Source organism: Hemicordylus capensis, chromosome 3 (genome assembly GCF_027244095.1).
Source record: "Hemicordylus capensis ecotype Gifberg chromosome 3, rHemCap1.1.pri, whole genome shotgun sequence".
NCBI lineage: Eukaryota > Metazoa > Chordata > Lepidosauria > Squamata > Cordylidae > Hemicordylus > Hemicordylus capensis.
In genome coordinates, this window is record NC_069659.1 from 200,197,598 (window position 1) to 200,269,251 (window position 71,654).

Sequence of the window (71,654 nt, forward strand, 5' to 3'; positions counted from 1 at the left end):
GATCTATTTCTGAAAGAGATGGAATCTCTTATGGAGGCAGAACCGGAACACCTGTGGGCAAGGTGGACTCAGAATTACCAGTAGATAAATTGGTTTCACAAACCTGTGAAGGAAAAGAATCCAAAGGGGGCAATTCACCCCAAACTGCCCAATGGAACTCCATGGAGCGGAATGTTCATGGACTCCAAGAGCAGTTTACAGGCAACCAGCTGGGCAGAGCTAATGGGACTCAGTATTCTGAGTAAACTTTCTTTCCCAGTTTATTAAGTCCCTTGAGAAAGAGAGAGGTGGGGATCCTTCGTCCTGCAATGAAGCTCGAAGGCTGACCCACCAAATGCCTATTGCAGGGGTTCCCAACCTGTAAAACTCCAGATGTTGCTGGACTACAACTCCCATCATCCTCAGCTTCAATTGATGGTGGCTGGGGATGATGGGAGTTGCAGTCTGGAGTCCCACAGGTTGGGAACCCCTCGCCTCGAGGATTCTTGCCTGGATGCACCCACATGGACACCATGGGGCATCATGGCTGGGGCCAGCATCTCCATCTTCCTCATCTTCACCTGGGCCTCCAAGACCAAGGAGGAGTGTGGGTGCACAGACGGCAAGTTGGAGGGCAGCACAATTGCTGACGTTGCACAACATCACAACTGATCAGGTGGTGGCGGCAGTTCTGTCAAAGCGTCAGCCTCCGGTTCCCATTTCCCGCCTTTGTAGAGCTTGAGCCCAAACGAGATGGCCTGAACTCTGCTCGGAAACTGGCCGGTTTCTTGTCTGCCCTCGAGAGTGTGCTACTTGTACACTTCATGTCTGGGGCCAGGAGTTCCGCGCAAGGGGTCGCGCAGATGCTTATGCCAAGTGGTGTTTACGGCTATTCGTTCATGGCCAAAGAGAAACTTCCTCCGTGCTTGCCCGGCATGGGGAAAGGGGGCAAAAGGGCAGTGCTTGGTTCCGCCAAGTGGCCTCAGGAGAGCTGGCTGTGGTGAGGTGGAAATGAACACAGCCCGAAGGTGCCCTGCTCACCAAGGCCACCTTGCAGCTTCTTCCCAGGTGCAGAGGCAGATTCTTGCCGGTCTGACTTGCATGTGCTCTGATGGCCAGAGAATACTGGACCCGGGGAATGAGCCAGCTTCTCTTTTGGGAAAAGCAGTCCAAGGAGAGGAATGGAATCAGACCAAAGCAATGTGTGGCTTCTGCATAGAGGAAGCGGTTGCTCAGTGTGCGGATCTCTCTTCTTATCAGAGAGGGTCAGTTTTCCTTGTCCAGCTCCTCATTAAGTTGCACCAACTGGGGCGTTTTGTGTGGTCATCATTAGCTCTCAACACTTTTTAGCAGACACCTCTTTGATGGCGGCCTGTCCCCTAACCTGGGAAAGCCTCACATCCTGAATTTCTGGTGCGTCCGTTGGGGCTGCTCTTAAAGACACAGGAGTGTGGCTAAGAAAAGCAGTTGGCCACCCTGAATGGCAGTGGCGTGCCCTGAGGGCAGCTGGTAGGCCTGTGGGTCCTCGGGGTTTCTACAAGGTTGCAGAAAAGTGAAACAGGATGGGGCCTAACCCTCGGGCTCCACAACTGTATCAAATGCAAATGCCCCCCCCCCCCCCGCATGAGAGATGTTGGAGTGGTCACTCTTTCTTTCCCATGATGCCTCTTCTTAGGAGACACCAAGGCTCCAAGAGTAGCTTTCCTACCCCACTTCCAGCACCCCAGTCCACAGCCTCTGCTGCCAGCAGTCAGCATCTCTCCCCTCCCAGCTGTCTCTGCCTGGCCGGCTCCCATCCCCCCCTAGAACTGAGCTGAGAGTTCCGGCATCCATGGAGATGGAGAAACGCAAAAGATGCTCCAGAAGACAGTTGGCCAACTGCCTGCTTGCTGACCTGAAGCGAGATGGCCTTCTTCCTCTGGGTTTTGGCTTTGGCCATTACAAGCCTCATTGTCTTGGTCTATATCTACCGGAAAAAGGGCGGTTCAAGGCGGAGGAGACAGGTAAGAAGGGTCGCGTTTTGCCAAGTGAACCCTGGGTGGTGGGTCAAAAGAGGTTTCTCCTAATTGTTTGTTCACTTGTTCTTTTCCTAAAATCACTCCGTGCTGGACACCAGCCAATGGCAAATCAAAGAATTTGTATCCATTTCTGCAGGGGTTTCGGGCTTTTTGTGTTGCTGCATTCTAATTAATGTCCCCTGCCTCCTGGAGGGTTTCCATCACTAGAAAGAAGCGCGCACCCCTTTTTTGTGGTACCATTTGTGCTTCTGAAGCTTTACTCTAGAACATTTTTCCGGTGTCCTCTCTTTTTTGATGCACTCTCTCTAAACTATCATCTGACATATGGATAACAAGGGTTTTCTCAACCAATTTCCTCAGAAGTCTTGAAATAGTGAAACTAGTGTCAGAATATATTGCTTGCCTCTGTCTTTGTAAATAACATTTCTTTTTTAAAAAAAAGAGAGACAATGAACTGTTCTTGAGGCTTCTTGGTTCACTTTTTGTTTTAGCTTTTCCTTTTGCTCCACCTCTTTCTGTTTTAAAAACCAAAGTGCCTAGCCATTCCTTGTGTTCTCTTTGGGACTGCTTTGTCTGACAAGCCTGCATTTAGCCATAGCTGCAGATTGTAGTCCCATGCCATTCTGCATGCAATTGGATCGTTTTAGTCAAGCATTTGGACATGTCTATCCCACTCCTCCTCTGCGGGGTCTGGTGTGGTCTACATGCTTATGGTTATCCTCACAACCACCCTGTGAGGTAGGGTGGGCTGAGAGCCAAGGTAGTGGCCCCGAAGCACCCAGTAAGTTTCATGGCTGAATGGGGATGGGAACTGGGGACTCCCCAATCCGCGGTCAAGACGGACACCTTACTAAGGGCTGCATGGATGTCTTTGTCACAATGTCCCTTTGAAAGGAAAGCCTTGGTTCTTGTACTTGTCTCTCCTGTTCACCTGCTACACAACGTTACATGTGTCCTGCAAGTTCTGATGTGGCAAAGACAGGGAGAGGAAGGTGGGGTTGCCTTTCTCTTCTTTCCCCAGCCCACTCCACCCTCCTGCAGTCTCTCTAGAAGGGCTCGAAGAGGAGGACGGGCTCCCTGGTTCTCACCTGACTCGTGTCGCAGGGGCATCCCCTCTTGGCGGTGGGGGCCTTTCTGTCCCTGCCTTCTGATACAGTAGAGGGGAGGGCATGGCATCCAGCGAGGACCTGAAGAACACGGCCTCGGGCAGGTCAGGACCTTGGAGATCTTCAGGCAGGGACAGTTGAACAGGAGGGGACACGAGAGCTGGAGTGGTGTTGCTCCAGCCATGTTGACAAGCCCACTGCAGGCTTTGATCTCTTGCCAGCTAGTTAGGGTGGTTGTGCAGCATCCTTCCAGGAAGGCTTTGCTGCTGCTCTGCATGGCAGCCACCATCTGAGGAAATTCATGTTGCGTCCTCTGTGTTCCGAGCCTGTTCTCAACCTTTCTGTCTCAGGTACGAAAGAAGCGGCGTGTCCGGGTGGACCATCGGCGTTTACCTAAGCGGCCCTCTAAGAAAACTGAACATCAGATGCCAGGACCTGTTTACGTAAGTTTTATGCAAGCGTCACATTCCCTCCAGCAGAAGAATGGGGGTCAGAACCCATGGGGGGTGGGCCGCATCCTTGGGCCATGGAGGGATGGAAGATCTTTCTCCCATTCCCCTTGTGCAAGGGGTCCCACTGAAGTGGGGCTGTCAGTTACTGAGGTTTGGGGACTTCCTAACACTGAGTCAGGGATAGGAGGACGGAAGCTATGCCTCCTCCCCCCACTTCTGGGCATCACAGCTGTGCCAGGGCACAGTAGGGAAAGCAACAGAAGGATGCTGTGGAGAGAGCCAATGATACATCTGGCACTGTCCATCTTGCATCAGTTGGTCCGAAGAGACCCCCTCAGTGGAAGACTTTCCAGGATGAAGTACTCCTCAGTCTTAGGCCAGCGATGGGGTCCATCCGTGCAGAGCATGTCTCTGCTCCTTGGGCTCATCCCAGGCCTACTTGCAGACTCTGGTGTAAGGCTTGTGATAAGAGCTTGTTTACCCCACAGACTTCGGTTGGATCAATCTTCACAGCCCTCCTACCCCGCCCCCACTCCCGAGCAAAATTTTTGTTTGGTTGTGTAAGCATTGCCACTGCAGGTCATGGAGCAATTCATACACTCTGAGTAAGACAGGTCTCTCTTTTCAAGACATGACAGAAATAGCTTGGGAAAGAACATGACGGATAGGGTGATCGAATATTCACCCATGCATTTATTAGAAGGGATAAGATCATTCTCCAGAATGTTCTCTTCAGCTCTAATCAATGCATTGGTCAGTATTCTTTTCTAAGTCGGCACTTGTGATCCTTTCAGGGCAGTCTTTCCAAATCGTGACCAAATGGGTCGGCTGGTGGGGTAGTGTATGCAGGCACCGTGAGTAAAGGATGCACCTTGAAGTATAGCTCAGCCCCCAGATGCTGGTGCAGGCCTGTGTTAAGGGCCCTATTCAAGAAGACAACACTTGTGTGCACCTTGTGAAGTTTCAATGGATAACACACCACAGAGCTGTAATCATGGCTATTAGTTGGTGAGACAAGCTCCCAGACTCTTTCAGGAGCTCTGCACCCTCCCAAGAGCCAATCACATACCAGTCAAAAACCTCATCAGAGAAGAGGGAAAGGAATGCATGGGAGGTGTGTGCAGACTCTGACAGTGTCATCCTACCCAGTACTTTCCCGGAGCATAGGAGCAAAGTTGGAGGAAATGCCTTCAGAGTATCAGGAGGAATCCAGACCTCAGAGCAGTGACTTTGACTCTGTTCTAAGCAGGGGCCATTGGGGCAGAAACCCTTCAGCCTGAGAGCCATTCCCCACTGTGATGACCTTGGCATGGCCCTTTTCTTTTCTCAGTGCTGGGATGGCCCTTTCAGCGAGAAGGAGCCCTCTCGGAAGAGCTCTCTGGGAAGACTGAAGTTCCAGCATGCCTGCCAACATAGAACAGGGGCTCAAGGGGGTTCCTTTTTCCTTGGGGGAGCACACACACACACATAAACACTCTGGCCTGTGCAGATGGCAGCACTGCACATTGGGTATGGTCATCCACACATATGGGTCCTGGGCCCTTGTGCCACGTCGTTCCACCAGTGCTCTCATGCTGCTCTGAATGTCAGCCACCATCTGAAGAAATGCAGTTCCAGCCCTCCGGGTACCGAGCCTGTGCCCAACCTTTCTCTTGCAGGTGGAACAGCCTTGGCTTACAGAGTGTCTGTCAGAGGGTGACTGCTACTTTAAATGTGGAAAATGGCGTAAAGAAAAACCTGCCCACCACAGCAGGAGACCTCTCAGCGTACGTTCTATGAAATCTTACCTTCCTTACAGAAGAGGGATGGGGGCCAGAACCCGAGGGAGGGGGGCTGCATCTGGCACTGTCCGTCTAGCAACAGTTGGTTCGCATGTCCTCCCACCCTGGAAGCCTTGTCAGGCTAAGGTGATCTTCTGCCTTAGGCCAGATCTAGGGACGGTCAGTGCAGTAGTCCCATGATCATTCCTGTGACTTAGCTGAGATTTCAGAAGTGGGTCTGTGTCCTTTTCTTGATTTCTTTTAGAAGTTGAGACAAAGTCAAGATGATACAGGGACTCAAGGGGATTCCTTCTCCCTTAAGAGAGCACATACACACCGCCTGGTGGGTCAGGGCTAGACAAGCACATGGGGGTCAATGGGGCCGTACACAAAAGATGCTTCCTGACTGCCTCAGGAAGCTCTGGCGGGGGGTGGGGTGGCAAATTATGGCAGGAAGATCAGGACCTTGGGTTGCTCCAGGCAGGGACCATTGAACCAGATGGAGAGACCAGAGCAGGGTAGAGGTTGCCTCAGCAATGTGGACAAGCCCACAGCAGGCTTAGATGACTTGCTGGCTAGTTAGGGTGGCTGTCTAGCAAAGCAGTTTTGCGTTTGTGCAGCATCTTTCCAGCAGCGCTCTGCTGCTGCTCCGGATGGCAGCCACAGTCTGAGATCATGCATCTTCATCCCTCCGGGTACTGAGTCTGTGCTGAACCTTTCTGTTGCAGGTCCAAGATCTTTTGCTCACTATAGGAATGGGTGGATTTCTCCCGGAGCATGAGCGCTGGCTGCAAGAATTTCTCTGTGGCACGATGAGACCTATGCTGGTACGTATTATGCATTCCCTACGGAAGAGGAATGGGGGTAACAACCCAAGGGATGGCCCGCATCCTCAGGATAGGGTGGGAGTGCTAAATCTGCCACCCATTCCACTGGTGCCAGGGGGACCGGTAAAGTGGGGCTATCGGGGTCCAAATATGAGTACTTTTTATGGGACAGGGAAGTTAATCAGAAGAGAATCCCACCTCTCCTTTTCACCCTGGGGGGCTTCACACTGCTGTGCATTACAGCCAAAGCTGCACACAGACCCAAGAAACAATTTGCTAGGGTTGGAGCTAGACTGACACATTGGGGTGATGGGGAGTGCCACGGAAGAAAAGGCAGCTGAGCAAGATTCTAGCAGGCAGATCAGCACCTTGGATAGCTCTGGGCAGGGACAGTTGCACTGGAGGGAAAAACGGGATCAGGGTAGACCTTGCTTCAGCAGTCTTGACAAGTCCACTGCAGGCTTCGATCTCTGGCTGGCTAGCACAACAGTTTTACCATATACTGAGTGGCAGTATACCGTTGGTCCATCTAGCTCAGTATTGTCTACACAGAGTGGCAGCGGCTTCTCCAAAGCTGATTGTTCAGCATCATTCTAGTAGCACTCTGCGGTTCTGGATGCCAGCCACCTCCTGCGGAAATGCATTTTTGGTCCTCGCGGTACTGAGCCTGTGCTGAACCTTTCTGCCTCAGATCCAAGAGCCTCAGCTTGCCCCAAGACTGGGTAGATCTTGCCATGGGAGTGAGCATCATCTAAGAAATCTGAACATCTCATGCCAACACCTACAGTGGGTATTCGAAAGAATCACCCCCTTTGATAGACCTTCAATTCTGGTTCCCTTACATCCTGAAATGAAAACACAAAGAAAATTCCCTTCACCAGCTGTACTTATCCAATGCAACCTAAAACATCCAACTGAGAAACATCACAATTACAGTCCAGAAGAAGTGTCAGAAATAAAAATCAAGAATTACTGAGATTGAAAAAGGATCAATCCCCCCCCCCATGTCAATATTTTGTTGAACCACCTTTTGCTTTAATAACAGCCTTGAGTCTGTTGGGATACTTCTCTATCAACCTTAAACATCTAGACGGAGCAATATTTGCCCACTCCTCCCTACAGAACTGTTCAAGTTCAAAAGGTGATCCTTTTTCAATCTCAATAATTCTTGTTTTTTATATCTGACACTTTTTCTGGACTGTAATTGTGATGTTTTTCAATTATATGTTATAGGTTGCATTGGATAAGTACAGCTGGTGAAGGGAATTTTCTTTGTGTTTTCATTTCAGGATTTAAGGGAACCAGAATTTAGAGAATTTAGAGAACCAGAACCAGAATTTAAGGTCTATCAAAGGGGGTGATTCTTTCCAATACCCACTGTAAGACCCAAGAAGTGCTCGGCATTTGAGTTCTAAATCTCTCAAATTCTGCCACATCTCTGACAATACCACCTTGCTTTTGTATTTCCTTCTGTGCTATGCTCTTGATTGGTGAATCTTGAAAACAGCCTCCACTGCAAACTCCAGCCCTGTCCACCACCAAGGCCGAACGGACCCGACCCTACTTTGTGGTAAGCACCCTCCCTTTCCAGGGAATCCTGGGCTCTCTACTCCTGAGGGATGGAGTTTGGCATCTCTCTCTCTCTCTCTCTCTCTCTCTCTCTCTCTCTCTCTCTCTCTCTCTCTCTCTCTCTCATATCCCCCTATTTCTCCAGCAGTTCTGGGGACACCTATCTATCACTCTCACGTTTCCAATGCTTCTTTATCTTCTCATTCTGTACTGCAAGATCATCTTCATCTTGCCATCCTCTTCACTTTCCATACATGTAGAGATCTCTAGTTGCTTCAGTTTCCGGGTTTCAAGGGTTGTTGCAGTGGTGGTGGTGGAGATGATGAGAACAACAACGAAGAATTACATGTGTAAACCTGACTCTGACTTGGCTGGCAAATGGCTCTTTTGTTCCCCCAGGAGACAGACCCTAACCACCCCAATCTGTCCTGTGGCCCTAACCGGAGAGCAGTGCACTTACAGCAGGTGGGCCGAGCAAAAGTCCTGAGGCGCTTCCGCAAGCTGGCTGAGGTGAGGAAATCAGAAATACACAGACCCCCACTGAGAACCAAGAGCAATGGGGCAAGTTTTTCCCTGCGCTCAGCCCCTTTGCTGAATTGTACGGCTTGGCTAAGGCAGAATTCAGGGGGTCTTGGCCTGGGTGCCGTTGGAACTGGGTGTGGGCAGGAGGAGATTGGGGCCCCCCTCCATACTCTCCCAGTCCCAGCACAAAAGCACCACCTCCACCCTGTGGGAAGCACTGCCCCTCCAGCACGGGTGTGCCTAGACTGGGTAGAGTACTAGCAGCTTCTCCTTTTCCAAGCCAACATGGTCATCCTCATGTTCCACCATGGCCTGGGAAGCTCACGGCTCCCTGGTAAATCCCCGTAGAGCCTCTTCACACCTTTCTTCCTGCCCTTGAATCCATCCAGGAGAACGTATCTCCAGTTTGTATATGAGACCCAAGAAGTGCTCGGCCTTTGAGTGATTAATCTTTCAAATTCTGCCAAATCTCTGAGAATATCACCTTGTTTTTGTATTTCCTTCTGTACTGTGCTCTTGATTGGTGAATCTTGAAACCAGCCTCCACTGGAAACTCCAGCCCTGTCCACCAGCAGGACCGACCCAACCCGTCCCTACTTTGTGGTAAGCAACCTCCCTTTCCAGGGAATCCTGGGCAATCTAGTTCTTGGGGGCAGAATTTGGCATCTCTCCCTCCCTCCCTCTCTCTTTCTCAGAAGAAATGCCACAGACCTCATCTGCCCACATGTTTGAAGTATAGCCCCCTATTTCTCAACCAGTATTGGAGACACTTATTTATCTCTCAAACGTTTTCAATGCCTCTCTATCTTCCCATTCTCTACTGCAAGATCTGGCTTAGCTTCAAACTTCATCTTCCTTCCTCTTCAGTTTCCATACATGCAGGGGATCTCTGGTTGCTTCTGTTTCTGGGTTTCAAGTGCTCCTGCAGTTATGAGGATGATTGATTTCATGTATATAACAGACTAGGAACATAGGAAGCTGCCATATACGGAGTCAGGCCATTGGTCCATCTTGCTCAGAATTATCTACACAGACTTTCAGCAACTTCTCCAAGGTTGCAGGCAGGAATCTTTCTCAGCCCTACCTTGGAGATGCCAGGGAAGGAACTTGGGACCTAGATGCTCTTCCCAGAGCAGCATTCTCTTCCCCGGAGGGGAATATCTTACAGTGCCCAAACTTCTAGTCTCTGTCTTGGTTGACGAATGGCTCTTTTATTCCACCAGGCTCCCCAAAACCAACAGGTCTGCCTTACCTGTGGCCTCGACCCCACAACAACATTTTTTAAAAAGAAAGGGAGGTTCGAGACATTGAAACGCTTCCGTAAGATGAATGAGGTGAGGAAATCAGAAGTAAACGGAGTACCAAGTTCTCTGGGACAAGCTTTTCCCTGCGCTCTGCCTCTTTGTGGAAGCGTGTGGGTTGTCTAAGGCAGGCCCCAGAAGGGCCTTGGCAGTCTGGAAAGTGGGGAGGAGGTGAGAGCTGGTCTGGTGGGTGCCTCAGGGACATCTTGCCCCCTTGGAAGAGGACAGCAGCTCCTTCCAAGCACAAGTGCAGATTACTCCATTTTCAAAGTCTGCATGCCTTGGTGAAGACCAGGGAGTAGGTGTGGAGGAAGAGCCTCTTGGGAAGTGTCGCCTCGGTGTGCAGCAGCTGTGAAAAGGACAATTTCCATGCAAAGGTTCACCAGGAAGGGGACTGAGAACAGAGCTGCTAATATCATCACCCCTTGAGACATCCACATTTGGAGTCATACTCTGTATAGTTCTGGTCTCCATATCTCTCAGAGGACATTCTGGAGGTATGAAAGGCACAGAAGAGGAAACCGAGAGGATCAGGGGGCTGGAGCACCTCCCTTATGAGGCTCAGTTTCCACATCTGGGGCTTTTTAGTTGAGGGGAGAAGGCAACGAAGGGGAGCCATGATCGAGGTTTATCAAATGATGGTGTCTAGAACGTGGAGAGTGAGAAGAATTTCTTCCCCTCCCATTAGACTGGAACCAGTGGCCATCTCATGAAAATGATTGCCAAGTCATTCAGGAACAGCAGAAGGGAGTCCTTATGGACACAGTGTATCATGAATCTAGGGAATTCTCTGCCACGGGATGCGGTGCTGGCCACCAGCTTGGAGGGCTTTAAAGGGGACTCTGACCATTTCACAGAGGACAGGCCTATCCATGGCCACTAGTCTGGACAGCTGTAGGTCACCTCCAGGCTCAGAGGCAGGATGCCCCTGAGTAGCAGTTGCAGGGAGCCGTGGCAGGGGAGGGGGCAGGCCTTCACCTCTGGCCTGGGGGCTTCCCAGAGGCAGCAGATGTCCAGGGTGGGAAACAAGAGGTAAGACAGGATAGCATTTCTTTCCTGAAGGATCTCCTCTGAAAAAGGGCAGGGTCAGGGAAGACCCCCTCCTTGTGCAGCCATTAAAACTCATCTTCACTCATGAATCCTTTGTCTGGGATGACATCCTCATGTCTCTCTCTTTTCTACCTTTAGAAGAAGAGCAGGAAGAGGAAAAGGCCATATGATCCAGGAGAAGGCCCAAGGTAACTTTGTTTGAAGCTTTCCTGATGTGTAAATCTCCACCTCGAAAGGAAGGCCAGGGTGGGGTGGGGGATCTGAAGCACAGCCAGAGCTTTGGTCCTCCCAGACCAGGAGTGCCATCAACGACTAGCAGCAGCTCTGCAGGGTCACAGGCAGAAAAAATAACTTGGCCCGGGGCAGAAATCTCTTGTGGGGGCCTCCGCGATGCATCAAAGTGGTTCCTGCCCTCCGGCATCCGGACGACTCTCCCTTTCTGGCCTGGGGTTCTGGCGTGGCTTCTTCCTGATCCACCTTTTGTCCACAAGGGGGAAACGTTCTTGGATGGGGGAGCATTTGTTCACCTGAGTAGTGCCCACCCTGCGCCATGGGAAGGGGTACAGGTTGGTCAGCTCCACGGAGATGTGGAAACTAGGCCTGAGGCCGGGCCTGAAAGCCATGGGGCTGGGATCGGTGCTTTCCTGGATCTGAACGGGTGGAAGCCTGCAGAGCAAACCCTGGCCAGCCCCAGGGACTGATTCCTTTCCTCCTCTCTCTTTTGCAGGATCAAACGGAGGAGAATCTGGCCCTAGTGACGTTTGTATTTCATGTTATTACATATACTTCTTGTTATTATAGATCCAAGTCAACTTGTACAAAATCCCCCTCCCCTTGGCCTCGTGCGGAGGGGAGGGAGTTTGTCCTAGCCCTGCCCCGCACGAGGCCCAAGAAGCGGGCCGATTGGCTCCCTTGAAATTGGAGGCGTGGTCTCGGCTGTAATCGGCCGATCCACGCCCCAACTCTTCAGTTTTGCCTTGGCAATCCCCTCCCTCCCTTCCTTCCCTGATGCAGAGCGGGTCTAGCGGCTGGTCGCCTGCGGGGGCCGAGTAGGAATTTTTTGCTCTCAACGCATTGGCCACCGTTGGGGGTTTTTTCGCCTACTCCGTTCTGTACTCAGGTGTTTAGTTAGAGTTAGAGTTGGGAGTAACTGTGCGGGCTGAGGGGTAAGTTGAGGGTTAGAATATCGGTGAGCACCCTTGGATCTTTAAAGGTTGATTGGTCAATTGCTCCTTTGTGGCCTGTGCAGCACGGGGAGAATAGATTGCCATGAAACCTGCTTCAGGACTTCACCAACCTTTGGGCTGTGCAGTCCAGGGTGGGTGAAGACCTTGAAGTATCCAGATCCCCTCTTCTAAAGGGGGCGGTTGGCTCTGAAGGAATTAGGCGGGGCGTACCTGCCTGTTTCCTGAGCCAGGGTGTGTCGCCCAGTGAGGCGATGGGTAGGACGTTAGAGTCCTAGCCCGAGCCTAAGGGCCCGCACTGTTCTCTAAGGGTGATTAATCACCTGGCATTCTAGTCCGCCAGGTCTGTTGTTTCTTTAATAAAATTGTGGTCCTTTCACCCATAAAAAGTCTACGTCTCTTCTTGGGCTGGGGTCTGGGGACAACCTACTATTTGTTTCTTTATTTACATCTACTCCTACTTGGATTGATATGCTGTTGCTATACTGGAACTGCATTTGACCTGACCACTGTGAAATTGCCTTCCGCTGCCATTGGTTCACCATATTTAAAGCAGCAAGTAGTTCCAAAGGACTTGCTTCTATGTCTTCATCCTTGTTGACCATCCACACTTTGTATAGTACCTGTATAAGTCTTTTCAAAAAGAAAGCTGGTTTACTAGCACAGAAAGGATCAGTTTGAGAAGATTCATCAATGTCCTTGAAGGTGGTCTTTGTGGGCATGAAGCCAAATGTGAAGAAACGGAATTGGTTCCTATGCTAATATCGAGGTGAAGCCTACTTAATTTCTAAGGACATCTTTGTGCCCTGGTTTTATATACTTGTTTCTCTCAATATATTTCATTATTTATTTATTATTACTATTAGTATTAATAAGGTATTGTTGTTCTTGAATAAAATCCGTTACTAAAAACATTTTCCTCCAGTATGTGTCTCTTTTGAGGCTTCATGGTATGGTATGTCACTCAAGGTAAAGCACAGGGCCATAAAAAACATTCTCCAGAAGGACTGACATGATGAAGCCTAGCTGGGTTAGAATGGGAGGAGCTTTCTTCCACACTGGCTGCCGTTGGGAAATGCCGAACAGGTTTTTAGCACTTTGCCCCTGGTTCACCCACACCGGAGCACTCTGGCATCAGATGCTTTTCTTCCTCTCTTCTCTTTGGACCGGCAAAATAAAGACCTGAAATTCAAGCACCCAATCTTGGGCAGAGAGTCAGGCTCAGGGCATCTGGCAGGTTGTTTTGTCCAGATTCAGCAGGAGAAACCTCCCTGAGATCTCTGCACAGGAGAAGCGTCTGTGGTTTTGGTCTAGGTTAAACACTGGCCTGTATTCATTGCGCACATGCAAGTTTCGGGTAACTGCAGTGTGGTTATTTCTATTAGAAATAGATGGTGTAAAAAACAAACAAACCCCAAAGCACAATAAAGCACCAGGGTTGCCCTAATCATGTGGATAATGGGGAGAAAGGTATGTGGTGTGGGGGTGAGGGACGGCCATGTACCCTACAAGAAATGAAAAAATGAGTCTCTTCAAAATAGCTGTAGAAATTAGAATGAATTGCAAAACCACATCATATGCCGGAATGCACCACATATCTGGGGGAGGAAGAGGCTGCCACAGGGTCTTCCCAGTCCCTAACGAGGCCATCCAAGGCTGCAGCCCGCGTGGGGCAGGACCCTTGTTTGGAGTGACAAGGACACTTCCGGATGTCTGGTAGGCAAAGGATGTGTTTTCCCCTCCTCACCCTCCCCAGACCTTCCCCAAAACCAGCACAGAGAAGGCCCCGTCCTGCGTGCACGACAATTGAACTTCAGCAGGGCTTGGCACATAGAGCAGGGTATTCCCAACTGATCTTGCGTGCTGGGAAGCTTCACTTGGCAGAAGGCCGTGCTTCAAGGAGCCGGGGCCCAGACATGACTGCTGTGTGAGATGGGTGTGCGAAAAGATTGTTCCGGGAGCTGGAAGGGATGAGGTCGTAGCTCAGTGGTCGAGCGGATGGAGTCCTATCTCAGTGGTGGCTCTGGGCATGCAGAAGGTCCCAGATCCCATCCCTGCTGTATTCTCCAGGTAGGCTGGGGAAGAGTTCCTGCCGGAAACCTTGGGAAAGCCGCTGCCTGTCACTGTAGCCCATCCCAAGCTAGATGGACCAAGCATTGGGGGATCATAGGGCTGTAGCTGAGTGGGAGTGCATCTGCCTTGCAGGCAGAAGGTCCCAGGTTCCATCCCCGGCAGCATCCCCAGGAAGGCTGGGAAAGCGTCTTCCTGAAAAGCTGGATGGACCAGTGGTCTGATAGGGCAGCTTCGTAGGAGTGAGAGGACAGACAGGAGAAACCTTGGATGCAAAGAAGGGAGAAGGAGTGAAATCAAGGATGGAATCCCTGGTACAGCTGTGGAGCTGTTGTTGGTGCTGACCCAGAGAAACAGGCTTTCTCATCTGCCCTCCTCATCTGGCCAATGGCATCACCTCTACCAGGCCTGCATTATTCTCCTCCAAGAGTTGTATTAACTCTTCTGTCCAGCACCCCCTGCTGGCTGATGCTGGAATATCCAGCCAAATGTGGCCTAGATCCAATGGGGTCTGTGCTTATGCTCTTTCCCCACAAAGCAGGGGTTCTCCCACTTGGGTCCCCAGACACTGTTGGACCATCACTCCCATAATCCCCAGCCACAATGGCCACAGGAGATCTGGGGTTCTCGCATTCCCATATGGCCAAAACGGAAAATCCCAGCCATAAGAGCTCTGCAAAGACCTTCTGGTGGAAGAGGCCATGGCAGGACCAGAAATCTCCTTGCTTTCCCCTCTGAAAAATGCATTCACAAAAGGCAAGAGAGAAAGAATTCTGGCTCTGCATACTGAAAAATAGCAGTGTTTCTTTTCAAACTGGCAAGCCCTCCCTTTGGAATCATGAGAAGGATCAATTGCACGATGGCGATTCCGGGAGATTAAGCATCCCAGCCTTGTTCAGGAGCTGTGCGTGCTCCAGTTCGGTGAGCCTGTGCGAGGGGACAAGCCAGGTCGGTTTGGGAGAGAGGCGCTGGCATGGATGGTGCTGTCCCACCCTGCTCTGGTGCCCAGCACTTTACCCAGGTGGGAGGAAATGCCGCCAGAGGCAGCTCCTCCCCCTCCGACCTTGCTGGTCATCAAGAGGACCGGATCACCAAATGGGAGCACCCACCACAGCTCCCAACTAGGGTGGGCTGCTTGGCCTGCCCCGATCATGTGGATCTTGGAGATTCCCAGACGGAGACGGAGAGCTGGCGATTCCAGACGGAGTATTTGGTGAACCTGTTCCACTTGCACAGATGAAAGATGCTCCCTGAGAACTTCGAGCCCTCCACTCGCCCATCTGCTTGCAAAACCCCAAAGGACCTTCCCATCCATTCCCTGCTCTGGGTGCTGCTGGAGGGGAGGAGATGTGGGGGTGGGGCCCAGACTGAGATCATGCAGGGGCTCTACTCAGCAGCAGCAGCAGCAGCAGCAGCAGCAGAAGGTCTGGGGAGGAGACCCACCCGAAAGGGCATCCCCTTTTCCGCCAAGAGGAAAACAGCCTCTTCCAAAGTCTAAATTCATCGAAGGCTAAGCAGATGCTTGGACTTCCCACAAAGCTCTCAGTTTGCTTTTGGACAGCCAGCTTTGGGGATATTTGAATACAAGTCAGTGTGGCTTTTGGTTTAGGGCCACCTCAGGAAGTCTCCACTTGCATGAAGTATCAGCATCCAGAGCAGGGAAAGCTGAAGGCAGAAAACGGAAGCAGCAAGACATGCATTTCAGTTCTCCAGGGGAGAGCTCCAGTTCTCAGCGGGTCTCCATCCTCCCTCCCTGGAAGTGGAACTTCTCTTCCAGGTCTCACCCCATACACAACGGCCGGGGTTCCCTGCATTGGGTCCCCTGATGTGGCTGGACTACAACTCCCATTATCTTCTGCTTCCGCAATGTCCTTTGTGGCAGTGGATGATTGGGGGAGTTGTAGCCAGGGGTGAGACATCTCAATTGGGGGGGGCGGATGCACTGCATGGCATATGGGAGGCCTTGGGGTAGTAAGCATGACTGGTCCCCTTTGCTAAGCAAGGTGCACCCTGGTTTGCATTTGCATGGGAGATTCCAGGTGAGAAGGGCAAGACTTTCCCCTTAGGGGACGGGACGCCACCTGCATGCAGAATAAGCACCACCACTTGGGGAGCGGTTCTGCTCTCCCACAGCGGCAGCGGCAGCAAGCCCCGCCCCCGAGGAGGAGGCGGAGAAAGAGGAGGGGAGGGGCTGCTGCAGCCGAGGCCAAGCTGGGGTGGGCGGGGCAATGGGAGGAGCCAGCGGGGCGGGAACTCGGCCCCGGGAGGAGGAGTTAGAGCGTCCTCCCTCTTTGCAGCCAGTTGCCCAGGCTGGGTGGGGGTGGGAGGGGGCGGGGCTTAAGGGGCGGGGCACATCCCCACACGAGGAGGAAGGGAGCCACGCCCCCTTCTCAGTCCGGTCAGGCGGCCCCTCACGGGAGTGGGAGACAAGACCCCCGAGAAAGAGGAGGGGAAGGAGGGGGAGCCACGCCCCCCACAGAGCACACACCCCCGTCCTGAGAGCCCCGCCCTCTGCAATGGGGGGGCCAAGAGGGAGACCCAGGGGCGTCACTACCATGAGGCAGGGGGAGGCAGTCGTCTGGGAGCCCCACTGCCTGGAGGGGCCCCCCAGAGACCCCTCACCTGACTCCCCATGGCCCCCTGCCCAGCCCCCAGACCCTTCAGCCCCTTGCCCTCTTGGCCCCCTCTCCTGCTGGTCCTCCTGCTCGGCCATCCAAGCAGCAGGCAAGCTGCTTTTCTCCCGGGCGCCTCTCAGCGGATGGGCGGGTGGGCGGGGCTTGCAGGGAGGCCTCCGTGTAGGCCTCCGTGAAGCCTGGATTCGAGTAGGCTGGCCAGCCCCAGGAAGAAGGCTGGCCGTCAGAGGGGCCACCCCAGTTTTCTGCAGCAGACCCTCTTCCCAGGCCAGACAGCTCAGCCTTGGCCAGGTAGAAGATGAATTCCTTTCTGTGGTTCCCCCCACCCCCTCCAGGGAGGGATCTGCTTGCCATGGGGCTTGGATGGGGGGTGGGGAGACGGAGAAGTCTCTGGATATTTCATTGAAAACTGAGTGGGAAATGTGCTGGCTTCAAAAAACCCTCTAAAAAGCCCGATAAGTGGCTTGTTTCATGGCAGGAAATTACAAAAACTTCTGGAACAAATTTATTTAGGTATTCATTCATTCATTCATTCATTCATTCATAAATACACTTATGTCCAAGTTGTTTTGCAACCCAGGTCTGAGTGAGAACTGAGACATGAGTGAGAACTGTGACGCATGTGTTGTGCTTTTCTATTTTTCCCCCTTAGGGTCAATCTGGCCAACATGGGAATGCAGCACCTCCATTCCAGAGGAGATGTGTGTTAAAGGGCTTTAAAAGCCTCTTGTGAAAAACCTCCTGGAATCAAACTTGACTGAATTGGTTCCGAATTCTGAGAAAACAGACATAGGCTCACCCTGCATGCTTGAAAGTCTCCTTTGCTAATCTGCAGCAAGGGGCCCATTTTAATCATTAGTGTTTCTAGTATGTTCTAGGCATTAAAAGTAGCACCAATATATAGTATTCAATGTATATCACTATATATTGTGAAGTGTGTGTGTATTCAGTGAAATGTATTTCTTGGCAGCATACTTATTTTGAAATATCAGACTTAAATCCTTGGAAGCCTGGGGTGTGTGGAGGCCCTGGACTTGGGGGGGGGGCATTTTAAAATCTCTTCTCAGGGCCCACTCCAACCTTGCTACGCCCCTGAGCACATTCGGCTCCGCTCTTAGAGCTCTACATCGAAAAGGGAGCACAATGCAGAGAGCTTCACGATTGAAAAGGGAGCTGCATCTGCTGTCCACAGAGCCACCACCGGGTATTACTTGCTGGCAGACTGGAAGTCGCTTAGATGAACTTCAAGCTCAAATCCTTGGTTTTGCAAATACACCATATGAAAAAGGAATTTTTGACTTGGAAATAGTTGTGCCTGAAAGGTATCCATTTGAGCCTCCAAAGATGCGCTTCCTGACTCCTTTTAAAAAAGGTTTTACTCCCATATAATTCTTCTCTTCTCATTTGCTCAATTTTGTACATCTGTTTTTTGTATGTTTTGAATGAGGACAGAAATGTGAGAATAAAAGCCCCCTGCTTACTGGGCAAAGAGGCACCTTTTTCTCTTTGTAAACCGCCCTGAGCCATTTTTGGAAGGGAGGTATAGAAATCAAATTATTATTATTATTATTATTATTATTATTATTATTATTATTATTATTAATAAATTTCTCGGCGGGGGGCCCATTTAAGAATCTTGTCTCAGGGCCCACTCCAACCTAGTTAGGCCCCTGGGGAGACCCCAGGGAGACTCCCGCTCGGCCCGCCTCTCTCTGGGGAGGGCCGGTGCGGAGGCTGCTCTTTTTCTTCCCCCTCTGCCAGGTGGGGCGGAGGAGCAGCCAAGAGAGGGCGGGGCAGTGGGGAGAAGGCGGGGCTGGCCGTGCCGGGCTCCCTCCCTCCTCGCCGCCCAGCCCAGCCCACTTGGCCACCCCCCTGCAAGGTGAGCAGCGGCAGCAGCAGCAAAGAAGCTGGGTGGAGGGAGGAGGACGGAGCGATCCCGCTTCAGGCTCCCTGCTCGCCCCGCCCCACCTGCTGGACAGCTGCCTGGAGGAGGGGAGCTCAGCAGCAAGCAGCAGCCAAAGCCGGCAGGAAAAGAACTCTGCAGCCCATGATGGGTGCCCCACTGGCGGCCGCCCCCACGTGTTCTGGGGCTGCGAACCCTCCTCGGTCTGTGCACCGTCGCACTCCCGCTCCCTCCGTTCAGCCGAGCCCGGCTGTGGGGCTGCTGCTGCCTGTTGGGTCCTTGCCTGAGTGGAGAGCCTGGAGGGCAGGGCAGAGACCGGCAGGGAAAGGACTCAGGATGCCAGGCGCCACAGACCTCAGGAGAGGCCTCATCCATCCCCTGGTGGTGGGGGCTCAGGAGGGGACCCACTTCCTCCTCTTGTGCTGGCCACTGAGAGGAGCAGCTGCCCACGATTCTTTCTGTCCCTAGCAGAAGAGCAGGGGAAGGAGGAGCCCTGCAGTCTGATGAGGATGATCACAACAGGTAAAGTCAAACTCACCTGGTCCACCCGGATGATAATAATTGGTTATAATCGGTGGGATAAGGAGAGTGTTTACAGTGCCAGAGCTCATAGCTGAATCCCGGAGACACACAGATGTGTGCACAGGGTCAGGGATGTCCCGCAATCTTCCCTCCAGGGTTGCCCATTCTTGTAGCAGGCCAGCCTGAAGAAGGCTCTCCGATGAGGCAAGGCAGTGAGATGCGCAAAATCTCTAGCAGGACAGCAGTAAAGCTGCTGGGGGCAGAATTCTCCAAAGAATTCCAAAGCATTGGGGCCAAGCTCAGGTCTCTTTGCAGGTCACTGTCCCATATATTCATCTTGGCTTTCTGGTATCCCAGAGATAATGAGTATTGAGAGGGACACCCAGAGATGGATCATTTTTCCGGCAGGTTGGAAATGAGTCTCCCAGACAGTGTTTCTGCTGCCAAACCAATTGGGGCAAAGATCAATTGAAGCCAAAACTCAAGAGATGCAGCCAAGCAGGAGCGGCAATTGAGGTGAAACCAGATCCTAACCATAAGGAGGAGGCATTGGGGGCACAACACAGCACTGAACAAATTATCCTCGGTAAGGTGAATGATCTCAAGGCAATTCTAATTGCGATAGACAGACCCCACTTCCCTTCCTCCTGCCCAAACAAGAGTGAGCATTCAGTGACATAGCAATAGCAATAGCAATAGCACTTACATTTATATACCGCTCTATAGCCAAAGCTCTCTAAGCGGTTTACAATGATTTAGCATATTGCCGCCAACATTCTGGGTACTCATTTTACCGACCTCGGAAAGATGGAAGGCTGAGTCAACCTTGAGCCCTTGGTCAGGATCGAACTTGTAACCTTCTGGTTACAGGGCGGCAGTTTTATCACTGCGCCACCATGCGCCGAATCATGTTCTGTACAGTTCTATCAAGCAGGGGTCCCAACCCTGTACAAGAAGTGTACCCATCCCATGGCAAACCTTCAGCTCAGGTACCCCATAGCAGCAACTGAGTGTGTGTGTGTGGATCGTAAATGTGGCAGTTATGAGACAGGAGACGCCAGTCACTGACTGATATCCAGACTTTACTCATGAGTACTCTCATTGAAATTAATGGGCCAGGTTTAAATGTCCCATTTCAATGAGACAGATGATGAGGAACTGAATCTGGATGCAAGTCAAGGATTGGAGGAGCCCATCTCACAACTGTCACCTTCTAAGAGTGCGTGCTCTCCTAAAAACACAACAGGGGGTGGGGTGGGGGCGACTCCAGTCACTGGCTCGTGGCTATTTCTGTCCCCTCCCAAGTTGCCAAGAAGCCGTCTCATGGAAGTCTTGTCCGGTCCATGTCTAGGGGAGTGCTGGGTGCGAGGCTGGGGAGAAGGAGAAGAAGGGGATGCAGAGCTTCAGCACCCAGCTGGCTGCAGCCTGGGGAGGGGCAACCTCGGGGCAAGAGGACCCCCTGGCAGCCCTCCCAGTCCTCGGACCCCTGCAGGACAGCATGCTGTGACTGCCCGTTTTCCTGATGAGCTGAGTGGGGATTCCCAGCCGGGGCAGCCCAGGATTTGTATGATGGGAGTCCATGACAACTTGGGAGACCCAAGTTAGGGAAGCCTCCAGTGAAGGGAAAGAAGGAGCATCGTGTGCTGTTTCACTTGGTGGGCTGCTGCAGAACCCCTGAATTGGCTCAGAATGATGGTCACCAGAACGGCCCTGGAAAGCATCCGTGAAGAATTGGTCAGGCAGCATCTTCGCAGTTTTGCTTGGGAGAGGCAGCTTGTTCTGAGCCAAGTGGATTCCTGCAAGAGCAGCTGCTGGCGTCCTTTCTCCAGCCAATCCTCGTGAATCCTCCATCTTTTCCATTTCCCCCAGGACATTGTAGGACTCGAAAGAATTCCTTCTCAAGCCCGAATCCAGAGGGGCTCAGCTGGACACATGGCAGTGGCCTCTGCTTCTCAAGGGGAAGAGAAGGGCAACTCATCTCTTCCTAGGAATGGTCACGATGAAATGTACTGCATTCTAGCTGCGCACCATTTTACTAAAAGAAACCCTAATCTTCCAATTAGAACTAGTTCTCAAAGTTCCATTGAAACGATCTTTGATGTATGCATTTAATTGTGCTGGCGATAAACAACTTTGAAACTCGTTCCCTCTGGGGTGAAAAGGGTTCTTTTGAGAGCCAGCGTGGTGTAGTGGTTAGAGTGCTGGGCGAGGAGCAGGGAGATGAAATCTCCGTTCAGCCTTGAGCCTCACTGGGTGACTCTGGGCCAGTCACTTCCCTCTCAGCCTAACCTGCCTCACAGGGTGGTTGTGGGGGGAAGCAGAACCCTGTTCACTACACTGGGCTCCTTGGATATAAAGAGAGTGACATCAATCAATGCGGGGCTCTCGGTGGCAGCTATTCCTGATGGCTGGAGGCTACCTCCAGGCTCAGAGGCAGGGCCCCTGTGAATACCAGCTCCAGGGGAGCAACAGCAGGAGAGGAGGCATGCCGTCATCTCCCGGTGGTGAGCTTCCCAGAGGGCTCCACTGGTGCGCTACTGTGGGGAACGGGAGGCTGGACTCGAGAGGTCTTGGGTCTGATCTAGCAAGTCTGCTCTTCTATTCTCTCGGGGAGATGTCGCTGCCGTTAGCTGAGAGCAGAAACTGCCAGCCCCACTGAGCTCTCAGAAGGGACCGAGCAACTTGTAACTCTTGCATCGTTTTCAAAAGCTTGATCTGGCAAGCTTTCATGAAACCAAACCTTGCCGAGAGAGAGGGAGATCTGGGATGAGAGGTCTGTGGTAGTTCTGGCCCCAAGCAATTGGCCCAGTCCTGCAACCAAGCGCAGGAGCACTTTTGGATTTGCGTATTGGCTGGTTGGTTTTTGGAGTCCTTGTCTAATGGGTCGGTGTCATTGTTGAAGAGAATCTGTTTCATGCTGGTTGCAAGATTGGTGTTGATTTTGGTTTGCTTTGGGTTTTGCAGGGATTTGACAAGCTGAACCTAAGGACAGCCCACTACACACCCCTTGCGGCTGCAATCCCTTGAAAAGAGAAACTGCTGAGTATGTGAGGCAAGATCCTCGGCAGACTCAGAGTACATCTTGCCCCTGGTCATGGCATTCAGTAATTGGAATGAGTCCGGAGCGTCTGAAACCCACAAGCGTAAATGGGGGGTGACGTTCCTCTCCCTCCCTGCACGGTAAGCTCTAGGGGTGGGGTTCATGCACTGACTTGGGCATATTGGCCACGTGTCTATTCCAGGATCCCAGGACATGGGGGCGCTGCAGGGAAAGGACATCACTTTCCCACCCATCCCATCGAGACACATGCCTGTTTAGTCTTTTTAGTCTTTTCTGGTTGCCAGCTTTGCAACCTCGCTGCAGACCTGATTGTTGTGGCATGATGTGGCCTATCTGCTGCTGTGCCATCCAGTCTAGAACTGTGTGTGTCCTTGCCTGGAAAATGATGGGTTGCCTTTCTAGAAGAGTGACAGCTTGGGTACCAAAGAGTTGATCTCTCCCATCGTGTTGTCGGTCAGCAATGCCGTGAACTTCTATTCTGTCTGGAAACCCTGGTTGCTCCCTCCTGCAAGTCTGAAGGTTCCAAGGGAACTCTTCTTTGGCCGTTACTTCAAACCTTCTATTTAGACTAAAAAGCATGTGAAGTCTCAAAACATGGAGCCCATTAAAACAGGGCTTAGCACATCCAGCTCTGTCCATGCTGGTCTCCTGCAGAACCCATCAGCCTAGGGAGCTTCAGCGTGGGAATCCAGTTGGCTTTGCTTGTCTTAGAGCAGGAGTTCTCCAGCCTGGGTTGCCAGAGGTCATTTGAATTCAACTTCCACCATCCCCTGCCACAGTGGCCTTCAGGGGTGATGATGGGAGTTGTAGTCCAAGAGCATATGGGGACCCAGTTGGAGAACCTTTGAGAAAGAAAGCAAGTCATGCTTTCCAAAACTACAGTGATTCATTGGGTTGATAGTGGTTCTGACTGGAAGATCTTGCCAGACTCCATAGGTAGAGGAAACGGTCTCTTCCTAGCCATAATGGGCCATTTTCCAGCTTTATTCTCTTCTCTCTCTCCCCCCCCCCTATAGCTTTTAATAAGGGCTTCTCTTTTGCGTGTAGTAATTCTACAAAGCTGATGAATCTTTATATACCGCCTCTCAAGTTCCCAAAGCTGTTGACATGGGTATAAATTAAGTTCATTAACTCACTAAAAATAAATTTTATTGATTTACAATAAATATAATGTAGTAATTACACTTTTCTTCAGGTGGCAGGATACGCAGATTTGGATGGTCCAGGAACCGCCTCTGGGAAAGGAACTGTAAGTGGCTCTTAATTACCATCTGGGTGCAGTTTTGGGACAGGAACTGGAAAATCAGCTTGAACTGCTTAAGGGTCTCAAGCGACAAAGGTAGCTTTGGACCTTCATGTTTCATTCTTTCTGCTGAGATGCAGAAAGCCCAGTGCATGCTAGATTCCCAGGCTGTATGCAGTGAGCACATGAGACACTTGGAATAGACCCAGCCGTGACTGCAGGGATTCAAAGCCTCTACGTGGCCCTCCTCTGGAAGCACCAAACAAAGCCTTAATTCGACAGTGCTATGACTACAAACACTTATCTACCACCTTTCAATGGGATGCCATTGGGAACATCTGTCTGGCTATTCCAGCAGGTGGTGAAATAGCCACCTGGTGGTGGTGATTCCTGGAACTCTCTTCAACTTGAAATGCAGGTTGGGTAGGAGTGATGACACTGGGCAGATGGGTGTAGAGGAGGCATTGTGTTTCTCTCCCTCAGTCTAGACAACAGCTCCTTCACCCTTCTCAGCAAACAGGGTTTCTCCAGGCTTGGACCCGTCTACTCATCCCTAGGAAGTGGCCCTATCAGACCAGTGGTCCTTCCAGCTCAGTCTTTTCCATCCTGACTGGCAGCAGCTCTCCAAGATTTCAGGCAGGAGTCTTTTCCAGCCGACCCAAGCGGTAATCTTCCCCTGAGCTCCGCCCCTTGCTCCTTCCGGGTCAATATTGTGCCACACCCATCTCACACAGCAAGCATGGATGGGCCCCAGTTTCTGGAAGGACTTGTTATGCCGAATCGATTCTTGCAAGTATAGGTCCGCAAGAAAAGGTTGCAGCATATCCCTGGTATGCCTTGAGGCTGTGCAAGGAGGAAGTTTGAGACCCCCTTTCCCCTCAGAAGCAGAAGGGGTTGTGAGTGCTGTGAGGGAGTATTCTGCAAGCGGAGACATTGCCTGCTCTTTCAGTTACAGCCCACTGTTCCCCTCTTTGCCACTGAGCCCCATGAGCTCTGCCCAGCTAGTTGCCTGTCAATTGCCTAGAGTCCGTGAACATTCCGCTCCAGCGAGTTACATTGGGGCAGTTTGGAGGAGTAGCCCCCATCTGGCTTCTTTTCCTTCATAGTTTGGTTAGACGTATCTGCTGGTTATCTTGAATCCACCTTGCCCACAGGTGTCCCAGTTGTGCCTCCATGAGGAGCATTGCATCTCTTTCCGAAACAGATATGTAATACTGCTGCTGCTGAAACGATATTTCTATGCCCCACAGGGCTCATCGAAGCTCGAGAAGCAATTTTAGATCAAGAAAAGGGAACTAGGGAAAAGAACCAAGAGTCAGTGCTTTCGGAAAGAGAAACTGCTGCCAGTCAGAGCTGGGCGGTGCTGGGCGAGACGGAATGTTGGTGTGTCTGCCAATCTGCTGTCTAGTTTGAAATCCCAATTGGGGGACATATACTGTATTTCGCCTAAATTGATTGCAAGTAGGTGACTTTTCCTTCTGTTTTGTCACTGACCACCCAAGCGATACTTCCATTGGAGGTCGCAATGTGGCTAATACTGAACATAAATAGGTATCTGGGATGTCCACAGGCATGTATTTTGTCATGCCACTGATATCCTGCCCTTCCGTCAGGATGGTGTGCACGGTTCTGCCTCCCCACTTCTATTCTGGCAACAATCCTGTGAGGTAGGTTAGGATGAGAGAGACTGAGTATCTGGCCAAAGATCACCCGGTGAGCATTAGGGCTGAGTAGAGGAGGATTTGAACCCAGGTCTCCCCTGGTCTCCCCCAGAACTCTCACTATGCCACCGCTCGGGCTCTCAGTATTGGCTGCAGGAGAACAAGGAGGTGGAAATCCTGCTTTTTAGCAGGGCAACAGAGTAGTGGGTTGTCTATGCATTGTTAAGATTGGCTGGCATGAATTTTTAAAGCGTCGAATCTTGCTTCCTCATAGGGGCTTCTGAAAACTGCCTTTCTCCGGGGCCTAGCAAAGCTAGAGAAGAAGGTCCCAATCGCTCCTACAGCCCCACAGCCTACAGCCCCACAGCCCAGCCAGGTCCCACTCGCTCCTACAGCCCCACAGCCCTACAGCCCCACAGCCCAGCCAGGGACAGCCCTGCCTGCCTCCTCTCCACTGCTTTTCAGGGCTTCTCAATGTGACAGTTGGGACCTTTTCTGAAGGAGATAATGCACCTGAGCCTGACTCTGCCAAAGACTGGGTGCTGAGATTTGGGGGTCTTTGTTTTGGCCCTGAAAAGAGAAGAGGGGAAGAAAAGCATCTGATGCCAAAGTGCTCCAGTGTGGGCGTGCAAGGGGCGAAGTGCTCAAAAGCTGTTTGGCATTTTCAAACAGTAGCCAGGGTGGAAGAAAGCTCCCCCCAACTCCAAACCAGAAGGGCTGCATGGTGTCAGTCCCCTGGAAGAATGTTTTTTATGGCCTTGGTGACATATTGTACAATCAGCCTCAAAGGAGAGAGGAGAGGAAAGCTGGTCTTGTGGTAGCAAGCATGACTTGTCCCCTAAGCTAAGCAGGGTCCACCCTGAATGCATATGAAAGGGAGACTAGAAGTGTGAGCACTGCAAGAGATTCCCCTCAGGGGATGGAGCCGCTCTGGGAAGAGCAGAAGGTATCAAGTTCCCTCCCTGGCTTCTCCAAGATAGGGCTGAGAGAGATTTCTGCCTGCAAGCTTGGAGAAGCCGCTGCCAGTCTGTGTAGACAATCCTGAGCTAGATGGACCAATGGTCTGACTCAGTATATGGCAGCTTCCTATGTTCCTATGAGACAGATACTGGAAGGAAATGTTTTTTTAGTCATGGATTGTATTCAAGAACATCAACAACAACAATAATGAATAGTGGTCAGGTCAGATGCAGTTCCATTATAGCAACAGCATATCGATACAAGTAGGAGTAGATGTAAACAAAGGAACAAACAGTAGGTTTGTACCAGTTAAGACTTGGCTATATACGAAGAAGAAATAGATGTAATAACATATCCCAGGCAACAGTTCTGTATCAGCAGGGCCAAGTGCATTTCTGCACGACTCAGATCTGCTCTTCAGTTTTCCAACAGACAAGCCCACGAAAAGAGGCATCAAAGAAGATCGTCATCAAGGCAGCTTGTCAACCTCTGAGGGAAACGCTAAAGAGATTCTAAAAGAGACTGATGGCCAACTAGGATGAAGAAATACAAGGAAAAACCCTTCCACAGGAGCAATTGCTCTGGACCTACAGGTGCCTTAAATATGGGGAAGAGACCCCAGCAGGAGGTGTTTCCACAGGGCTGAGGTGGTCAAATGCATTTGCATTTTAGCAACAGCAAATCAATACAAGTAAGAACACAAATACATACACAAAGAGTAGGTTCGCCCAAGTTTATATATATCTCATTCCTATGCAATCATAAATTAAGCAAATAATACTACATAATATAATGAAAATAGTTAAGTGAAGTACAAGTGTCACTATGGCCATCTTCTCCTCCGTTTGATCGTGCAAAAGAGAGAGGAGGAAAGGAATCAGGCCCTGCGGCTGGCCAGGGTTTTCTCTGCAGGCTTCCGCCCGTTCAGATCCAGGAAAGCACCGATCCCAGCCCCATGGCTTTCAGGCCCGGCCTCAGGCCTAGTTCCCACATCTCCATGGAGCTGACCAACCTGTACCCCTTCCCATGGCGCAGGGTGGGCTCTGCTCAGGTGAACAAATGCTCCCCCATCCGAGAACGTTTCCCCCTTGTGGACAAAAGGTGGATCAGGGAGAAGCCACGCCAGAACCCTAGGACAGAAAGGGAGACTCATCCGGATGCCGGAGGGTATGAACCATCTTGATGCATCGCGGAGGACCCCACAAGAGATTTCTGCCCCGGGCCAAGTTAATTTTTCTGCCTGTGACCCTGCAGAGCTGCTGCTAGTCGTTGATGCCAGTCCTGGTCTGGGAGGACCAAAGCTCCGGCTGTGCTTCAGATCCCCCACCCCACCCCAGTCTTGCTTTCAAGGTGGAGATTTACACATCAGGAAAGCTCTCATGGGAAGCACAGCAACGGTCCACTGATCCAAAGAGTTGCTTCCAGAGGAGGTGAGTGTGGCGGAAGAGCTGAAGGCAGCACACAACACACTTCTCGGAGGACTCTCCCCTGATCTCCTTGGAACGTACCCGGCCTCTCCTGCGCTTCAAACAAAGTTACCTTGGGCCTTCTCCTGGATCCTATGGCCTTTTCCTCTTCCTGCTCTTCTTCTAAAGGTAGAAAAGAGAGCGACATGAGGATGTCATCCCAGACAAAGGATTGATGAGTGAAGATAAGTTTTAATGGCTGCACAAGGAGGAGGTCTTCCCTGACCCTGCCCTTTTTCAGAGGAGATCCTTCAGGAAAGACATGCTATCCTGTCTTGCCTCATGTTTCCCACACTGGCCATCTGCTGCCTCTGGGAAGCCCCCAGGCCAGAGGTGAAGGCCTGCCCCCTCCCCTGCCACGGCTCCCCTGCAACTGCTACTCAGGGGCATCATGCCTCTGAGCCTGGAGGTGGCCTACAGCTGTCCAGACTAGTGGCCATGGATAGGCCTGTCCTCTGTGAAATGGCCAGAGTCCCCTTTAAAGCCCTCCAAGCTGGTGGCCAGCACCGCATCCCGTGGCAGAGAATTCCCTAGATTCATGATACACTGTGTCCAAATGGGAGGTGCTCCAGCCCTCTGATCCTCTCGGTTTCCTCTTCTGCACCTTTCATACCTCCGGATTGTCCTCTGAGAGATATGGTGACCAGAACTGTACAGAGTATGACTCCAAATGTGGATGTCTCAAGGGGTGATGATATTAGCAGCTCTGTTCTCAGTCCCCTTCCTGGTGATCCTTTGCATGGAAATTGTCTTTTTCACAGCTGCTGCAGACTGAGGCGACACTTCCCAAGAGGCGCTTCCTCCACAATTACTCCCTGGTCTTCACCAAGGCATGCAGACTTTGAAAATGGAGTAATCTGCACTTGTGCTTGGAAGGAACTGCTGTCCTCTTCGAAGGGGGCAAGATGTCCCTGAGGCGCCCACCAGACCAGCTCTCACCTCCTCCCCACTATCCAGAGTGCCAAGTCCCTACTGGGGCCTGCCTTAGATACCCACACGCTTCAGCAAAGAGGCAGAGCGCAGGGAAAAGCTTGTCCCAGAGAACTTAGTACTCCGTTTGGGGCCCGCGCGATTCTGACTTCCTCACCTAATTCCGCTTCCGAAAGCGTTCCAATGTCTCAAACCTTCCTTTCTTTTTAGGGAATGCAGTTGTGGGGTCGAGGCCACAGGTAAGGCAGACATGTTGGGTTTTGGGACCCTGGTGGAACACACGAAAGTGACACTTTGCAGTGGAGGCTGGTTTCAAGATTCACCAATCAAGAGCACAGTACAGAAGGAAAAACAAAAGCAAGGTGATATTCTCAGAGATTTGGCAGAATTTGAAAGATTCATAACTCAAGTGCTGAGCACTTCTTGGGTCTAATATACAAACTGGAGATACATTCTCCTGGATGGATACAAGGGCAGGAAGAAAGGTGTGAAGAGGGTCTACTGGGATCTACCAGGGAGCCGTGAGCATCCCAGGCCATGGTGGAACATGAGGATGGACACGTTGGCTTGTAAAAGAGAAGTTGCTACTACTCTACCCAGTCTAGGCTCACTCGTGCTGGAGGGGCAGTTCTTCCCACAGGGTGGAGGTGGTGTGTTTGTGCCAGCTTGCACAAGCGCCTCAGGACTTTTTCTCGGCCCACCTGCTGCAAGAGCACTGCTCTCTGGTTTGGCCCACAGGACAGATTGGGGTGGTTAGGGTCTGTCTCCTGGTGGAACAAAAGAGCCATTTGCCAGCCAAGTCAGAGTCAGGTTTACACATCTAATTCATCGTTGTTGTTCTCACCACCACCACCACCACCACTGCAACAACCCTTGAAACCCAGAAACAGGGTTTCTGCTGGAGAAATAGGGGGATATGGGGGGGGTGAATTCCAAGCGCCATCCCACAGGAGTAGAGAGCCCAGGATTCCCTGGAAAGGGAGGGTGCTTACCACAAAGTAGGGTCGGGTCCGTTCGGCCTTGGTTGTGGAAAGGGCTGGAGTTTGCAGTGGAGGCTGGTTTCAAGATTCACCAATCAAGAGCATAGCACAGAAGGAAATACAAAAGCAAGGTTGTATTCTCAGAGATTTGGCAGAATTTGAGAGATTAATAACTCAAATGCCGAGCACTTCTTGGATCTTATATGCAAGCTGTTAGTGAAGTTTGGCTGAGTAGGGTGAAACTTGCAGAGTCTGTGCCTGCCTCCCACGGGTGTCTCCCCCTCTTCTCTGATGATTCCTACGTGACTGGGGCTTGGGACTGGCTGAGAGCTTGTCCGACCCAGTTGATGGCCATGAGAACAGCTCTCTTGAAGCTCAGTTGGTCCTCCCGAGCTCCGCGATCGGCATCATTTCGGCATCATTTCCCAAACACTACCTCTATGGCTTGCAGTATTCTGTGGGATGAGCTGCTTTGTCTGCCGCATTCTTCGGTGGAGTTTTTTGCAAATACCCATGGTGAGAAGGTTAATGACAACAGGTCAAGTAGTGGCCTATGCAATCCTGCCTTTCCGCACTTTGGGTCAAAGACATCAAGAAAAGGACACAGACCCACTTCTGAAATCTCAGCTCCATCATGGGAATACTCAACGTTCTCTCAGGACTGCTGTTTTCACAGTCCAAATCAGAGACTGAATGGTACAGGAATCCTGTTCTCCTTGTGGGGTTGTGCATGTTTTTGTTGTTCCCCAACTAGTGTGTGAGTTGAGGGCTGGGTCGTCGGAGGGGAGGGTCCCGTGGGAGGCGGACACAGGCTTTAAAGGCATTTCCTCCGATCTGGGTTATTTGCTGGCTGAGTGTGCTGGGTAGCATGGCCCTGCCAGAGTCTGTGCCCACCTCCCCCGGGTTCATTTCCCTCTTCTCAGATCTAATTTTTGATGCATACGTGACTCCATAGTGGGAGGGCGCACAGCTCCTGAGACTGGCTGTGAGCTTGTCCTAGCAAGCTAATGGCCATGATGAGTACAGCTCTGTAGTGTGTTGTCTATTGAACCTTCACAGAAACTCTACCAGAACCCCCTTGCACAAGTGCAATGGGGAAAGATCTAGCACTCCCTACATGGCCCGAGAATGCAGTCCACCCCTCGGTTCCAACCCCCATTCCTCTTCTATAGGAGACTTAAGCCTTGCATAAAATGCATGTGGATAGGTGTTGGCATGAGATGTTCAGATTCCTTAGGTGATGCTCACTCCCATGGCAAGATCTACGCAGTCTTGGGGTGAGCTGAGGCTCTTGGATCTGAGGCAGAAAGGTTCAGCACAGGCTCACTACCCCGAGGACCAAAAATGCATTTCCGCAGATGGTGGCTGACATCCAGAACCACACAGTGCTATAAGAATGATGCTGAGCAATCAACTTTGGAGAAGCGGCTGCCACTCTGTGTAGACCATACTGAGCTAGGTGGACTAATGGTATACTGCCACTCAGTATATGGCAAAACTGTTGTGTACGTACGAGCATAGGTCTCATCATGCCACAGGGAAATTCTTGTAGCCAGCGCTCACGCTCAGGGAGAATTCCACCCAGTCCTGGAGCGAGCCAAGGCTCTTGGACCTGCAACAGAAAGGTTCAGCACAGGCTCGGTGCCCGGAGGTATGAAGAAGCATGATCTCAGACTGTGGCTGCCATCCGGAGCAGCAGCAGAGCGCTGCTGGAAAGATGCTGCACAAACGCAAAACTGTTCTGCTAGACAGCCACCCTAACTAGCCAGCAAGACATCTAAGCCTGCAGTGGGCTTGTCCACATTGCTGAGGCAACCTCTACCCTGCTCTGGTCTCTCCGTCTGGTCTGGTCTCACAGTGCTGCTCTCTGTGCAGGACCGGGGTGTGTGTGTGCTCTTTTAAGGGATAAGGAATCCCCTTGAGCCCCTGTGCCATCTTGACTTTTTCTCAACTTCTAAAAGAAATCAAGAAAAGGACACAGACCCACTTCTGAAATCTCAGCTACATCACAGGAATGATCATGGGACTACTGCACTGACCTTCCCTAGATCTGGCCTAAGGCAGAGGATCACCTCAGACTGGAAAGGCTTCCAGGGTGGGAAGACATGCGAACCAACTGATGCTAGATGGACAGTGCCAGATGCACTGTCCCTCCCTCGGGTTCCGGCCGCCCTTCATCTTCTGTTAGGAAGATAAGATTTATTAGAACGTACGCTGAGAGGTCTCCTCATGTGATGGGCAGGTTTTTCTTTTCGCCATTGTGCACATTTAAATTAATAGTCACCCTGTGACTATTAGTCACTCAGTAAGCCAGGGCTCTTCCACCTGCAAGAGACAGTTTCGGCACAGGCTCGGTACCCAGAGGGCTGGAAATGCATTTCCTCAGATGGTGGCTGACATTCCGAGCAGCAGGAGAGCACTGGTGGAAAGATGCGGCAAAAGGGCACAACTGTTGTGCTAGCCGGCCACTCTAACTAGCCAGCAAGAGATGGAAGCCAGCAGTGGGCTTCTCGACATTTCTGAAGCAACGTCTACCCTGCTCTGGTGTCCCCCACCAGTTGGACTGTTCCTGTCTGGAGCTATCCAAGGTCCTGATCTTCCTGCCCGAATCTTGCTCCCCTCAGAGCTGCCTGAAGCAGTGTTCTTCAGCAGCAGGCCTCCTTCACCTTATGTGATTGTCTAGCCCTAACCCTGACAAATTATTTGCTGAGCCTGTGCGCAGCTTCAGCCCAAGCCAAAAACTCTGCACAGTCCCCCTGGACCCATATGTGTGGATGACCATACCCACTGTGCAGTGCTGCCATCTGCACAGGCCGCAGTGTTTATATGTGTGTGTGCTCCGCTAAGGAAAAAGGAACCCCCTTGAGCCCCTGTTCTATGTTGGCAGGCATGCTGGAACTTCAGCCTTCCCAGAGAGCTCTTCTAAGAGGGCTCCTTCTCTCTGAAAGGGCCCTGCCGGCACTGAGAAAAGAGCCGGGCCATGCCGAGGTCAGCACAGTGGGGAATGGTTCTCAGGCTGAAGGGTTTCTGCCCCAATGGCCCCTGCTTGGAACAGAGTCAAGGTCACTGCTCTGAGGTCTGGATTCCTCCTGATACTCTGAAGGCATTTCCTCCAACTTTGCTCCTATGCTCCGGGAAAGTAGGATGACACTGTCAGAGTCTGCACACGCCTCCCATGCATTCCTTTCCCTCTTCTCTGATGAGGTTTTTGACTGGTATGTGATTGGCGCTTGGGAGGGTGCAGAGCTCCTGAAAGAGGCTGGGAGCTTGTCCCACCAACTAATAGCCATGAGGACAGCTCTGTGGTGTGTTATCCATTGAAACTTCACAAGGCGCACACAAGTGTTGGCTTCTTGAATAGGGCCCTTAACACAGGCCTGCAGCAGCATCTGGGGGCTGAGCTATACTTCAAGGTGCATCCTTTACTCACGGTGCCTGCATACACTACCCCACCAGCCGACCCATTTGGTTACGATTTTGAAAGGCTGCCCTGAAAGGATCACAAGTTCCGACTTAGAAAAGAATACTGACCAATGCATTGATTAGAGCTGAAGAGAACATTCTGGAGAATGATCTTATCCCATCTATTAAATGCATGGGTGAATATTCGATCAACCTATCAGTCATGTTCTTTCCCAAGCTATTTCTGTAATGTCTTGAAAAGAGAGACCTGTCTTACTCAGAGTGTATGAATTGCTCCATGACCTGCAGTGGCAGTGCTTACAACACCAAACAAAAAAGCTTCCTCGGGAGTGAGGGTGTGGTAGGAAGGCCGTGAAGATTGATCCAGCTGCAGGGAATTATTCCTTTCCTCCTCTCTCCTTTGCAGGGTCAGACTGAGAGAAGTTGGTTGCAGTTATTTGCTTGATTTGTTTGTTATTTTCTATTCCTACTTGTATTGCTCTGTTGCTACAGTGCAACTGCATTTGGACTAAGCATTGTGGAAACTCCTCCAGCTGTCATCTGCTCCCAAGATCTCAAGCAGCAGAAGGTCCAGAGAGGATTTGCTTCTGCAGGAGGGTTTTCCCTTCTGCTTCTTAATCAAGGTTGACTAGGGCAGAAATGCACTTTGTTCAGCTGATACAGAGTTGTTGCAGTATTGGATGGTCTGTTTGGTTATGACGGAGAATCCTGAACTGTAATGGGTGGTGGTTGTCGTAATGGTAACTTGTCTGTGTTTCTACCAGTGGCAACAGGTATTCTGGGCTGGATTTCAATACCTTTGAGCCTGGGCAAGCACACAAGTCTTTCCAGAATGAAACCTGCTTTAATTGCACAGAAAGGATCAGCCTGAGGAGGTGGTCGATCAATGCCCTCCGAGGTGGTCTTTGTGGCTGTGAAGCAAAAAGAGTGAGAAACTGAGTTTGTCCCAAGTCTAGGATTGATGTGAAACCTTCTTCATTTCTCAAGACATGCTCATGCCTGGGATATATTGTTACATATAGTTCTTCTTCTTATATATCCAAGTCTTTACTTGTGCAAACCAACTGTTATGTTTGTTTACGTCTATTCCTACTTGTGTTGATATGCTGTTGCTATAACGGAGATGCGTTTGACCTAAGCGCTGTGAAAAATACCTTCTGCTGCAATCTGTTCACAGTATTTAAAGCAGCAGTAGGTCCAGAGGGCTTGATTTGATTGTCGATTTGCTTGTTATGGAGAATCCTGAACTGGAATCTGCAGTGGTTGCCTTCATGGTATTGATGTGAATACCAATTCGTCCCTGGGTCCGCCTTTTAGCCAATCAAACAGACTCAGTGGGGATCAATTAGAGGCCATTTTATTTGCTGCTGCAGCCAGCAAGGTAAATCAATGGCTATTGCTCTGCATTGAAATACAAATTGGTTATAGGTGCATCTTACATTTATACAGACAATCTGAATGATGTTGACACCCTAGACATAGTATACTTGGCAACAAAATGGTGGACTAAGTATCTAGTACGCATGCGAAAGATTCATTGTTCATCTGGTGATCGCCCCTTATTTGGTTACATCCTGTTTTCTTTAACTGTCAGCAAAGAACGGTGAGAACCAAGTTTCTTTAGATACAATTTAGTGGAGAGAGATAATCATGTGAGGCTGTGTCCTTGAGCTGGCCTGAGCTGGGCTGGGGTTACTTGAAGTTAGAGTGAGGTATTCTAAGTAAAATGGAGTTACTTTGGTTTTCTAAAACACATCAATTCCCCCCTTAAACACTGCATCATCCTGAATCTTCAGGATGCCTTAAATAAGGTTTGTAAAGGTACAGCTATATGTATGGGTCTTACATTGTGGCAAGGTTTAAAGGTTCTCATCAACATTTGGATTAAAGCTGGAATGCATTATAAGCAGCAACATGTTGATTATCAATACAAAGAAAACACATGCTATAACTAGAATTATCTTCTGTGCCTATAAATCCATAGGCTCTCCATATTAGTTAGATGAAAGTTCTAACTGTTTGGAAATATTAATAATAGCTCCTTTTTAACACAAACTCTTAGATGGAACTCTGTGTTTCGTGTGGCTAAAGGGTTTGGGACACATGTGGTTTTGGGATGCCTTAAACATTTGTGATGCATTAAGCATAGTTTTTACAGAAATGGTATGTGCTATGGCAGGCACATTGCATACAATATTCTAGAGCTACAAACATAATTATATAATTCTATACATCACACACACATCCTTAACGACCCATATCTGGCATGATTTGATATAGATAAAAAGTTTTACACATAGCAGCAAAGTGTACATATAAAGATTATACAACTTAGAGCAAGCAACATGATTTTAAACCATCTTTATCCCAAATAAAGTCTCAATAACAGTCTTGCATTGTGGACCCAGGTGCTTCTGGTGATTAATGGATTATCAGTTTGTGGAAAGCGATAGCGATGACAAGTCATGTATAATCACACTGATTAATACAAGTGTCTGTAAAATTGCAGGTAAAGCTTGGGCCAGCTTAATGTCTTAGATCACAAAGGGATCAGTAACTTGGAGATAGGTGCAGACTTGTAGGTAAATGCTCTGGTTGAAACAATGAGATGATTGGCACAATATATAAGTGAAACAAATAAGGAAATGACTGGAGAGCAAGCATGTGAGGCCCATGATCTTACAGCACAGGAGATAGCAAGGTTTTCAACATAATGGTAGCACATAGTCACTACAAGAAAGTAATATAAGAAAGTGGTGCAAATCATCAACTCCCACCCCCCTTAGTGTCCTCTAAAGTCTGTCATGGCCAAAAAGGAAGCCATGGAGAGCTTTAGAATTCAAAATCTAAAAGTCCTTGGTAAGGAAAAATATATTTTAGTCCTTCAGTTGAGAACCAAATGCTCTTGTAAAACGTTGCAGGATTTTGGCTATCCTGATCCATGTTGTTTTGGCTTGTTTGGCTAGTGTCCACAGACAAGCTCAAATGTTCATGTGTTTGGGAGCCTTGACTCCCTCCCCTTGTGGGCAATCTGAAATCGTGTCTTTGGCAGAATTTGAAATAGTGTCTTTGGCAAGGTATCTTACCCAGGTAGGATGGTTCTAGGGCTTTACAGCTTGGGGAAGTGCTGTTGCATGTCTGACTCCAGAGAAAAGTGAACAAATTGGCTTGCTTGTTTGTTGTCTATTCCTCTCCTACAGCACTTAGGAGCAGGAAGATGAACTGTGCATTAGGCCTTCTTCCTCGAACACAGGACAGGGTAGTAGATGGACGTTCTGTCACCATTGGGTTGGATTGGAAATGCAGATAGGGACTGCCCCCGGGTAGCTGCTGCTGCTGCTGGTTAGTTTTCCTGGGTCACTGTTGATGGAGACTCCCTTGGGATCACATTCTGGTGATGGATCCAGGTATTCCTTACATCTGGGGAGGACCAATCCTTCTTGGAAAGACAATTCAAGGCACTGTTGGTTGCAAACCTGTTTACTTGAGAGAAAGACAGGCAAGTGAGTTGCCAATTCCCTCCCCCCCCCCCTGTAGGGACAGCATCCTGAGACTAAGTCTCTGGGTGCCAACCATTAGCACAAAAGGAATAGTCAAGTTTTCAAGGCAAATAATACAAAGGATGGACAAAACCTGAGGCTAATTCAATTTCGTCTTTTGGCATCCCCCCCCCCAATTTATATTTTTGTTTCCCTGTTTGCCTTGGGCCCCCCCTTTCCCTGAAGATCAGAACAGGGGATGATGTCTTCATTTGAGGCTTGGTGGCCAGGTGTGAGGCTGTGTGTGGGAGCCGGTGCTTCTTGGAGGCTGGCTGGCTTGTGTTGTAGGCTGGTTTCTGATCACGAGAACAAAACAGCAATCCTGGGCAAAAGCAAGGCAATAAAGTCAAAAAGAAAAAGGCATTCACATTTTTCACCTCCCTTGTGAGTTTGGGGTTTTGAGGAGGCATTCAAGCCTTTCAGGTCAATCACAGTCACTGCTAACAAGTCCAGTTTCCATGTGGCATCTCACATTCTCTTCTGCATCCTGTTCTTCCTCTTTACAACAACCCTGTGAGGCAGGCCAAATCATTTGAGTTGTAGGCTCTGTGTCGCCCAGCAAGTGTCTTGGCTGAATGAGGATTTGGACTCGGGTTTTCCCGGTCCTGTTCCAGCACTCTAACCACTGCACCACACTGGCTGACAATCATACTTACAGTCCTTTGTCAGGGCAATCAATCTCCATCCAGTATAACTGGCTTCATCGTCAGTAACGTGTAGATAGTTGTGGTGTCCCCGTTCTCCATCTTTAGCCTCATAATTAACCAGTCACTGATGGATTCAAGTTTGGGTTTGACATTTCTGTAAAGCGAAAACAACCTCTCGAGACAAGGAAAAAGATAGCCCACAGTCAATCCCTGCCCTCTGTTTACCCACAGCTTGGGCATTACCTGACTTGGTATGTCCAGTGAGATACTACTATACCTTGGTAAAGTAGGATTGTTTACTACACAAATTACACAGGCTGTTGCCACATGTTCTGCAAAAGGGTCCATCCAAGAGGCACAAAAGTGTCTTTGTATTGACTAGGAAAAACCAAAGGATTGGTTCTGCAAGAATTCCACATCCATCTGCTGTTCTTTACCAGCCATCCTCTTCTAAATGCGCCCCCTGCTGTGGTGCAAAGTCAATGTCCTTTTTCTGAATATGTGGGGGTGGGTTTGTGCCAAGATAGTTAGCACAGGAATCAAAGTTGCTTGGAAACAGGAATGGAAGGAGCAGCGGTTTTAACTGCAGCATCTGCCATCCAATTACCTTTTGTCACTGGGTCATTTCCCTCTGGTGACCTCTGCTATGGATGACTGCAACCTCTTCTAGTAGTGTAACAGCATTCTAGAGTTCTGATATCTGTGTCCCATATTTTACTTCCTTGTTTCCCACTGTTAAAAATCTTCTTTCTTTCCAAGTGGCCCCATGAGTTGTGTAAAAATTACCTTGAAGGTGATGAGCTCTGCAAGCTGTGCTGACTGAGATACCTGGAGAAAGAGCATGGTCAGTCACTTCTCCATCGCCAGCTTACGTTGTCCATCTTACATGAAGCTGCCTCCATCTGTGTACAAATCAATGTCTGCATTTTGGAGAGGTTGATCTTTAAGATCAGGACGGCTTGGCATAGATGCAGTCCACAGCTTGCAAGCAATCATGTTCTTGGTCTTCTGTAGTCTCAAAAGGAAGTAAAGTAGCTGGATTAAGAATAGCCATGGAAACCCCAGAATTCCCCACCAAAGTCACATGATATTCGGTCATGTGTGAGGGAGTCAGCCATCTATTGCCCCAGACTAATCCCTTTTAGCTGGGAAATTTCCAAGGTGAATTGCAAACCGGTGCTTTGGAACTCCTTGCCACTTGCAGGATTGACAAAACAAAATTCCTTTCATCAAATCTCATGTCTGGGATTTTAAGATTCAGCTGCTGTGAAGGCAAAGCAGGGCTGGTGGTGAGACAAATTAAAAAAAATTTTTTGAACCTTAGACCATTTGATCATTAGTTCTCAGTTTACATCAAATTCAGCTAACAGAAATATTGCATAGATTTTGCAAAAACATGACAGTAATACAATTAGACTCATTTATCTTAAAATCCATTTTTCCTTCTCACCCACAATTAATCTGGCTGGAACACAAACTGCTTTACAGAGAACCTCTTTCCCCCTCCCATCTGGAAATGGGCGGAGTTATCCTTGTTCATCAGGGATCAGCTCAGTTGTGAGCAAGAATTTGAAAGGGAAACTTCCGGTTTAGAGTTTTGAGCTCACGGAAAATGGTAAGAGACCATCTCAAGGAAATCAGTAAACATAACATATAAAGGCTTATGAGACTCGGTAGTGGCAGAAATATCACAATTAACTTGATATAAGAATGAATGAAATAGAGCTTGCTCTCATGCCTAATGCATTTAGCCATAAGCAGCACTTTTGCACAGGTGGGAAGATTCAGCCCTCAGTTGGCCAGCTGACCGCTGAAAGTTCCCTGTGTTGCTCAGGCCATGACCAATTTTATGTTCAATTAATATAATAATTGTGAATTTTGGAATTCAATGTCAGAGCAAGTTTGGTCTGGAACAGTTTACAGAAAGGAAAAAAACACAAACATGTCACTAGTATAAATACATTCACAAATACAACAGAATAAACAGAATAAATACAACAGAAACCTCATCTTCACAGAGATGAGCTATAAAATTGATGTGGGTTGAATGCCTATACAGAACCAGAGCTTTGGGCTCCCTCTCAGAAACACGCACACACACACACACACACGCACACACACACACACACATACACAGAGAGGCTTGTCTTGTGTATTTCACAGAACAAAGGACTAAACAAAGAAAACTCCATATGAGTCACAAGGAATTTTATAACATTTTCAATCTGTTAGCCATAAACTCAGTTAAGAAAGTAGCTTAAATAGAACAAACTTATCACAGCCATCCATAAAAACAACCTGTAATTCTATATTACCTTTCCACATCACAATCTTATAACTTACTGGTGCTTTTCAAGCATTTTTCTTTTTGTTGTTGTTAACAACCTCCAACCAAAATCCTTTTACGTATTTCCTTCTAGGTTTTTTTAATTTTCTTTTGTCTGCAATTCCCATATGCATTCCTTCAAAATTCCATTTTCTTTCCTCTTTTCCAACTCAAGTAGTTGAAGAGAGATAGAAAAGAAGAAAAAGAGAACAAAAGCAGCCTTTTGTTCAGAGAAACTTTTGCAACTAGGACAGTTATCTTTTGGCTTGGTTACAACAGGACAGTGGCAGAGACTGTTTGCAGACTGTTTGCAACACACGGGCAAAGCTTGGAAGCAACTTGGAAACAGAACACAGAGAGAGAAATGATTTTTGCAAAAGACAATCATTCTTCCTTCCTTAACACTTCTAAAACAGAGGCAAGTGCAAAAGGATGTTATTTTCGGAGTCAGGAGGCCTCTGACTCGAGTTCATAGTGGCCAAACTTTCATACAAAGGCATTTCAAAACATGTTTTCTAAGAGCACTCTTTGCTCCCATGATAATCACCCAATTTTTCAACACACACTCCAAAGGTGTACATGAAATCCGTTCAGATTTTGTGTACTTGCTATTTCTGCTACCCATAGCCCCCCCTTTGAATTGCTCGGGCTTAGGCTGTTTATTTCCTTCCCAGGCAGCCCTACTTCGGCTGTGGGGTTGTTGTTTTTTGTTTGTTTGTTTTTCTTCTCTCTCTCTCTTTCCCCCTTCTCGAGCTGAAAGATTAAACCGCCCCTGCTTGGATTTTTGGCTTAAATTGCCCCCCCACTCTAGGGATTTTGGCTTAATTTGCCCCTGCGTGGGCAGCCCTTCTTCGGCTGTAGGATTTCCCCCCTTTTCTCGGGCTGAAAATTGCCCCTCCCTGGGCTTCCCCCCCCCCTTTGCCCCTCTTGGACTGAGGAGAACCAAAAGACGTCTTTGGATTTCACTCTCTTACTCACTCACTCTCTCTGTTCACACTTTCATTCACTCTTGCCTCGATTCCCAGATGTGGCGCGTTGTGACGACTGCCGCATCCCGGGCCCATGAGAATCCTCCACAGACAAAAGCTGTGGGGCGCGCTGGATCTCACTGTCCCGTGACGGGTCAGACTGTCCACCCAGAGCCATATCCGACTGTCACGGCACCAAATTGATGTGAATACCGATTCGTCCCTGGGTCCGCCTTTTAGCCAATCAAACAGACTCAGTGGGGATCAATTAGAGGCCATTTTATTTGCTGCTGCAGCCAGCAAGGTAAATCAATGGCTATTGCTCTGCATTGAAATACAAATTGGTTATAGGTGCATCTTAAATTTATGCGGACAATCTGAATGATGTTGACACCCTAGACATAGTATACTTGGCAACAAAATGGTGGACTAAGTATCTAGTACGCATGCGAAAGATTCATTGTTCACCTGGTGATCACCCCTTATTTGGTTACATCCTGTTTTCTTTAACTGTCAGCAAAGAACGGTGAGAACCAAGTTTCTTTAGATACAATTTAGTGGAGAGAGATAATCATGTGAGGCCGTGTCCTTGAGCTGGCCTGAGCTGGGCTGGGGTTACTTGAAGTTAGAGTGAGGTATTCTAAGTAAAATGGAGTTACTTTGGTTTTCTAAAACACATCAGTATCTTGCCTGCATTGCTGCCTCTAGCAATGGGCTTTTCTAGGCTGGATTTCAATATCTTTGAGCCTCTGCAACTGCTTCTGCAGAAGGGTTTCTCTGCCTACCCTCCTTGTGAAGCCTGCAAGTAGCAAAAGGGGCGGAGCGTTCTCTTTCCCACCCCATAGGCCACATTCAAAGCCTACAAGGGTCCTTTGCGGGGCGGGGCGGGGGGGAGATGAGGCTCTACTTCCAGTCTAGGTGAAACAGCGCTGGAGGTTGGGTGCTTACCACATCGTAGGTGCTAATGGGTGCGGCCACTGTGCCAGGCGGGGCTGGAGCTGTCACTGGAGGCAGAAGCTGTAGTGGGGTGGTGCTGCTGGTCCCAGTCTGGGTGGCTGCGGCAGAACTGGCCTCCGCAGAGTCCCCTGGATTAAGGAAGAAGAAGACAGGCGTGCCGAGGGCTCCTTCTGTGCTCTGGACTCCAGAACAACCGGGGGGGCGGCGCCAACCCCTCCCCACTTTCACAAGCGCCAAGGCCCTTCTGAGGTCTACCTTCGAGGGCCCACATGGCTTGACGAAGAGAGTGGGTGGGAGACGACGCTAAGCAGCAGCCTCAGTTTCCAGCCTGGTGTCTATTGGATGCTTGGGGATGGCCCCATGGGGAAAGGAGTCGCTGCTGCTAGTCGAGGCTCACCATTACTGGAGCGGAAGTGCTTGCCACATCATTGGTAGTGCAGGGGGAGGCTGCAGTGATGGCGAGGGGCAGAGACAGTGGGGGCAGGGGCTGCTCACGAGGTAGACATGGTGCTTTGCAGCTGGGACTGGGAGAGGACAGACGGGGGACACCAATCTGTGCCTGCCCACCCCCAATTCCAACAACCCCCAGGCCAAGGCCCCCTGGGCTCTGCTTTAGACAACACCCCCCCCACACACACACACACTTCTTTCTTTCCTTATTGCTGGCTCCTGCTGTGTCCCATTGAGTCCAGGGCTGTGTGAAGGGAAAATGTCCGGGTGGGTCAAGATCCCCCTTAACTGCCTGAAGAGACGCCTCTGCCCTCATCTTCGGATTGGAAGCTGCCCCCTCCTCTTCTGTTGCCCCCTCATGCAACTCTGTCCTGCCTTCCAAATGGCACATACGCCCTCTTGGATCCCTGTGCAAGACTGGACAGGATTCTGCCCATTTCCAGGGATCGAACCTGGGACCTCCCTGAAACTCTGCTTCCCAGAATAGGTACTGGGAACTCGTAGTAGGGATTAAGGATTTCAGGGTCACCATGCACATTTGGAGAGAAGTACATGAAATGTACATACAATTCTTTTAATAATTTGTTTTCATAATTGTTTTATGCTACTGCTTTTATTTCTGTTTTATGCTACTGCTTTGATTGTTTTGTGTATTTTCACCTGTGCTGATTTTTAAATATTGTGTTGAATTTTGTACACCACCTAGAGATGTACATATCAGGCAGTATAGAAATATGATAGATAAATACATACATAAATAAATAGCACCAGAATGACTCCTTTTGATTTATAATACTAGAACAGTCTGGAAAAAGGTGGGGAGGTATTCATGGTGGTTTAAAGCAAATTTGTAAAAACAAAATAATATCTATAGAAAATAAATGGCGGCAGCATCTCCTCCACCCAGGGCTCAGAGAGACTCCTGCCTGCAACCTTGGAGAGCCATTGCCCGTCCGAGCAGCTTGATGGATGAATCGGGGTGAGGCAGCTTCCTAGGTTCCTCTCTAGATCCTGAAGTTTACCACTGCTTGGACAAGCCCCATAAGAAGACCACTTCCTCCTCTGGGATATGAACACCTGTCTGAGTTCACTCCCAGAAGTGCCTCTCCCAAGGCACGGGTGATCTTTCTGCTGGCCATTGGTTCCGCAAGCACAGCACTGACTGCTCTGTCTGGCAGTGGTTCTCAGGCCAAGCCAAGTCCTTCTGGGGCCTGCTTCCTGAAACCATTTCACGGACAATGCCCGGGATGGACCCTGGCCCCTTCTGCAGAGAAGACACACCATTCGTGACTGAGCCATGGGTTTTCCTGGCCCCGGTGGGAGATGGGGGTGGCTACCTTGCCCTGGAAAAGGAGAAGCTGCTGCTACCAGTATGGGCAGACCAGTGCTGGAGGGGCAGAGCTTCCTGCATGATCCCGGGTAGCGTGAGGGGAGGCTGCAGTGATGGCGACGGGCAGAGACAGTGGAGGCAGGCAGGGGCTGCTCAAAGGGTGGAGGGTGGGAGATGGGGGCGGCCACCTAGCAGTAAAGGGGAGGGTCCAATGTCCACCTGCCCACCCCCAATTCCAACAGCACACAGGCCAAGACCCCCTGGGCATGCATGAGACAGCCCACAGGCTTCAGCAAAGAGGATGAGTGCAGGGAAAGGTTGCCCCAGCGCGCTTAGTTCTCAGTGGGGTTTGCTTCTGATTTACTCACCAGCTTCCTGAAGCTGGCCAAGATTTTGAATGGGCCCTCTTTCCCACGTTGAGGCCGATGAGCCCTTGGGTCCAGGCTTGGCCACTTCTCTCATTTCCGCGCCTGAAAGGTTCAACGTCTGATCTGTAACTGGAGGATCAAAACTGCATTGACCAATAACACATCAGTCTTTCAGGGAAGGTGAGAAATGGGGAAACCTAATCTCCAGATTGCTCGGTTTTCTATCATCACCCTGATGGTGGAATTCCAGCTACCGCCACAAGGGAGTTGCCAGGGATGAGCTTTGCCTTCAAATCCCACCCTCCACTGTGACACCAGACAGGCTACAGGCTACATTATGACATCATGAGGTTCACCACTGAGCATCACTGGAAGCAGAGAGACAAGTTACTCATCCCTCTCTTCAGCCCGTTCATTTCAATCCTCCATGCATGGTGTGGAAGGAGCGGACGGAGAGACATTTCCCTCCCTCTCTCACCATACTCGATCCCGGGGGCCTTCCCTGAAACTGACAGCCACGAAATGTAGGATGCACTCCAGGCCTGGGAGTGCCACCCACATGCCGCAGAAGAGCAGGCAGCTGCATGGCGTGCAGAATCGGTGCCACGGTCATCCCCAAGGATGATGTGAATTCAGTTCGTCCCTGGGTCCGCCTTAAGCCAATCAAACAGACACAGTGGGAATCAATTAGAGGCTTGGTTTAATGCTCTGCAGAAGCAGGTAGACAATGGGGCTCACGCTCCACATTGAATACAAATTGGTTATAGGTGCATCTTACATTTATACAGACAATCTGAATGATGCTGACATAGTATACGTGGCAGTAAAATGGTGGACTAAGTATCTAGTATGCATGCGAATGATTCATTGTTCATCTGGTGATCACTCCTTATTTGGTTACATCCTGTTTTATTAACTTCTCAGCAAAGAACAGTTAAAACCAAGTTTCTTTAGATACAATTTAGTGGAGAGAGATAATCATGTGAGGCCATGTCCTTGAGCTGGCCTGAGCTGGGCTGGGTTACATTAAGTTAGAATTAGGTTTTCTAAGCAAACTTGGAGATGCTTTGGTATTCTAAGTAAAATGTAGTTACTTTGGTTTTCTAAAACACATCAATTCCCCCCTTAAACACTGCATCATCCTGAATCTTCAGGATGTCTTAATTAAAGTTTGTAAAGGTACAGCTGTATGTATGGGTCTTACATTATGGCAAGGTTGAAAGGTTCTCATAAACATTTGGTTTAAAGCTGTAATGCATTGTAAGCAGCAACATGTGATTATCAATACAAAGAAAATACAACCAGAATTATCTTCTTTGCCCATAAATCAATAGGCTCTCCATATTAGTTAATGAAAGTTCTAACTGTTTGAAAATATTAACAGTAGCTCTTTCTAACACACAAACTCTTAATCTTGGAATATAGTTCTTGCCCATTGATGGAACTTTGTGTTTCGTGTGGCTAAAGGGTTTGGAACATATGTGGTTTTGGGATGCCTTAAACATTTGTGATGCATTAAGCATAGTTTTTACAGAAATGGTATGTGCTATGGCAGGCACATTGCATACAATATTCTAGAGCTACAAACATAATTATATAATTCTATACATCACACACACATATCCTTAACCACCCATATCTGGCATGATTTTATATATATATATATATATATATATATATATATATATATATATATATATATATAAATTTTACACATAACAGCAAAGTGTACATATAAAGATCATACAACTTATAGCAAGCAACATGATTTTAAACCATCTTTATCCCAAATAAAGTATAAATAACAGTCTTGCATTGTGGAACCAGATGCTTCTGGTGATTAATGGGTTATCAGCTTGTGGAAAGCGATAGCAATAACAAGTCATGTATAATCACGCTGATTAATACAAGTGTCTATAAAATTGTAGGTAAAGCTTGGGCCAGCTTAATGTCTTAGAGCATAAAAGGGACCAGTAACTTGGGGATAGGTGCAGACTTGCAGGTAAATGTTTTGGTTGAAACAATGAGATGATTGGCACAATATGTAAGTGAAACAAGTGAGGTCCATGTCCTTACAGCACAGGAGATAGCAAGATTTTCAACATAATGATAGCACATAGTCACTACAAGAGAGTAATATAAGAAAGTGGTGCAAATCATCAACTCCCACCCCCCTTAGTGTCCTCTAAAGTCTGTCATGGCCAAAAGGAAGCCATGGAGAGCTTTAGAATTCAAAATCTAAAAGTCCTTGGTAAGGAAAAATATATTTTAGTCCTTCAGTTGAGAACCAAATGCTCTTGTAAAACGTTGCAGGTTTTTGGCTATCCTGATCCGTGTTGTTTTGGCTTGTTTGGCTAGTGTCCACAGACAAGCTTAAATGTTCATGTGTTTGGGAGCCTTGACTCCCTCCCCTTGTGGGCAATCTGAAATAGTGTCTTTGGTAGAATTAGAAATAGTGTCTTTGGCAAGGTATCTTACCCAGGTAGGATGGTTCCAGGGCTTTACAGCTTGGGGAAATGCTGTTACGTGTATGACTCCACAGAAAAGTGAACAAATTGGCTTGCTTGTTTGTTATCAGGCAGTCTTCAGGCGTTTGTTGTCTATCCTTCTCCTATAACACTTGGAAGCAGGAAGATGAACTGTGCATTAGGCCTTCTTCCTCAAACACAGGACAGGGTAGTAGATAGACGTTCTGTCACCATTGGGTTGGACTGGAAATGCAGATAGGGACTGCCCCCGAGTAGCTGCTGCTGCTGCTGGTTAGTTTTCCTGGGTCACTGTTGATGGAGACTCCCTTGGGATCACATTCTGGCGATGGATCCAGGTATTCCTTCGATCTGGGGAGGACCAATCCTTCTTGGAAAGACAATTCAAGGCACTGTTGGTTGCAAACCTGTTTACTTGAGAGAAAGACAGGCAAGTGAGTTGCCAATTCCCTCCCCCACCCCCCATGTAGGGACAGCATCCTGAGACTAAGTCTCTGGGTGCCAACCATTAGCACAAAAGGAAAAGTCAATTTTCAAGGCAAATAATACAAAGGATGGACAAAACCTGAGGCTAATTTCAATTTGTTCTTTTGGCAATTTTTTCTTTTTCTTTTTTTCTTCCTTTCCAATTTATATTTTTGTTTCCCTGTTTGCCTTGGGCCCCCCCTTTCCCTGAAGATCAGAACAGGGGATGATGTCTTCATTTGAGGCTTGGTGGCCAGGCGTGAGGCTGTGTGTGGGAGCCGGTGCTTCTTGGAGGCTGGCTGGCTTGTGTTGTAGGCTGGTTTCTGACCACGAGAACAAAACAGCAATCCTGGGCAAAAGCAAGGCAATAAAGTCAAAAAGAAAAAGGCATTCACATTTTTCACCTCCCTTGTGAGTTTGGGGTTTTGAGGAGGCATTCAAGCCTTTCAGGTCAATCACAGTCACTGCTAACAAAGTCCAGTTTCCATGTGGCATCTCACATTCTCTTCTGCATCCTGTTCTTCCTCCTTACAACAACCCTGTGAGGCAGGCCAAATCATTTGAGTTGTAGGCTCTGTGTCGCCCAGCAAGTGTCTTGGCTGAATGAGGATTTGGACTCGGGTTTTCCCGGTCCTGTTCCAGCACTCTAACCACTGCACCACGCTGGCTGACAATCATACTTACAGTCCTTTGTCAGGGCAATCAATCTCCATCCAGTATAACTGGCTTCATCGTCAGTAATGTGTAGATAGTTGTGGTGTCCCAGTTCTCCATCTTTAGCCTCATAATTAACCAGTCACTGATGGATTCAAGTTTGGGTTTGACATTTCTGTAAAGCGAAAACAACCTCTCGAGACAAGGAAAAAAGATAGCCCACACAGTATGTCCAGTGAGATACTATACCTTGGTAAAGTAGGATTGTTTACTACACAAATTACACAGGCTGTTGCCACATGTTCTGCAAAAGGGTACATCCAAGAGGCACAAAAGTGTCTTTGTATTGACTAGGGGAAAAAAAAAAACCCAAAGGATTGGTTCTGCAAGAATTCCACATCCATCTGCTGTTCTTTACCAGCCATCCTCTTCTAAATGCGCCCCCCTGCTGTGGTGCAAAGTCGATGTCCTTTTTTTTTTTTTTTGAATATGTGGGGGTGGGTTTGTGCCAAGATAGTTAGCACAGGAATCAAAGATGCTTGGAAACAGGAATAGAAGGAGCAGCTGTTTTAACTGCAGCATCTGCCATCCAATTACCCTTTGTCACTGGGTCATTTCCCTCTGGTGACCTCTGCTATGGATGACTACAACCTCTTCTAGTAGTGTAACAGCAGTCTAGAGTTCTGATATCTGTGTCCCATATTTTACTTCCTTGTTTCCCACTGTTAAAAATCTTCTTTCTTTCCAAGTGGCCCCATGAGTTGTGTAAAAATTACCTTGAAGGTGATGAGCTCTGCAAGCTGTGCTGGAGAAAGAGCATGGTCAGTCACTTCTCCATGGCCAGCTTACGTTGTCCATCTTACATGAAGCTGCCTCCATCTGTGTACAGTTCATCTTTAAGATCAGGATGGCTTGACATAGATGCAGTCCACAGCTTGCAAGCAATCATGTTCTTGGTCTTCTGTAGACTCAAAAGGAAGTAAGTTAGCTGGATTAAGAACAAAGTAGTAGCCATGGAAACCCCAGGATCCTCACCAAAGTCACATGATATTCGGTCATGTGTGAGGGAGTCAGCCATCTACTGCCCCAGACTAATCCCTTTTAGCTGGGAAATTTCCAAGGTGAATTCCAAACCGGTGCTTTGGAACTCCTTGCCACTTGCAGGATTGGCAAAACAAAATTCCTTTCATCAAATCTCATGTCTGGGATTTTAAGATTCAGCTGCTGTGAAGGCAAAGCAGGGCTGGTGGATGAGTCAAATTAAAAAAAATTTTTTGAACCTTAGACCATTTGATTAGTAGCTTTCAGTTTACATCAATTCAGTTAGCAGAAATATTGCATAGATTTTGCAAAAACATTACAGTAATACAATTAGATTCATTTATCTTAAAATCCATTTTTCATTCTCACCCACAATTAATCTGGCTGGAACACAAACTGCTTTTCAGGGAACCTCTTGAGTTCACAGAAATAGGTAAGATAAGATAGATCATTGTCAAGGAATTCAGTAAACATAACATATAAAGGCTTATGAGACTCGGTAGTGGCAGAAATATCACAATTAACTTGATATAAGAATGAATGAAATAGAGCTTGCTCTCATGCCTAATGCATTTAGCCATAAGCAGCACTTTTGCAGAGGTGGGAAGATTCAGCCCTCAGTTGGCCAGCTGACCGCTGAAAGTTCCCTGTGTTGCTCAGGCCATGACCAATTTTATGTTCAATTAATATAATAACTGTGAATTTTGGAATTCAATATCAGAGCAAGTTTGGTCTGGAACAGTTCACAGAAAGGAAAAACAAAACAAAACATGTCACTAGTATAAATACATTCACAAATACAACAGAATAAACAGAATAAATACAACAGAAACCTCATCTTCACAGAGATGAGCTACAAAATTGATGTGGGTTGAATTCCTATACAGAACCAGAGCTTTGGGCTCCCTCTCAGAAACATACACACACACACACACACACACACACACACACACACACACTGAGGCTTGTCTTGTGTATTTCACAGAACAAAGGACTAAACAAAGAAAACTTCATATGAATCCCAAAGAATTTTATAGCATTTTAAATATGTCAGCCATAAACTCAGTTAAGAAAGTAGTTTAAACAGAACAACCTTATCACAGTTATCTATGAAAACAACCTGTAATTCTATATTACCTTTCCACATCACAATCTTATAACTTACTGGTGCTTTTCAAGCATTTTTCTTTTTGTTGTTTTTAACAACCTCCAACCAAAATCCTTTTACGTATTTCCTTCTAGGTTTTTTTTATTTTCTTTTGTCTGCAATTCCCATATGCATTCCTTCAAAACTCCATTTTCTTTCCTCTTTTCCAACTCAAGTAGTTGAAGAGAGATAGAAAAAAGAAAAAGAGAACAAAAGCAGCCTTTTGTTCAGAGAAACTTTTGCAACTAGGACAGTTATCTTTTGGCTTGGTTACAACAGGACAGTGGCAGAGACTGTTTGCAGACTGTTTGCAACACACGGGCAAAGCTTGGAAGTAACTTGGAAACAGAACACAGAGAGAGAAATGATTTTTGCAAAAGACAATCATTCTTCCTTCCTTAACACTTCTAAAACAGAGGCAAGTGCAAAAGGATGTTATTTTCGGAGTCAGGAGGCCTCTGACTCGAGTTCATAGTGGCCAAACTTTCATACAAAGGCATTTCAAAACATGTTTTCTAAGAGCACTCTTTGCTCCCATGATAATCACCCAATTTTTCAAGACACACTCCAAAGGTGTACATGAAATCCGTTCAGATTTTGTGTACTTGCTATTTCTGCTACCCATAGCCCCCCCCCCCTTTGAGTTGGTTGGGCTTAGACTGTTTATTTCTGACTCAAAGCCGCCCCTCCTTGGGCTCTTGGCTTAAGTCACTCCTTCCCAGGCAGCCCTACTTCGGCTGTGGGTTTTTTTTGTTTTTGTTTTCTCTCTCTCTCTTTCTCCCTTCTCGAGCTGAAAGATTAAACCGCCCCTGCTTGGACTTTTTGGCTTAAATTGCCCCCCCTCTCTCGGGATTTTGGCTTTCTCCCCTCTCGGGATTTTGGCTTAAATTTGCCCCTGCGTGGGCAGCCCTTCTTCGGCTGTAGGATTTCCCCCTTTACTCGGGTTGAAAATTGCCCTTCCCTGGGCTTCCCCCCCCCTTTGCCCCTCTTGGGCTGAGGAGAACCAAAAGACGTCTTTGGATTTCACTCTCTCACTCACTCACTCTCTCTGTTCACACTTTCATTCACTCTTGCCTCGATTCCCAGATGTGGCGCGTTGTGACGACTGGCACATCCCGGGCCCATGAGAATCCTCCACAGACAAAATGCTGTGAGGCGCGCTGGATCTCATTGTCCCGTGATGGGTCAGACTGTCCACCCAGAGCCATATCCGACTGTCACGGCACCAAATTGATGTGAATTCAGTTCGTCCTTGGGTCCGCCTTAAGCCAATCAAACAGACACAGTGGGAATCAATTAGAGGCTTGGTTTAATGCTCTGCAGAAGCAGGTAGACAATGGGGCTCACGCTCCACATTGAATACAAATTGGTTATAGGTGCATCTTACATTTATACAGACAATCTGAATGATGCTGACATAGTATACGTGGCAGTAAAATGGTGGACTAAGTATCTAGTACGCATGCGAATGATTCATTGTTCATTGGTGATCACTCCTTATTTGGTTACATCCTGTTTTATTAACTTCTCAGCAAAGAACGGTGAGAACCAAGTTTCTTTAGATACAATTTAGTGGAGAGAGATAATCATGTGAGGCCGTGTCCTTGAGCTGGCCTGAGCTGGGCTGGGTTACTTTAAGTTAGAATTAGGTTTTCTAAGCAAACTTGGAGATGCTTTGGTATTCTAAGTAAAATGTAGTTACTTTGGTTTTCTAAAACACATCAGGGAGACTGCAGGAAGGCGAGTGGGGGAAACCTGACTGCAGGAGACGGGCCATCTTCCCCCACCCCCCTCGGCTTTTTACCAGGATGGGAAAGAGGGAGGGGCCTTTCCCAATGGGTGGTTCTCCTTCCTGAGCTGGGGGAGAGTGTTGCAGCAGCAAGAAAGTGAGCTGTCTGCCTGGTTTCCAGAACAAGCCCCAGAGAAAGGCTTAAGCTCACTTTCCTTGGGAGACCAACCAAAGAGGCACTTGGGGAGATCAGAATAGAACCGACCGACTCACACACAGGAAACAGAGCCCAGGAACAGGAAGGAGAAGAGAAACTCCTAGCTAGCCCCACCAGCCCAGAGGAAACTACAGTGCCCCCTCTGGCTGCAGAGCAATTGCATGATGCAAGCGATGCACAGTGAGTTGGGCCGTAGCTGTTGCATATCCCAGCAGAGAGCAACTGGCCCTATCCATCCCCCGCACAGCATCCCTCCAGTGGTGGCTGCTGGTGTCTACCTCCTGTTTCTTTTTGGATTGTGAGCCCTTTGGGGACTGGGATCCTTCTTTATTTTTTATAATTCTCTGTGCAATCCACTTAGACACCTTTTGTTGAAAAAAGGTATATACAGGTGAAACTCGGAAAATTAGAATATCGTGCAAAAGTCCATTAATTTCAGTAATGCAAATTAAAAGGTGAAACTGATATATGAGACAGATGCATTACATGCAAAGCGAGATAAGTCAAGGCTTAATTTGTTATAATGGTGATGATCATGGCGTACAGCTCATGAAAACCCCAAATCCACAATCCCAGAAAATTAGAATATTACATGGAACCAAGAAGACAAGGATTGTAGAATAGAACATTATCGGACCTCTGAAAAGTATAAGCATGCATATGTATTCAGTACTTGGTTTGGGCCCCTTTTGCAGCAATTACTGCCTCAATGCGGCGTGGCATGGATGCTATCAGCCTGTGGCACTGCTGAGGTGTTATGGAAGACCAGGATGCTTCATTAACGGCCTTCAGCTCTTTTGCATTGTTTGGTCTCATGTCTCTCATCCTTCTCTTGGCAATGCCCCATAGATTCTCTATGGGGTCAGGTCAGGCGAGTTTGCTGGCCAATCAAGCACAGTACACTGTATACTTTTCAGAGGTCCGATATTGTTCTATTCTTCAATCCTTGTCTTCTTGGTTCCATGTAATATTCTAATTTTCTGAGATTGTGGATTTGGGGTTTTCATGAGCTGTACGCCATGATGATCACAATTATAACAAATTAAGGCTTGACTTATCTGGCTTTGCATGTAATGCGTCTGTCTCATATATCAGTTTCACCTTTTAATTTGCATTACTGAAATTAATGGACTTTTGCACGATATTCTAATTTTCCGAGCTTCACCTGTCAATATCCTTAGTAGTAGTAATACACAGAGTAATATAGAGAAATGGGCTTCATTAAGTATAGATAAAAGACAGCCAGAATCTGGATGAACAATAATCAGGCCAGGTCGAAGCGCCAGATGAGTGAGTCACGGCCTCGGATGCCAGCAGTCCGAGTCTCTCCCCTCCCAGCTCTCTCTGCCTGCCCTCTCGGGAGTGCCCCCCCCCTCCAATACCACAGCGCTGGGAGTCCCAGCATCCATTGAGATGGAGAACGGCCAAAGATGCTTCCCAAGTCAGCGGGACTCAGAGAGCATCTTCTCCCCAGTGCTCCTCCAAGGCAGGCACCTCCCGGTGGCTTTCTCTCTGGAGGCGTTCACACACCTTCCGTGATGAAGCCCATCCTTGCTCTGTTTGGACACATGATTTTTTTTTGCATATTCCAAGAAGACGGGATCTCATAATTGGATCTCTGTCAACCAACAAAGGCCAATGTTGGCAGGAAGGGCCACGTTTGGCAAAGCGGAAGCTGGGGATGGAGGGAGACGCTTGGCAGAAGGTGAAAGGGCTCCCCAGTCAACGGTTTCCACTCACTGAAATCACTGCGGTGTGAAAGACGCAAATGGGAGTCTCTTGGATACCCCTCTTCTCCTTTTAGTGACATGCCAAGCCCATGACTGGCTCCTCTTCATTTTGAATTGTTCTGCATTTTGTATCAGCAGGGAGATCAGTGTTGTGATGTTTCATCTCCAGGGTCCCCTAAATGCCGCCAAATGATCTTTTCCCAACTTGGCTCCTTTGGGACTTGATACGAACCCTGAGGCACCATAGCAAGGCAAGGGCCTCTGGCTTTCCTGATGCTGTGGATTGCATATGGAGGTGAAAGGGCTTTGGGTGGTTATTTGTAAAGAATGTAAAAATCTGGAATAGCTTGAATTGTGTCTATATCGCGAATAAACACTTGCATTAGAGACTGTGTGCTTGGTATTTGTCATTTTATGGAACTGACACAATGACTCATCAGAACAAAGCAAAGTTTCAAAGAGTCCAGCGTAAATCGTAAATTGCTGTCCAGTCCAGCTTTAAATAGTAAATTCTGATTTGAAATGCACACTGGAGCAGATCAAACATAAAAGAGAACTGACTCAGTCAGAGGAAGGGAAGTAGAACTCAACCTCCTGCTGGAATGGATGTATGCTTGCTGCAAAGAAAAGCAGTCATCCCACCTGCGGTGTGTGGAGTAGGGCTACCATCGTCTGTTCTGCCGCAGTCTCCTCCTCCTCCTCCTGCATGTGTGGGGTGTAGCGAGAAGGAGGGAAATGGGGGCGAAGCTTCCTCAAGTGGAATATCCTTTCAGTCCTCCAATTCCGGTCATTTCATTAGAATTGCCACTTTTAGAAAGACAGCTTGAAGGACATCCCGAAGGGGCAGGGCGGGGCCGAGGAAGTGTCCAGACGGAGAAGAAACACAAGAGGAAAGGTGTGACGGAGCTTCTGTGGTTCACTTGGAAGTCGCAGGAATCCCAGGCCAAGCCCAGTGCCCTGCGCAGAGGAGGGAGAGCAGCCCAAATGGGTCAATGGCACAGTCCAAATTCTGCAGCCTCTTAACCAGCTATTGTTGCCATTTGCCAGTGCCTAGGCCTGTGTGTGTGTGTAGGCTGGCCAGCATTGTGTAGTGCTTAGAGTATAGGACTTGGACCGGGAAGAATTCCCGAGTTCGAATCCCCATTCCACTATGAAACTCTTTGGGTGACTCTGGGCCAATCATGCATCTCTCTGCCTAACCTACTGCACAGGCTTGTTGTGAGGATAATAGTAAGCTTGTACACCACTCTAAGCTCCTGGGAGGTAGAGTGAGTTAGAATTCTAAAATAAAATAAAATAAAAAATACCATGAGCCTATAGTGCCCCCATGAAAGCAAGAAACTATGGGGACTCATAAGACCTATTTGGTGCCTGGATCAAATGGCCGTTACTGCACAACACCGGACAGGAAGAATCGCATCCTGGAATTCTGTCCAGGTACAATACGGCAAGATGAAGTGGACCCTGGGAATGAAGGGAGGGCGGGAGCTAAAGGACAGTCAGGGAGTGGCCACTGAGCAAAGGTGACAGCAATAAAAGACGGGGAAATGTCAGACATGTTTGGTGCCTGTAACAAATGGCCTTACTGCTCAACACAATACAGGAAGAATGACACCCTGGAATTCCGCCTAATGAGAGCAGCTTCAGCTGCAATACGGCAAGATGAAGTGGGAAGATGTGGAGGATATAAGATTAAAAGAAGCACCCAGAACTGGGGCCAGAAAGCAAACAGGGAGATGACCAGAGAAAGACAGGAGATGCAGAGAGGAGCTGGACCCCTCCCAAGGAACAGGGCTGAACACACATCTTGGTAGACAGGAAGGCGTTGCCAACCCTGGGGCTTTGCCCTTGGAGGATGGAAAAGCGGGAAGCACCCTCTTGTTTCCTCCCGGAGAGCTCAGCCAGCCTCCCAAGGTGGTGCAGTACAGCAGAAGGGGAGGGGCCTTTGCAGCCCCAGGCAGAGAGTGCACAGCGCAGGGGGGCGCAAATTGTCCGGCCCTCCGGCTCTTGTTGAGCTACAACTCCCATCCAGCCCAGCCACAAGCTTTGGATGTGTTTAGAAAACCAACGAAACTCCATTTTTGCCTAGAAGACCTCATTCTAACTTCAAGTAACCTAGCCCAGCTCAGGGACATCACTGCCTCTCATGATTAACGTCATTATCTCTCTCCAGCTAAATTGTATCGAGGAAACTTGTTAACACAGCTAAGGTTCCCAGGCTAGAAAACAGGATCTAGCCAACTAAGGAGTAATCACCCGATGAACAATGAATCAGGCATCATCCGCGTGCGTACTAGATACTTGGACCACCATACTGTATCTAGGGCATCAGCACCATTTAGATTGTCTGTATAAATGTAGGTGCACCTGTAACCAAACTGTAATCGGTTTGAGAGCATGAGCCTACTGCTTACCTATTGCTATCTGCAGAAGCAATAAAGCCTCAATGAATCATTCCCAATCCTTGTGTCTGACTGACTGGTTACGTTGACCCAGGAACGAGCCCCATCCACATCAGTATGGTCGCTCAGCAAGAGCTGGAGGGCCAGATTTCCCCTCCCCGGCACAATGTCAGGGCAAATGAGCAAGAGAGGTGTTTGTGATCTGGCTCGCCAAAGCCCAGGAAGCCTGACGGAGCCCTTGCTTGACATGGTCCTCCTTGCGATGGGGATCTGGAATGCTGAGCGTTGCCCTGACTGATGGTGGGGATCTTTCTCTCCTAGTTTATCAAGTCCATTGAGAAAGAGAGAGATAGGAACATAGAAAACTGCCATATGCTGAGTCAGACCATTGGTCTATCTAGCTTAGTATTGTCTTCACAGACTGGCAGCGGCTTCTCCAAGGTTACAGGCAGGCAGGAAGCCCTATTTTGGAGAAGCCAGGGAGGGAACTTGAAACCTTCTGCTCTTCCCAGAGCGGCTCCAACCCCTGAGGGGAATATCTTGCAGTGCTCACCCATCAAGTCTCCCATTCATATGCAACCAGGGCAGACCCTGCTTAGCTATGGGGACACGTCATGCTTGCTACCACAAGACCAGCTCTCCGTCGTCCTGCAATGGAGCTCCAAGGCTGACCCACCAGGTGCCTAATGCAGCAGTTTGGCAACTTTGGGAGTTCTGCAGGCTGCAAAACCTTGGCCTCCCGGAATCTCATGTCAGTCCAAATCCTGCTCTGGGAGTCATGGAAGGCGAAGGCTGAGGGAGGAGGGGGAGACCTGGGCAGGAGAGGTGGGGACTGCCAGGTGGGGGGTATGAGCCAAGTGGGAGGGGGAGCAGTGGGGGTGGGGGGGCTTGCTTGAGAGGAAGCCTTCCCAGGACTGCCTTCGCCTTTGCTTCCCCTCCCTATTAATTCAGAGTAGAAGGGCAACGTCCTCCGTGCTTTCCTGGCATGGGGAAAGGGGGCAAAAGGGCAGTGCTTGGTTCTGCCAAGTGGCCTCAGGAGAGCTGGCTGTGGTGAGGTGGAAATGAACACAGCCAGAAGGTGCCCTGCTCACCAACGCCACCTTGCAGCTTCTTCCCAGGTGCAGAGGCAGATTCTCGCCGGTCTGACTTGCATGTGCTCTGATGGCCAGAGAATACCGGACCCGGGGAAAGAGCCAGCTTCTCTTTTGGGAAAAGCAGGCCAAGGGGAGGAATGGAATCAGACCGAAGCAATCTGTGTCTTCTGCACAGAGGCAGCGGTGGCTCAGTGTGCGGATCTCTCTTCTTATCAGAGAGGGTCAGTTTTCCATTTCCAGCTCCTCATTAAATTGCACCAACTGGGGTGTTTTTTGTGTGTGTGGTCATCATTAGCTCTCAAGACCTTTTAGCAGAAACCTCCTTGGTGGCGGCCTCAGCCTGTCCCCTAACCTGGGAAAGCATCACCATTCTGAATTTATGGTGTGTCAGGGCTGCTCTTAAAGACACAGGAGCGTGGCTAAGAAAAGCAGTTGGCCACCCTGACTGGCAGTGGTTTGCCCGCAGGGCAACTGGTAGGCCTGTGGGTCCTCTGGGCTTCCCCAAAGGTGGGGCACTCTTTGTTAATTTCACCCAACTCTGTGCCAAGACAAGCTGGATTCGGCACCCATATAGATCACACAAAGCCAGTCCATGCCATGTATTTCCTTAGTCTGATTTCAGTGCAAGCATATGAAGTGCCTGAAAACTGTGACAGGTTGCCGAAAGGTGAAAAAGGATGGGGCTCAGCCCTCAGGCTCCACAACTGTTTCAAATGCAAACACACACACATACACACACCCATGAGAGATGGAGTGGTCTCTCTTTCTTCCTCACGATGCCTCTTCTTCAGGCACCCCAAGGCTCCAAGAATAGCTTTCCTACCCCAGTTCCAGCACCCCAGTCCACAGTCTCTGCTCCCCCAGTCAGCGTCTCCCCCCTCCCAGCTGTCTCTGCCTGGCCGGTGCCCATCCCCCCCTAGAACAGAGCTGGGAGTTCCGGCGTCCATGGCAAAAGATGCTCCAGAGGACAGTTTGCCAACTTCAGCCTTACTGACCAGACGCTGAGATGGCCTTCTGCCTCAAGGCACTGGCTGTGGCCATTCAAAGGCCCATCTTCTTGGTTGTGGCCTATGTCTGCAAACCTATTTGGGGTTCCCTGCTGAGGAAGGTAGGAAGGGTCACCTGGTGCCAAGTGGGCCCTGCGGATGAAGGGAGGGCGGGAGCTAAAGGACAGTCAGGGAGTGGCCACCGAGCAAAGGTGTGCTTTAGCAGCCTCACCCCTCCTCTCCATCTTGCTTGCAGGCTCTCTCCTCATCTTTCTGGCTGCCCCCAGGGAGGAGCTGTGTGACTTCTGCCTCTCTTTCTAGCAAGGTCTAGCAAGCCCAGCATCCTGTTTCCCAAACAGTGACAGATCTTTAAGAATGGGGGGTTTCATAGGGATGGTTGTCCTGACCCAGACATGCATCTACCTAGCGAGGGGGAACAGAGTCAGCCATGAGGACAGCATTTCCTCCTTTGGATGCCAAGTGGATTGATCTCGAAGAGAAGTCCTCAGGGTCTTGGAAAAGGAGTATGGGCAAAGAGTGGAAGGGGCTAAAGCTAAATGGGCCAGGTCCAAGGGAAAAGAAGCCGGTCTACTGGCTTTGCTGCAAGAGACAGTGTGAGAGGGAATCTGAGATGGTCTTAGGGGATCCAAGAACCTTGCTGGATCAGGCCCAAGGCCCATCCGGTTCAGCACCCTATTTCCCGCAGAGGCCCACCAGATGTCTTGGGAAGCTGCCCCCCTCCTGCTGTTGCTCCCCTGCAACTGGTGTTGAGAGGCACTGTGTGAAAAGGTCCTTCCTTGGGTCGGTCCTAAATTTCCTGGCAGTCCGTTTCATGGGAGAACCTTTGGTTCTAGTCCTGGGAGAGAGGGAGAGAGATTTCTCTCTGACCACTCAGCAGGTGGCATCCATAGGATATTTCCCAGGGTGTTCAAGCTGTGCACAGGATGCTGAGGTGTGGCCTCTGGCTGCCATCCAGGGAGCTGGGTGTGATGCCATCACCATGCCGAGGACCCCAAGGGGATGGGGCCATAGTTCAGTGCTGGGGCATCTACTTTGCATGCAGAAGCTCCCAGGTTCCATCCCTGTCATCTCCGGCTATGGCTGGGAAAGAAGCTTGGAGAGCGGCCACTGCCAGACTGTGTCGGCAATATGGAGCTAGATGGACCACTGGTCAGACTTGGTAGAAGGCAGCTGGCTATGTCGCTGTGTCCCCAGCTCTCGCTCTCCTTTCCATCTGATTCCAAGGGCTGGAAGTGAGGCTTGAGCAGAGTGGTGGGCTGGCAGAAGGTCTACAGCACTCGACCAGAGAGAAGTGCTGCTGTCAGTCAAGGCTGTGGGGATGCTAGTGGTGGGGATTGGTGCAATAGAGCTCCTAGGAACCTGGGGCCTTCTGCACGCTCAGCAGCGCTTTTCCCACGGAGTAGGGGCCCAAGGGGAACTGGGATGGTCGAGGCTGAGGTGCCAGGAAATAAGAGCTGTCTTTCTTTCCTTGGTCCATAGGAGCGTATGAAGCCAGACCCCCTGTGGCAGCTGGAGCATCTGGGGAAGCTTGCTCGGAAGGAGGTGAGGAGCATCTTGTATGGCATCGTCCAGCCTAGAGTGGAAGACCACCCAACCCCTTAAGCAAGGGGTTTGGAAAACAAGGTTGCCCTTCTTTGAGCACCCTTTTCCGTGGGGTTTGGTCAAGACACAACACGGAATACTCGTTGGCTTGGTCTCATCCATGCATTAGCAGAAAGCAACTGCAGTTGAGATGTATTGCTGGTGCAATTTTGGAAAAGGCAGTTGTGGCCAATGGGGAGGCCACTGGCATAGTTAAAGCAAGGGGGTGGGGGATAGGCTCCAAGAGGATCCTCTTCCCTGCTGGGTCGTTGGCCAGGGTGGAGTTGCAGCAGTCTCAGGGGTCCGGGTGCAGGAAAGGGTGCAAGGAGGAATCCAGAACTCAGAGCAGTGACCTCGACACATTTCCAAGTTGGGGGCATTTGGGCAGAAACCCTTCAGCCTGAGCGCCATTTCCCACGGTTCTGACCTCTGCACAGTTTTACTCTTTCCTCAGTGTTGGGAGGGCCCTTTCTGAGAGATGGAGCCCTCTGTGAAGAGCTCTGTGCGGAGGGCTGCACTTCCCAGTACTCTCTGCAGGCCTAACAAGATGGTGCAGGGAACAAAGGGGTCCTTTTTCCCTTCAGGGAGCATCCCCACCCACCCCCAGCCCGGTCCAGATGCCAGCACTGTACCGTGGGGAAGTTCATCCCCAGATGCAGCCAGGAGGACTGTGTAGAGTATTCCACTTTGTCCGAAGCTGCACACAGGCCCAATGAACAATTTGTCAGTCAGGACTGGACAGCCACTTAGGCTAAATGGGCCTGCCGCTGAAGAACACTACTCCGAGGGGGAGCGAGATTCTGGGAGGAGGTTCAGGACCTTGGATAGCTCCAGACAGGGACCCTTGAGCCGGTGGGGGAGACCAGAGCAGGGTAGACGTTGCTTCAGCAATGTTGACAAGCCCAGTGCAGGATTGGATCTTTGGCTGGCTAGTTAGGGTGGCTGGCTAGTGCCTCCGTTTTGGACTTCTGCAACCTCCTTCCACCAGCGCTCTGCTGCTGCTCTGAATGGAAGCCACCACCCTCTGAGCAAACGCTTTTCTGGCCCTACTGGTACTGAGCCTGTGCTGATCCTTTTTGTTGCAGTTCAGAAAACCTTGCTTCATACGAGCAGCTGTGACATTTCACATTGAATGTGAGATTCAGAAAGAGCAGCCAGGACCTGTCCACGTAAGTTTAATGCAAGCCTTATGTTCCCTATGGACTAAGAATGGGGGCTGGAACCCGAGGTGGGGGTTCCATCCTTGGGCCATGGAGGGGTCGCTAGATTTTTCAACCATCCCAATTGTGCAAAGGCTTCCAGTGAAGTGGAGCCGTCTCCGTCTGAGCATGGGGACTTCATAAGTCAGGGATAGGACAGTGACTTGGAAGAGATCTTTCCTTCTCTTCCTCCTCCCCCCTGCTTGTTATCATGACTGTTCCAGGGAGCAGAAAGAAAAGCAAGAGAGGGATGCTTCAAGGTGAATCACTGCCGCATCTGGTACTCTCCGTCTAGTATGACTTGGTCCAAATATTCCCCCTCCGTAGAAACCTTTTCAGGCTGAGGGATGCCTCAGCCTTAGGCCAGCTAGGAGAACCGTCAGTTCTGAGCATGACTCTCTTTCTTTTGCTCATCCCATGCCCGCTTGCATATGTCTGCGTAAGGCTTGCTATCGGAGCTTGTCTACCCCGCAGACTTCAATGGGTTGAATCTCCCGCCATCCCCCGGAGCAAACTTTTATTGTGTTTTCTTTGCATTGCCACTGGATGTCAAGCAGCAATTCATACAATGAAAAGAAGACAGATCTCTCCTTTGACAACATTACAGAAATAGCTTGGAAAAGAACATTATTTACAGGTCTGGAAAGAATATTCGCCAATGCATTGGATAGAATAGAGAAAAGAATTCTTTTGAGAGAATAGAGAGCCAGCGTGGTGTAGTGGTTAGAGTGCTGGACTAGGACCGGGGAGAGCTGAGTTCAAATCCCCATTCAGTCATGAAACTAGCTGGGTGACTCTGGGCCAGTCACTTCTCTCTCAGCCTAACCTACTTCACAGGGTTCTTGTGAGGAGAAACTCAAGTATGTAGTACACCGCTCTGGGCTCCTTGGAGGAAGAGTGCATAAATGTAGTAGTTGTAGTAGTAGTAGTAGTAGTAGTAGTAATAATTCCCTGAAATATTCTCTTCAGTTCTAATCAATGCATTGATGAATATTCTTTTCCAAGTTGGGGGCTGTTACACTTGCAGGGCATACTTTCAAACTCTCTCTTCAAGAGAAAATGGATAGGCTAATGTGCTGGTGTATGCAGGCACAGTGAGTTAATCATGAAGCCTGAAGTATTGCACAGCCTCCAGATTTTCCCTCCCCTCTCTTTCCTCGGGGAGCAGGAGAAATCCTGCTGCAGGCCTGTGTTAAGACCCCTATTCAAAAAGCAACACTTTTGTTGTGTCCCTTATGAAGGTTCAATAGACAACACACTACAGATCGCTTCTCATGGCCATTAGCTTTGTTGGAGAAGCTCCCAAGCCTGTCTCAGGAGCTGTGCGCCTTCCCAAGACTGAGTCATGTATGAATCAAAAACTAGATCAGAGAAGAGGGAAATGAAGCCGTGGGAGGTGGACACAGACTCTGACAGTCTCATCCTACCCAGTATATTACCCAAGGGGGAGGAAATGACTTTCAAGTCCCAGGAGCAATCCAGAACTCAGCAGCGATCTTGACTCTTTTCCAAGTAGGGTCGATTTGGGCAGAGACCTTTCTCCGTGAGAGCCATTTCCCTGCACAGTCCTGTGCTTGTCTCAGTCCGTGGAGGGCCGTTGCAGAGAGAGGAAGCCCTCTCTGAAGAGCTCTCCGGGAAGGGCTGCCCTTCCCAGCCCTCTCTGCAGGCCTTCCCAGATGGTGCAGGGGCTCAAGAGGGATCTGTTCTCCTTAAGGGAGCCTCCACCTTCGGGCCTGCACAGATGGCAGCACTATCCTGCGGGGATGGTAGTTCCAGGGTTAAAAGCTTTCGCTGAATCTGCACACAAGCCCAATCAACAATTGGTCAGATTTAGGGCTAGACAGGCACAAAGAGTTCAAGGAGCCTGCCACTGCAGAACAGCTCCAGAGGGAGCATGATTCTGTCAAGAAGACCAGGACCTGGGATATCTGCAGTCAGGGACAGTTGAACTGGAGAGGGACACCGGAGCAGGGTAGAGGTTATTTCAGCAATGTCGACAAGCCCGCTGAAGGGTTCGATCTTTGTCTGGCCGGTTAGGGTGGCTGGCTAGAGCAACGGTTTTGCACTTGGGCAGCCTCCTCCCAGCAGCGCTCTCCTGCCACTCTGAATTTCAGCCACCATCTAAAGAAATGCATTTTTGGACCTTCAGGTACTGACCCTTTGCTCAACCTTTCTGTCGCAGGTCCCAGAGCCTCAGCTTCCTCCAGGAATGGGAGGTTTTATTCGAAAACCACCCCATCACAGGCTGACACCAAAACCTGTATGTATGATGCAATTCATTCCCGTACATTCCCTACGTAAAAGGAAGGGGGGGTTGGAACCCCATGGAGGGCCTGCATCCTCGGGCTAAGGAGGGAGTGCGAGATCTGCCACCCATTCCACTTGTGCCGGGGTTTCAGTCAAGTGGGGCTATCTGGGTCTAAGCTGTGAGGACATTGCCTCAGGCAGCTTGGAGGGTGAGCAAGATTCTTGCAGGAGGATCAGGACCATGGCAGCCCCAGGCAGGGACAATTGAAGCGGAGGGAGAGACCGGACATTGCCTCAGCAATGTTGATAAGCCCACTGCAGGCTTGTATCATTTGCTATACAATTAGAGTGGCTGGCTAGTGCAACAGTTTTGCACTGATGCAGAATCCTTCCAACAGTGTTCTGCTGCTGCTCTGGGTGTCAGCTGCCCTCTGAGGAAATGCATCTTCAGCCCTCTGGGTACCCAACCTCACCTGGACTTTTCTGTTGCAGGTTCAAGAGCCTCGGCGCACCCCAGAACCTCGCCGAGAATGGACGTGTCGGCCAGAATCTGTCCAGGTACGTTTGCTGCAAGTATAAGGTTCCCTATGGAAGAGAAATGGCGGGTAGGAGCCCAAGGAGTGTGCTGCATCCTTGGGCCATGGAGGGAGTGCTGGATCCACTTATGCAAGGGGTTTGGGTGAAGTGGGACCGTCTGAGCTGAGGGGACTTCCTAGCTGGGAGTCAGACAGTTCCTGGGTAGTGATCTCCGCTCCCCCTGCCTCTCTTCCTCCTCCCACTGCTGGGCATCACGACTCTTCCAGGGCACAGAAAGAATAGCAGCAGAAGGATGCTACAGAGAGAGTCACTGCTGCATCTGGCAGGGTCCCTCTAGCTTCAGGTGGTCCAGATATTCCCCCTCCGCGGAAGCCTGTTCAGGCTGAGGTACTCCTCATTCTTGATGTAGCTGAGATTTCAGAGTTGGGTCTGTGTTGTTTTCTGGATTCCTTTTAGAAGTGGAGACAGAGTGTGGCCACGGAGGGTCTAAGGGAGCTCCGCAGTTCGGCCTGTAGGATCCTGGAAGCGCTGGAAGCCACACAGGTAATGTTGGATCAAAAACTCCATCAATGCAGAGGGAAAGGAATCCGTGAGAGCAGGGGCATAGCAAGGTTGGAGTGCGCCCAGAGACAAGATTTCAAAATGGGTCCTTTGCTGATATACACACACAAACACACTTCACAAGATATAGTGCACTCACACTCACATCCCCATTATGAATATGGAGAAGATCTAGTTCACATTGCATCTAGGTTCTTTTACTCTCTGCTACTGCCGATTTCCAAGAAAATCAACCTAATTCATAGGGGGTGCAACACGGGCGGGCAGGGAGTCATGTGACGTGCCTCTGGGGATCCCCTCAATGGCAGTGGGGCCCTGAGAAGACTGTCTCCCCTTGCCTAATGGTAGTCACGCCCCTGTGTGGGAGGCAGGTGCAGACCCTGACAGACAGAGACCTTTAGACATTTCAGGCTGAGCTACTCCTCAGTCTGAGCTCATCCTACCCAGCATATGGTCTACCCAGCAAATAACCCAAGTAGGAGAAGTGGGTCTGTGTTCTTTTCTGGCTTGCTTTTAGAAGTGGACATGAAGGTAGGAAATGAAGGTTTGAGTGGGCCACTAATGGGCACGTTGTTAACCTTCTTGCCATAGGAATTCCTTGCAAAAAACCCTACGGCGAGATTCTATGGGCCAGGAAACTTCCTTAAGAGAATTATGGAAACCATGAAGGTGATGGAAGCCATGCAGGTAATGTCTGGAAAATGCTAGTAATTATGAACAAAAGATAGGGAGGACCAGCAGAGCTTCACCAGAGAGCACACTAAAGAGCTGTTCTCATGGCCATTGACTGGGTAGGACAAGCTGCCAGCCAGTCTCCGGAGTGGTGCGCCCTCCCAAGCCCCAGTCCTGAATAAATCAAAAACTAGATCAGAGAAGAGGGAGAGGAACCCATGGGAGGCGGGTGCCAACTCAGACTGTGTCCTCCTACCCAGCAGATTACCCAAGTAGAAGGGAAAGACTTCCAGGTTCCAGAAGGGATCCAGACCTCAGAGGAGCCGTAATCTTGATTCTTTTCCAAGTGGGGGCCTATTGGGCCGAAATGGCATGAGAGTCGTTTCCACCTGTGCTGACCTCTGCATAGTTTTACTCTTTTCTCAGTGCTGGGAGGGCCATTTCAGAGGGATGGAGCCCTCTCTGGAGAGCTCTCTGGGAGGGATTGCACTTCCCAGCACTCTCTGCAGGCCTTCCAAGGTGGTGCTTTGGCTCAGGAGGGCTCCTTCTGCCTGAAGGGAGCCCCCACCCTCAGGGTGCACAGATGGCAACACTGCATCTTGGGAATGGTCATCCCAACATGGTTCAAGGGGGACTGTGCAAGGTATTTGGCTTGGGCTGAAGCTGCACACAGGACCAATCCACAATTTGACAGGCTTAGGGCTTTAAAGGTGCATAGGGTTGATGGGGCACTGAAGAACACTGTCGCAGGCAGCTCTAAGGGGGAAGAAAATTTTGACAAGAAGATCAGGATCTTGGATAGCCCCGGACAGGGACAGTTGAACTGGGAGGGGACACCAGAGCTGGTTAGTTGTTGCTTAAGCAATGTTGACAAGACCTCTGCAGCCTTAGGTCTCTGGCTGGCTAGTTAGGGTTTCTGGCTAGTGCCATATTTTCACACATGTTCTGCATCCTTCCAGCAGCGCTCTGCTGCTGCTCTGGATGTCAGCCACCACCAGAGAAAATGCATTCCCAGCCCTCTGGATACCAAGCCTGTGCTGCATCTTTCTGCAGCCAAACCAAGAGCCTTGGAGCATGAAGGGACTGGGGACATCTGATCGCAACTGTGATCCTGGGTCGCTGCCAGTCACAAAAGACATTCAGGTATTGTTTGGGAAACCCGTCCTACTCCTAACAGAAGAGGGGGAAGGACCAGCAGAGCTTCAACTGAGGGCACGCTAGCTGCTCTCTTGGCCATCAGCTGGGTGGGACAAGCTCCCAGTCCCTCTCTGGATCTGTGAGCCCTCCCAAGCCCCAGTCATGTATGGATCAGAAACTAGATCAGAGAAGAGGGAAAGGAACCTGTGGGAGGTGGGGACAGACACTGACAGGGTCCGGCCACCCAGCACAGCATATGACCCAAGTTGGAGGAAATGCCTCCAGAGTCCGAGAAGGGATCGAGACCTCAGAGCAGTGATCTTGACACTTTCCCAAGCGGGGGCCCTTTTGACAGTAACCCTTCAGCGCGAGAGCCATTCCCCACTGTGCCGACCTCTGCACAGTCCTGCGCTCTCCTCAGTGCCGGGACGGCCCTTTCAGAGAAATGGAGCCCTCTCTGGAGAGCTCTCTGGGAAGGGTTGCACTGCCCAGCACTCTTGGCAGGCCTTCCAAGGTGATGATGCAGGGATCAAGAGTGCTCCGTTGACCTTAAGATGCTCCCGCCCCCGGGCCTGCCCAGATGGCAGCACTGCACCTTGGGAATGGTCATCCCCACATGGCACCTGCCGGACGGTGCCGGGTATTTGGCTTGGGCTGAAGCTGCACATGGGGCTAGGGCTTCAAAGGCACCTAGAACGGATGGGGCCTGCCGCGGAAGAACACTGCCTCATGCAGCGGAGCAAGATTCTGGCAAGAAGATCAGGACTTTGGATTTCTTGTAGAGGTGGATACAAAATGAGATAATGCAGGTTTGAATGGGGCACTCATTGCCCTGTGGTCAACCTTCTCGCTACAGGGCACTGAAAACAACTGGCCTGAAGGATGGTGCGGGCTCAGGAGCTTCCCAACAAGAATCCTCCAAGCCATGGAAGCCGGGCAGGTAATGTATGGGAAAAATTCCTAACAGATTGGGGGGGGGCAGACACGTTCCGAGCCAGTCTCCGGAGCTGTGTGCCCTCCCAAGCCCCAGTCATGGATGAATCAGAAACTAGATCAGAGGAGATGGGGAAGAACCCGTGGGAGGTGGGCGCTGACTCTTGACAGTGTCAGAGGGGGCAGAAGAGTGGGTCAGGTGGTAGTGTCCCAGTGGGTGCCTGCTACCACCCAGATTTCAAAGAAATTGGTGAAAGGGGTGATTTTAAAAAGAATTTCTGAAGTTTGTGCATCTTTAAGCTTCCCCCCCCCCCATCGGGAATGATGGGGAATTTCAGCAGCCCCATAACTCCACTTGGGGGGCACCGGGGTTTCTCCGAGCGAGTGGTGGTGTAGTGCACATAGGGTTCCAACCACCCCTTAACCCAAAACCCATGGGGCACGGGGGTTTGTTGTATCAGAGCTGTACTTCTGATAGTAGATTCTCTGGTCGGAATGAGAGTGGATTCAAGGTTGGTCATTCTTTCTGTGCCAAACCTTCACATCATCTCCAGCAGCAGGAAGAATCCTTCACAGCAAGTAGCCAATCTTTCATACCTTAGCTGGAGAATTGCAGTTTGTTCCACCAGGGTCTGGAGAACACACGTCTGGCAGGTGGAGGGGTCAGATGATTATCACACTGAAAACGGAGGGTGCTGTTTAGCTCCTTTTGGAGAAGCAATATTGGGAACACGTTGGGGATGATGTTGATTATGATGAATTTCATGCAGATACCTCATTCGGCCTTGGCTGGTGAATGGCTCTTTCCCCCCACCAGGGTCCAAAGGAAAAGGCTTTGCAGCAACAAAGCATCCTGGACAAATACAGGAAGGAGGGCCACTTCCAGAGATTAAGATCCCTCCGGAAGCTGGATGAGGTGAGGAAATCGGAAGCATGTGGGCCCCACACGGAGAACCCAGTTCTCTGGGACACGCTTCCCCCTGCGCTCAGCCCCTTGTGGGTTGTCTCGGGCAGAGAGGAGGAGGGTCTTGGCCTCAGTGCTGCTGCAGTTGCGAGGGGGCAGGTGGAGATTGGAGCCTCCCCACTCCAGTGCAGTGGGAAGCTCTGCCCCTCCAACACTGGTGAGCCGAGACTGGGCAGCCTGCAAGCAGCTTCTCCTTCCCCAAGCCAACGTGGCCATCCCCTGGGATCAGCTGGACTTCAGGCGGAAACGGGAGGGTGCTGCGGAGCGTTATCTCCTGCCCGCTCTCTTGGTCACATCATATGCCAGATGCAGGGGGAGAGCAACTGGCCCTGTCCATCCCCAGCACAGCATCCCTCCAGTGGCAGTTGCTGGGGTCTATCTTATGTTTCTTTTTGAGACTGTGGGCCCTTTGGGGACAGGGGGCCGTTTTATTTCTATCTATGTAAACCGCCTGAGGAACCTTTTATTGAAAAGCGGTCAATAAATATGCACTGAATTCTTATTCGTAATTCGTGCCTTCCCCTCTGGAGGGCCAGGATGCAGCAGGCACCCTCCTCACGCCTTTCTTCCTGTCCTGGAATCCAGGAGACTCAGCTGCCCACCAGACCCGGGCCAGGAAGACCACGGCAGCCCCTTCCTCCAACGCCAACTCCAGCCCCGCCCAGCACTGCAGGCTCCCCCGAGAGCACCGGAGAGGAGGTAAGCAAGCACTGCCCCTCCCGCACGGCCGAGCCCAGACGGGAAGGAGCGCCCCATCTTCCAAGCAAACGTGGCCGGCCAGAGGTCCCCCCCCCCAGGCCAGGAAAGCCCATCGCTCAGTGGTAGACTGGGTACCTTCTCTGCAGCAGCTCCCAGCTTCCATCTCTGGCAAAGGGCAGAATCCTGTCCAGTCTCTCCCAGGGACCCATGAAGGCGAATGTGCCGTTTGGAGGGCAAGGCAGAGTTGCAGGCCAGGGTGGGAGACAGAAGAGGAGCAGGGAGCTCCCCATCCCCAGATGAGGGCAGAGGTACTTCTTCCGGCCGTAAAGGGGTCGCCTTGCCTCGCACGTAATTCGGGCTCACGGGCAGTGGGCATAGATATCGTTGATATCTATGTGAATCGCCTGCAGAAATTCTTGTTGACAAGTGGTCAATAAATATTCACCGGATTCTTATTTGTAAGTCGCGCCTCGCCTTTTGGAGGGCCAGGATGCAGCAGGCACCCTCCGCACGCCTCACTTCCTCTTCTTGCATCCAGGAGTCTCAGACGAGGCCAGGTCTGCCGCTGCCCACCAGACCCAGGCCAGGAACACCACCGCAGCCCCTTCCTCCATCACCAACTCCGGCCCCACCCAGCACTGCAGGCTCCCCCGAGAGCACCAGAGAGGAGGTAAGCAAGCACTGCCCCTCCCGCATGGCCTTGCCCAGATGGGAAGTGTTGCAGGGGTGGGAGTCCGAAGAGGAGCGGTGGGGGCTCCCCATCCAAAGATGAGGGCAGAGGCAACTCTTCCAGCTGTTAAGGGGTCGCCTTGTGAGTAATTCAGCCTTGTGTTCTTCTCCGCAGATGGAAAGAGGAAGGCCCCAAAGGAGGGGGTGGTATGCGGTCAAAGGCCCTCTGCTGTACAAGGTGAGGAGATCTCAACACCCCCACAGAGTGTCCCATATAGTCATCTTGGCTTTCTGGTATCCCAGAGATAAGGAGTATTGAGAGGGAGACCCAGAGATGGGATCATTTTTCCGGCAGGGGCCTCCTGCAGCCAGTTTGAAACGAGCCTCCCAGTCAGTGATTCTGCTGCCAAACCAATTAGGGGAAAGATCAATTGAAGCCAAAACTCAAGAGATGCAGCCAAGCAGGAGCGGCAGCAATTGAGATGAAACCAGATCCTAACCATAAGGAGGAGGCACTGGAGGCACAACGCAGCACTGAACAAATTGCCCTCAGAGAGGCGAACCATCTCAAGGCAATTCTAATTGCGATAGACAGACCCCACTTCCCTTCCTCCTGCCCAAACAGAACCTGAAGAGGGAGCATTCAGTGGCATGCAGCCGAATCATGTTCTGTACAGTTATAGAGAGCAGGGGTCCCAACCCTCTACAAGAAGTCTACCCGTCCCATGGCAAACCTTCAGCTCAGATACCCCAGAGCAGCAACTGAGTGTGTGTGTGTGTGTTTGTGTGTAAATCATAAATGTGGCCGTTATGAGACAGGAGACGCCAGTCACTGACTGATATCCAGACATTACTCATGAGTACACTCACTAAAATTAATGGGACAGGTTTACATGTCCCATTTTAATGAGTCGATGAGGAGGAGGAGGAGGAACTGAATCTGGATGCAAGTCAGGGATTGGAGGAGCCCATCTCACAACTATCACCTTCTAAGAGTGTGTGTGTGCTCTCCTAAAAACACAACAGGGGGTGGGGGCGACTCCAGTCACTGGCTCGTGGCTGTTTCTGTCCCCTCCCATGTTGCCAAGAAGCTGTCTCATGGAAGTCTTGTCTGGTCCATGTCAAGGGGAGTGCTCGGTGCGAGGCTGGGGAGAAGGAGAAGAAGGGGATGCAGAGCTTCAGCACCCAGCTGGCTGCAGCCTGGGGAGGGGCAACCTCGGGGCAAGAGGACCCCCTGGCAGCCCTCCCAGTCCTCGGACCCCTGCAGGACAGCATGCTGTGACTGCCCGTTTTCCTGATGAGCTGAGTGGGGATTCCCAGCCGGGGCAGCCCAGGATTTGTATGATGGGAGTCCATGACAACTTGGGAGACCCAAGTTAGGGAAGCCTCCAGTGAAGGGAAAGAAGGAGCATCGTGTGCTGTTTCACTTGGTGGGCTGCTGCAGAACCCCTGAATTGGCTCAGAACGATGGTCCCCAGAACGGCCCTGGAAAGCATCCGTGAAGAATTGGTCAGGCAGCATCTTTGCAGTTTTGCTTGGGAGAGCCAGCTTGTTCTGAGCCAAGTGGATTCCTGCAAGAGCAGCTGCTGGCGTCCTTTCTCCAGCCAATCCTCGTGAATCCTCCATCTTTTCCATTTCCCCCAGGACATTGTAGGACTCGAAAGAATTCCTTCTCATGCCCGAATCCAGAGGGGCTCAGCTGGACACATGGCAGTGGCCTCTGCTTCTCAAGGGGAAGAGAAGTGCAGCTCATCTCTTCCTAGGAATGGTCACGATGAAATGTACTGCATTCTAGCTGCGCACCATTTTACAAAAATGAAACCCAAATCTTCCAATTAGAACTAGTTCTCAAAGTTCCATTGAAACGATCTTTGATGTATGCATTTAATTGTGCTGGCGATAAACAACTTTGAAACTCATTCCTTCTGGGGTGAAAAGGGTTCTTTTGAGAGCCAGCATGGTGTAGTGGTTAGAGTGCTGGGCGAGGAGCAGGGAGATGGGATCTCTGTTCAGCCTTGAGCCTCACTGGGTGACTCTGGGCCAGTCACTTCCCTCTCAGCCTAACCTGCCTCACAGGGTGGTTGTGGGGGGAAGCAGAACCCTGTTCACTACACTGGGCTCCTTGGATATAAAGAGAGTGACATCAATCCATGCGGGGCTCTCGGTGGCAGCTAGTCCTGATGGCTGGAGGCTACCTCCAGGCTCAGAGGCAGGGCCCCTGTGAATACCAGCTCCAGGGGAGCAACAGCAGGAGAGGAGGCATGCTGTCATCTCCTGGTGGTGAGCTTCCCAGAGGGCTCCACTGGTGCGCTACTGTGGGGAATGGGAGGCTGGACTCGAGAGGTCTTGGGTCTGATCTAGCAAGGCTGCTCTTCTCTTCTCCCGGGGAGATATTGAATGGCGTTGGCTGAGAACAGAAATTGCCAGCTCTCGAAAGGGACCGAGCAACTTGTAACTCGTGCATCGTTTTAAAAGGCTTGATCTGGCAAGCTTTCATGAAACAAAACCTTGCCGAGAGAGAGGGAGATCTGGGATGAGAGGTCTGTGGTAGTTCTGGCCCCAAGCAATTGGCCCAGTCCTACAACCAGGTGCAGGAGCACTTTTGGATTTGATTATTGGCGGGTTGTTTTTGGAGTCCTTGTCGAATGGGTCGGTATCATGGTGGTTGTGTTGATTTTTGCTTGCTTTGGGTTTTGCAGGGATTTGACAAGCTGAACCTAAGCACAACCCACTACACACCCCTTGCAGCTCCAATCCCTTGAAGAGAGAGACTGCTGAGTATGTAAGGAAATATCCTCGGCAGGCTCCATCTTGCCCCCGCTGTGTTTTTCCTGCAACTTGGTCATGGCATTCAGTAATTGGAATGAGTCCAGAGCGTCTGAAACCCACGAGCGCAAATGGGGGGGGGGGGGTGAGGTTCCTCTCCCTACCTGCACGGTAAGCCCTGGGGGTGGGGTTCAAGGACTGACTTGGGCATATTGGCCACGTGTCTATTCCAGGATCCCAGGACATGGGGGCGCTGCAGGGAAAGGACATCGCTTTCCCACCCATCCCATTGAGACACATGCCTGTTTAGTCTTTTTAGTCTTTCCTGGTTGCCAGCTTTGCAACCTCGCTGCAGACCTTATTGTCGTGGCATGATGTGGCCTATCTGCTGCTGTGCCATCCAGGCTAGAACTGTGTGTGTCCTTGCCTGGAAAATGATGGGTTGCCTCTCTAGAAGAGTGACAGCTTGGGTACCAAAGAGTTGATCTCTCCCATCTTGTTGTCGGTCAGCA